The sequence below is a fragment of the Eschrichtius robustus genome, chromosome 8 (assembly GCF_028021215.1).
Source record: "Eschrichtius robustus isolate mEscRob2 chromosome 8, mEscRob2.pri, whole genome shotgun sequence".
In the NCBI taxonomy this organism is placed as follows: Eukaryota; Metazoa; Chordata; class Mammalia; order Artiodactyla; family Eschrichtiidae; genus Eschrichtius; species Eschrichtius robustus.
Genome location: NC_090831.1, coordinates 123,201,321 through 123,261,658, shown reverse-complemented (window position 1 = coordinate 123,261,658; position 60,338 = coordinate 123,201,321). Strand labels below are relative to the sequence as shown.

Below are 60,338 nucleotides of genomic sequence, written 5' to 3'. Positions count from 1 at the left end.
CATTTTAAATTTCATTTCAATGGAGTCAAACTACCAATTGTAGAAGTCTCTGTAAATGCAACTTTGTGTTTCTTTCTTAAAAACACATGAATGGGTTTAAAGATATCTCACAGGAAATGCTGAAGACAGTTCTATGCATACTTTATCACACAGTATTTTAACACATTTAAACGACTGTGTCCTACGGTAGGTACTTCCATGACTGTGTCTTATGCTATGTGCTCAAATGGCTTTTTATTTTTATTTTTGACTGCGTCAACGCGGCTTGTAGGATCTTAGTTCCCCACCCATGGATCGAACGTGGGCCCCTGGCAGTGAGAGCGCTGAGTCCTAACCACCGGACTGCCAGGGAATTCCCTCAGATGTCCTTTTAATTGAATCAAACTATTTGTTTCAGGTCAAGTTTCTCCAGTTAGAAATGAGTGTCTGTGGCAGTTCCAATGACTGACTTCTTTATGAGTTCCCCTCACCCCCGCTACTGTTCCTGTAAAACAAGGGCCTGTACATTCAGTATTCCACTTTTGTCAGGGTATAAATCTACTTTGTTGCCAGCAACTGTTGTTTTGGAAAGAGGACCAGCAAAACCATCACAAGCTCTTCTTGGAATTATATCATCCAAACCTTGCCCATTTTACACATTGAAAAGTCTGGCTTTTCAAGATCCATGTCGTAACTTCTCGCCTGATACGAACAAAGGTAGAAGGCTTATTTTAAACATTACTGATGAGAAGTGTGAAGCCATCCTGAGACAGAAGGAAATGCGTTTGGGGGTCCAGATGGACGTGCCCTTTGATGACGTGGTCATCTGTTTCTGAGCCCAGGAGTAGGAGAATCCGGGTAAGCATCAGAACGAATGCTCGTGGTGCACGTGCTTTACATGCCTGTGATGAGGGGTATGGATGAGACTGCTCTCTCTAGGCATGAGATGTTTCTGTTGAAAATTTGAGAGGAATTCATGAAATCAAAGGCTAAGCAAGTCTCAGCAGGTCACCCATACTTTGCTACATGGTCAGCCTTTAACGAGACAGCAAACTTGACGTACCCATACAGTGTCTTTTAAAGTCACAGATACTTATATTTAAGTCACTTTTGCAGTTGAAGATTCAGCAGTGATTCAGTGAGTCGTCCACATAGTGGTGAAAGTGTAACTGGATAGAAAATCATGCCCTTGGAGTTTTCATGCTGACGGTGCTGATGTTGAAAAGTAGTAGAAAATGCCACCTATGAGAGAAGAAAACTACCTGTACTTTTGCCATGTGAAAATTATGTCGTAACTTCCTTATTCTATGAGAATGACTTACACAGGGGAAAAAAACACCCTCCTTCCTGATGGATATGAATGAGGAAGGATGCAGCCCTAAGAAATGCTAAACCAACACATGGAAGCGAAACCTTGTCCTGGTAACATTGTTTGAACCCCGCATTAAGCGGTCCCTGAACTTATCCTACCCGACTCTTCACGTATGTGAACCAGTAACGTTTTCTTACTGTTTAAAATGTTTTGGAATTGCGTTTCCTCTTACAAAACAGAGAGTCCTAAAAGACATAGAAATTGTTAACAGAATGAGGGTTTGTGAGTAACAGATCCTAAGGCATGAAATTGGCTGCACAGAAAAAGTAGAATGGGAGGAGTAATGACTGTCCTGGTCTGAGAAGGTGACAGTCTTTGTTAGGTAGTAACTGTCACCTCTTGTATCTTGGGACTCAGACTGTGTACATACTAATATGAAGCATTAGGGACTTGGTAGGGAGAAAAGAATTCAGATGTTGCAGCTTGCTTGTTTTCAGCCCTCAATAAGTTTCTAAAAAACAGAGACAGTCTTAGGCTGTCAAGACCTTGATACTTTTCAAGGTTACAGGGCAGTTATTTTGTAGAATGTCCCTCAATCTGGCTGTACCTGATGTGTCTTCATGAGTAGGCTCAGTTTATTTGCCTTCAGAGGGTTAGCCAAGATGTGATGCTGTGTTTATCTCATTGCATCTCATCGGGTGGTGCATGATTTCAATTCGCTCCATTACTGAGGATGTTCATGGTGATCACTTCAGGTAGTGTCTACCAGACTTCATGATGAAGTTGCTTTCCCCCTCTTTGTAATTAACAAGCATTTCATGATTTTGTGGGAAGGTACTTTGAAGTCATGTGAATATCCCATCCCTCATCAAATTTTCCGTTCCTTTAGCCACATATTTTGTATATGTATGGACTCATAATAGTTTCCTATTTTTATTCCTATTTTGTCCAGTGGGTTATAATTCTATCAGTATTTATTTTTTTATTTTTATTTATTTTTATTTTTTTTAATTTTAATTAATTTATTTATTTATATTTATTTTTGGCTGTGTTGGGTCTTCGTTTCTATGCGAGGGCTTTCTCCAGTTGCAGCAAGCGGGGGCCACTATTCATTGCAGTGCGCGGGCCTCTCACTATCGCGGCCTCTCTTGTTGCGGAGCACAGGCTCCAGACGCGCAGGCTCAGTAGTTGTGGCTCACAGGCCTAGTTGCTCCGCAGCATGTGGGATCTTCCCAGACCAGGGCTCGAACCCGTGTCCCCTGCATTGGCAGGCAGATTCTCAACCACTGCGCCACCAGGGAAGCCCTCAGTATTTATTTTGACGCTCTCATTGTCCTAAATTTGGCCAGTGGGAGCCCCCTTACACAGGCTTCTGTGTCCTTTTGACTTGTTCTCATCATTCTTGAGCAACTTCCTTGCTATCTCTATCACAAGTTGTTCCAGGTGTGTCTTCTATTTACCCTGTTCCAGTGCTGCAGTTGGTCATTTCTCCCAGGACCCCTGGTTCCTTGTAATGGAGAGTGGGGTTAGAAGCCAAGATCTGGCACTAGTTGTGCCCATTGCTATTTGAGGATTGCTACTCCCAGACCCTCTCAGTGGACAGAGCTAGGACATACATACGTATAACACATACACGTTTACATTTACACTTATTTCCATATCTATTTTTATGAATGATTCCACACCAATACCACTACCATACCAGCGTCCGTTCTAGTTTTGTCCCTTCCCATATCAGTAATTCTCATCTCCAGCAGTGAGCTTTGCTCCCATTATCTGTAATATATTTATTTATCTGATCAGTCCTCCTGTAAGCCACCTCATGGGGCCACTGCCACCCCTTCCCCCGAGCAGAGCCCCAGTGGGGCTCTGACATCCTGCCCTGGGCCACCCCACCCCCTCCCATCCCCACCTGGTGTAGATGCTTACCTTACTCAGCTCTACTTAATGATTTTGGAACTGAATTGTTCAGGAAAGGAAGGGAGGAGAAAGAGGAAGGAAAAGAAAGAGGAGAAGGGAAGGAGAAGATGGTGACACTATTAATGGAAATGGTTTAGTTGACAAAATGAAATCAGTGTAGAAGTGAAAAAGATCAACAGAGGTGATAAATTTAATATGTGAGTGGATATATGACTGAAATTAACCCCCAAACTGAATCTAGTACAGATTTGAAAGTCATTTAAATAAAAGTGATTCTAATGCTATAAAATTAGGAGTAATTTACTAAGATCATAAACATCAACAGCCAATTGCAGATGGCCATGGGCTGAGGTTTGGAAAGCACACCCAATCCAAGGGCAGCACCAGGAGGAAGAGCAGTCCCAGTCATTCAGCAAACGTCGATGTGGCCGGGTATTGTCCCTGCCCTCGAGAAGCTCACAGTCAAATGGAGAGAAAGACGAATAATGGGCAGATATAGGAAAGTGGAATAAGCGCCAGGCGAGAGGGAAAGCAGACGCGTGAGGATAGCTCACAGGAAGGGCCTTAACCCACATTCAAGAGGTCAGGGAAGTTGTCCCAGAGAAACGACACCTCAACTCTGTCTTGACCAATGAGAAGCAGGTTGCACCTGCCCAAGAGGTAAACTTGAAGTTGATTAAAATGCAGGTTAGATAGTCTAACGAGAACAAAGGAGGAACGAAATGCATGTTTTCGATGAAAGGGCTTCATGTGTGGTCTATGATAGAAGGCAGATTCCAGTCATTGGAAGGAGGCAATTAAGACTAACACATGTTGAGAACATCCAGCCCTTGGATGATAGGAGACGTTGCCCACAGTCCTACAGAGGGAAGCCAGGAGGGGAACAAGAGGAGAAGCAGGTTCAGGGATGTGGCAGTGAGCCAGGGCTTGACAGAGCGGGATGCCACCAGCTGGTCCAAGGGGAAGCTCTGTGAGCTCCTGGTGGGCATCGCTGTGGAGAATGAGGCTGGCGGTTGCGAGATCAGTGAGCTGAGGCAGGTGGAAGGTGAGGCTTCCTGCAGCCGCCGCAAAGGAAAGCTGATTTTCTTCTATGAGTGGAACATCAAATTGGGCTGGAAAGGTATAATTAAAGAATCTGGTGCGAAGCACAAGGGGTTGATTGAAATACCCAACCTGTCTTAAGAAAATGAAGTAGATGACACTGAAGTGAACATGAGTAAAAAGAAAGGAGATGGGGATATACTTGAAAGATCTTAGGAAAACTGCAGACACCACCAAGGTCAGGGAAGCCCTTGGAGATTACCTGAAGGCACTTAAGACGGAATTTACAATGGGAATGATTTTACCAACCAAAGCCATGGCAACCCAGGAACTGACTGTTAAAAGGAAACTGAGTGAGAATACCTTGCAGATTCAGGCCTCTTCTCCAGTGGCACTGGGTATAAGGATTCCCACTGCGGCACTGCACATTATGGAACTGTTTGACACAGCTATCGAGCAGCTGTACAGAATCTTCACTGTGAAAGATTTGGTGCAAAAATTTTCTAAATCTCCTGCTGTATTAGAAGCTGAAAAGGGAGGGAAACTCCAAATGTTTGATGGGAACATCACCGGGAAATATATAGAATTGTTAACACATAAAAAGATCATCATGAAATGGAGATGCAGGAACTGGCCAGAAGAACACTATGCAATAGTTGCACTGAATTTTGTGCCTACTCTAGGGCAGACGGAATTACAATTGGAACTGTGAAGGAGCTCCTGTCTGTGAAGAAGAGAAATTGAAATTCTGTTGGCAGAAGAAGCATTTTGAAGAAATAAAAGGTTTACTGCAGCTGAGAAGATTTTATAAGGGCATTACTTTTTGTAAGCAGAAAAAGTGTAACATTTACCTCTTCCCTCTATCATTCCTTTAAAAAAAGAAAACAAATACTCTTAATTTATACTGGATTAAATCCATGAATTTATAACAGAATAGAGAAAAAACACTACCATGTGGGACAGCTATACCCCTCCAACCGCCCCGCTCCCGACCACATGCCAGGTTCCCCGCTGTCTTCTGGCATCTGCTTCCTAAACTACAACCAGCCACCTGCTCTGCTTTTTTCTTGGACCATGTTGTCCAGGCCCTTAGAGAACAGTTGGAACAGCCCTTTGGTTCTGAGCAGCCCAGCCCTATTATCTGGGTTAGATGCTGATGAGAACTCTTACCTGCAATATTCCTGACATCGTTTCTCCTGGAGCACTGTTTCTACTACTATCAGAAAATAGATACCTCACTGGGCTTTTTAGTCATGTGAGAAGTGTGGTAAGATGGGTACCCCAGTTCCAAATAAAGCTCACAGTGCTGGAGTGTGGATGGTTTTATTTCCCCTTCCTGGCATTGAAGGGTCCTCAGGTTTTTTGGGGTTTGTTTTGATTTTCTCTCTCCCAGTATCTTGTGCCTTTAGTAAAATATGGGAATTTTGGCACCCCTGGACGTGCTTTCAGACATAAAGCTCAAGGAAACGAATCCACCTCATTGTGACCTTTCTAGGTGAGAAAACGACACTATTCCCAAACCAGGCTCAATATCCCAGATTGAAATGGGACAAGAGCTGCTCACTCTTCCAGGACAGAGGGGAAAGGGAGAAGACAGAAAGGGCAGTTACCCCCGTGCTGGGAGGCTTGGATTTGAAGAGCATCAAAGTGTGGCTGTTTTAGGGTAAGAAAGAGTTGGAGCACCGACATTTGAGTCTGCGCGTTGAGATTACATGAATTCCTTTCCTTAAGTTTTGTCACAGTGGCAGCATGTAGAATTCTGTAATTCCAGCCTGTAAGACGAGGTCCTTCTTTCATAAAAATTCAGCGAGTTCCAGAAGAGCCACGATAATAGCACAGATCACTTGCTACTTCAACATCTAACTCAGTTTCATCTCTCTTTTTTTTAATGTTGTTTTCATCTCTTGACATCTGTTAGTCTGAGAATGCCCCTGGCTGTATCCAGATATCACGTGCCTTAGCCAATACTGGCTTGCTTAGGAAATGGAGCAGTTTTTTCAGTGAACTCCCTTCACTCAAGCAGCTCCTTTACCCTTTTCCTAGACTTCTCCCCCTCAGTTCTGTCCTCTCTTAAGAAAGCTTTCTTGTGTTCGGCTATGAAATGTAGAATGAACCTGATCCCACAGTCTCCCTTTGACACCTTTAAAAAGAAGATTTTTTTTCCTATTTTTCTCTAAAATGGGTTTCCTTTCCAAAAAAAGAAAATCATATCTTGTCTCTATTTTTGTATTTTATCCAGTTATTTTAAAGTACCTACAAAAGTGGGAAAATGCTTCAAATATGTTAATGGAAAAAGAAAAACAAACAGCACCCAAGACTGGGTACATAGTATCTCAGTTTGTAAAAGAAAATGTGGGTGTATGTACTGCATATGCACACTGATAGAAAAAAGATTGGAAGGCGATGAACTACAACATTCACAGCAGTAATCTTTGGGATTTTTTTCCTTCTTATATTTCTTTAGACCTTTCTGTACTTTCCAAATATTCCACAAATAACATTAAACTCTTTTTAACAATAAAAAAAAACTATTTTTAAGTACCTCATGGAAAGTGCATATTATTCTCTGTTGATAAATCTAATATACGTTGTTGTTGTTCCTTGTCTTCTTGTTCTCTCTTCCATGAAATTTTTCTCATTTGCAGCAAAGTGATCACTCTTACCTCTCCTCTGACAATCCCTAAAATGTTGCTTTCCAAACTTTCATCCTCTACTTTCTTCTCACTCAACACCCTCTCCATGGGTGATTTCATCCACTCACAGCTCACTTACCCATCACATACTGGCATTTCTCCTAAGCTCAAAACCCACGTTTACACCTGCCTACTGTAGCTCTCTTCTTGGATGCTTCACAGGCATCATAAACTCAACACACCCCAAACTGAAATCATTCCCGGCTTCACTCCTCCTCTCGTCCCTGCCTGACAGTAACATGTTCCTCCTTGTCTGTTCCCCATCTCATTGAAAGGCACTACTAGCTGCCCTACTGACCCTTCATTCCTCTTCCCCATATGTCTTGGTCAATCACCAATTTTTACACTGATTCCAGTTCCTTATTATCACTTTAATATTCCTGCGTTGCTTCATCCCCACTATCACCACCACCTCTCACCTGGATTAGCACGAGACCATCTCCTCATGGGTAGACCATCTCCTCATGGATAGACCATCTCCTCATGGATAGACCATCTCCTCTCCAGTGTTCCTGACTCCAGTCAACTTCCACTGCCACATGCCCACCAGAGTGATCTTTATAAAATGCAAATAATTCCATGCCACTCCCCCACTTAAAATTTTTCACTGCCTTCTTATTGCCCTCAGGCTAAAGGCCTTTATTTTCTGGGCCCCTGTCTCCAGCTTCATCCCTTGTTGCACCTCCTCCCACTATATCTCAGGTTTACTAAATAACCTGCCTTTCTCCAAATTCTCCATGTTTCGGTTATTTGCATGGGCCTCCCTTACACAGAATACCTCTCACTATAGATTCAAGCTATATTATGTTTTCCATCCTTCATGTTCCAGTTCTTTGCATGGACTCCCCTATATCCACCATCTCCACCTGTCTAATTCAAGGTATAAAGCCACAGTTAGGGGGAAGTTTATGCCTACATTAGAAGATAAGAAAGGTCACCAATCAATTACCTCAGCTTCCATTTTAAGAAACTAGGGGAAAAAAGAGTAAGTGAAACCTAAAGTAATCAGAAGGGACATCCGTGGTGGCACAGTGGTTAGGAATCCGCCTGCCAATGCAGGGGACACGGGTTCAAGCCCTGGTCCGGGAGGATCCCACATGCCGCGGAGCAACTGAGCCCATGCACCACAACGACTGAGCCTGTGCTCTAGAGCCCGCAAGCCACAACTACTGAGCCTGCGTGCTGCAACTACTGAAGCCTGCGTGCCTAGAGCCTGTGCTCCGCAGCAGGAGAAGCCACTGCAATGAGAAGCCCGCGCACAGCAACAAATAGTAGACCCCGCTTGACACAACCAGAGAAAACCTGCGTGCAGCAACAAACACCCAACACAGCCAAAAATAAATAATTAATAAATAAATTTATTTTTTTAAAAAAGTAATCAGAAGAAAGGAAATAAAGATTAGAGTTGAAATCAATGAAATAGAAAACAGAAAAACAATAAGGAAAATCAATGAAACCAAAAGCTGGTTCTTTGACCAGTTAAAAAAAAATGATAAACCTCTAGCCAGACTAATCATAAAAAAGAAAAGACAAAAATCGTCAATATTGTGCTTCTCTGGTGGTGCAGTGGTTAAGAATCCACTTGCCAATGCAGGGGACACAGGTTTGAGCCCTGATCCGGGAAGCCCACGTGCCACAGAGCAACTAAGCCCGTGCGCCACAACTACTGAGCCTGTGCTCTAGAGCCTGTGAGCCACATCTACTGAGCCTGTGTGCCATAACTACTGAAGCCCATGCACCTAGAGCCTGTGCTGTGCAACAGGAGAAGCCACCACAATGAGAAGCCCGCGCACCGCAAGGAAGAATAGCCCCCGCTCGCAGCAACTAGAGAAAGCCTGCGTGCAGCAATGAAGACCCAACGCAGCCTAAATAAATAAATAAATAAATAAATAAAATTTATTTTTAAAAAGATTATCAATACCAGCAGTAAGAGAAGTGACCTCACTACAAATTCTACAATTATTTAAAACATAAAAAAGAATATTATTAACAACTTTATGACAATAAATTTGACAACTTATGTGAAATGGACAAATTCCCACTAATTACCAAAGCTCCCTTGAGAAGAAGTAGATAAACTGAATAGCCTTAATATTTATTAAAGAAATTGAATTTATAGTTAAGATCTTTCCCACAAAGAAAATTTCACTAGAGAATTTTGCCAATTCTCTAGTGAATTGGTAAACTATTCCAGAAAACTGAGAAAGAGAGAATACTTCCCAACTCATTCTGTGAGGCCAGCATTACTGATTTATCAAAGCCAGATAAAAATATAACAAGAGAAGAAAATTAAAGACCAATATTTTTATACATAGATATATAAACTCTTAACAAAATTTTGGTAAATCAAATCCAACAATATATAAAAATGATAATACGTCATGACCAAGTGTAGTTTGTCTCAGGAATGCAAGGTTGGTTTAACTTTTGAAAACCAACCAATATATTAATCTATATGAACAAACTAAAAAAGAAAAACAATATGATGTATTCATGATTTAAAAAAAAAAATCTCTCAGAAAACTATGAATTAGAAGGGAACCTCCTCAACCTCAAAAGTGCATCTGCTAAAAACCTATAGCTAACATCAAATAATGGGAAAGACTGAATTCTTCCCCTGATATCTAGAACAAAGCAAGGATATCTTCTCTCATGACTTCTCTTCAGCATTGTACTGGAGATTCTGGCCAGTGAAATAAGGAAAGTAAAAGAAGTGAAGGGCATCCGTAACAAAAAGGAAGTAAACGGTCTTTATTTTCAGATGACATGATTTATGTAGAAGATCCAATGGAATCTAAACAAAGCTACGAAAACTGCTGTGAGTTTAGTAAGGTTGCAGGAGACAAGGTCAATATACAAAAATCAATTGTATTCTACATACTTTCAATGAACAATAGGAATTTGAAATTTCTAATTTCAAGTGAAATTTAAAGAGTCACTTAAAATAGCATAAAATAGGGACTTCCCTGGTGGTCCAGTAGTAAAGAATCCGCCTTACAATGCAGGGGACACAGGCTTGACCCCTGGTTGGGGGAACTAAGATCCCACATGCCACGGGGCAACTAAGCCCTCACAAGCCAAAACTACTGAGCTTGTGCGCCTCAACTAGAGAAGAGAAAACCCGTACACCCCAACTGGAGAGAAGCCCGCCCACTACAATGAAAAGCCCACGCGCCACAATGAAAAATCCCGTGTGCCCCAATGAAGATCCCGTGTGCCTCAACGAAGATCCTGTGTGCCACAACTAAGACCCAACGCAGCCAAAAATAAATTAAATAAATAAATTAAAAATAAATCTTTTAAAAAATAGCAAAAATACGTCAAAATATATGCAAGATTGCACACTGAAAATCACTAGTCACATAGTAGGTACTCAATAAATACTGAATGAGTAAAAAGTTGGTAGGGTCTAAACTCAAGGCTGTGAAGTCTCACTCCAGAGCCTCTCCTCTTAACCTTTCACAGCAAACACAGTAAATATTTTTTGTTTGTCATATAAAAGTATTCTGTCTTTAAGTTTTACTATTTAATTTCCACAAGGGCATTGGTCTCTTTCGTAACAGCTACCAAATGTCTGGAACCTAGCATTTGGTGACAATACTACTAAAATAACCTCAGTTTGAGTCTTAAAACATCTTCTTAAGAATTCTTTCACCGTAGAACAATGAGAAATGGTGGCCAAGACCACTGGCTTAACAAACAAACAAAATGGCTGTGCAAGTTACCTAATTTGCAAACTTGGAAAGAATGTCTTATCACAGACAATCTCCTGCAAAAATGCTGGCTTAGTCTTACTCTCAATGTTTGGCCACACCTGTAGTGTGAACATTTTGCTGTTTTGAATCACATCAAAGGCAGTAAATACTCCAAGCTATTGGAAGATTCCATAAAAATTGCAGTAGCTGAATATCATTACATCCTAAAAGGTAAGGATAGAGTCTGAGTACCATGTCTCAGCTATGAACAGGATGGAGTTAACGAACATGGTAGGCATTCTCAGGCAGCTGCCTGAGCAGCTAAAGGAGGTCTGGGTGTGTGCATGGGACCTCATTTCAGTCTCTCATCTTCATGAGTCAAGGTGGACCCTTCAAGGGAGAGCTCAATTCCTTCAGAAGACAATGTAAGAGCGTGAGAAAATGAGTATGATGTGATTTTAAGTTAAAAATGTAAGCTAGAAAAGTACATGCAGATTGTATCTCTGGCTACAATAATGTTTGCCTGAAGAGGCAGAGATTTTTTTTTTTTTTTTTTTTTTTTTTGGCTGCGTTGGCTCTTCGTTGCTGTGCGCGGGCTTTCTCTAGTTTGGGTGAGCGGGGGCTACTCTTTGTTGCGGTGTGCGGGCTTCTCATTGTGGTGGCTTCTCTTTGTTGCTGAGCACGAGGTCTAGGTGTGTGGGCTTCAGTAGTTGTGGTTCATGGGCTCTAGAGCGCAGGCTCAGTAGTTGTGGCACACGGTCTTAGTTGCTCCGTGGCATGTGGGATCTTCCTCGACCAGGGCTCAAACCCGTGTCCCTTGCACTGGCAGGCGGATTCTTAAACCACTGCACCACCAGGGAAGCCCCGAGGCAGAGATTTCTGGAAACGAATCCCTTTATTTCCGAAAACTTCAGCTTTTCCTTCCCCTTTCTACTGAAGGGGACTATATCAGAACCATGGGAAAGACAGTCAGGACCATTCCTGAGTTCTCCAGCACATAGAAGAAATGGTTTCATCCCACAGGGTTTAATTCCCCAAAAAGATTGATCATAAGCCTCAGGCATTCAGGGCATGCAGATGTGCAGCTGCCCGGTTTCAGTTTACAGTTTTCTGACCATATATTGTTGGCTTGTGAAAACTGACATAAGTGCCAAGATAGGTAATGATATTGTCACAGATCCACCTGGAGACTATCTAAATGGGGAAGATTATTTCCCCGTAGGCCGCTTCTCTAGAGAGTGCTGTTTGGGAGAAGAGGGAAGCACATGTTCAAATTGATCTATAAACATAACCTAACAGTGTTAAATGGCAGCCCTGAGGACAAGCCAGGGGCCAGTTCTATGTCTTAAAGGCAGCCTCCTATGTTCACAACTAGTTATGAAGATCTTGGAGATAATCACAAACATATCTCTCTCCATTCTGACCCTGAACACAGTGGTCTCCAGTCTACTTGTACCCATATAACCAAATCTGGTGATATTTGGGGATAAAGAAAAAATGAGGAGCTTTTCAACTTGATAAACTAATGTTTTGCTGTTGAATGAACTGTTCATTCATTGTTCATTGCTCTAAATGTTTTTTAAAAAGAAAATATTACTTTAATTTCACAATATGATACTGATTTCATATATATGTGTGTGTATACATACATATATACTGCATTTTGAGAGGTTTCCTCTCATACCTTGGATCAACAAAGGGTCTTAGTGAAATTGGTTGTATTTGTCCCACATCTGGGCAAATGGTATTCTCAATCCTCAGTTTAATAAGGATTCAGAGGAAACTACCAAGAAAGATAAAAATTTTGGCTGGGCACACTATGTTTTTGAAGAGTTTCTTAAAATGATATTCAACTGTTTGATAGTCTACATTCAGAGCATTCTGATAAATCACTTAGTGCATACTCACCCTGTCGTTACAGTTAATTGAATAATGTCTTCCTGCCCTACAGAACTGAGGGGAGTACCATCAGATTCAGTAGTTCAATAGAAATTTATTAAATTTAATAAATCAAATAAAAAACTTTCTAATTACTAAAGCCTGTGAGTAGTTAGCTTTCTTTCTTCCTGACAATCTGTATACACAGAAAAATACCTCTGGACCCTCGAGTTTTGTTAATTTGACCTATATGTCTTCCGTAGCTCTTTAGGCATACGAATCCCCAGGTGTTAAAGAAATCTCAAACCCTAAGACACATCACGGCTTGACGTACAAAAATCATTATCTATCTTAACCTAGTTTTTTCCCTCCTAAATTGTCAAGAGGGAAAACCTCAAGCCTATATTTAGACTTGTGTAAACCTTTAGATTGCCTGATATTTCACTTTTGCAGAAAATCAGGAGAAATTGATAACATGAAGCAAAGTTTAGACACGCACCTGATGGCCTGCTCACAGATGAAACCCTAGAGAGAAGCTTCCCCAAATCCTAGTTCTAGATTCACTTTTACTGCATGAGACCCCCGTCCCCAAGGCCAATTTGTGTTTTAATCCAGGAAAGAAACGCCAACTTTCATTCGGGCAGGCAGAAACCAAAAAGACCACGAACATGAAGCCGAGTCGGGAGTCCCGTTCTCTCTCTTTCCCACCAACAGACTAGTTCGGGCCCCTCCGCCGCTTCGCTCTTGAGCACCCCCCAGCGTCCCCCAGGGTTGCGAACACGTACCCTCTCACCAACGTTCTGCTAAGGACACGTGTTCTTCCTGCCCAGATCAGCAGCCTGGAGCCCCTCCCGCCTCGCATTTCCAAGGCCCCGCCCACCGCTCCACCGGCCAATCGCTCCCGAGGCATAGCCCGACCCCGCCCCTCCGGCCCCTGCCCGCCGCCTTTGTTCTCCCCCGCTCCCTCTCTCAGCCTGTGCGCTCCAGGCAAACCGAGTGGCAGCCGCTGATTGGAGGCCGCGGCGCAGCCAATCAGAAGGGGGCACCTCACGTTAGCGCTCTGATCTTTAAACGCCGGAGCCGCGGGGCCTGCGGAGGAGGCCGGGAAGGAGGGTCCGCGCTGCGGTGCTCGGAGGGTCCGCGCTGCGGTGCTCGGTGCTGCGGAGCTCGTACGCGCACTTCGGCGCACGCGGCCCGCGCCCCCGGTCGGGCTGGGATTGGCCGGTCCGCGGCTTCCCCCGCCCCCAGTCAATTGCCGGCTAGGTCTTCCGGGAGGGGCGGTTTCTTTCCTTACCTCTCGTTTCCCTTCGCGAGACCGGAGCCTGAGGTTCGGGATCGCCCAGCGACCGCCGGCGCGAGGAGACCAAGCTCCGCACAGTCGCGATGAGGCCCCGGAAAGCCTGGCTGCTCGTTCTGCTCTTAGCCCTGGCGCAGCTGCTGGCAGCGGCGAGCGCCGAGGGCCCGGATGAAGGTGAGCGGCGGCGGGCCGGGCCTGTGGGCCGGGGGCGCCGCGCGGACCGCCGGCGTGCTGCAGTTTGAGGGCGGTAGCGGGGGACAGGATCGCTTGGGAGATCCGGGAGAGGAGGGCGGCGAAGTGGCCCGGGGCTGCCACCGAGGCTTGAACGCGGAGAGGATGTAAAGTGCCTTCTTTGCATGCTGGCCCCTTCGCCCTGATTCTGCTCAGATTTTCCTCGAGTCCAGGCTGACTGCCCGCTCCTGGGAAGGGGAGCTTGGGAACTGGTTCAGCATTTGAGGCTAACACGCCCAGGGAGTGTGAAGGGAGAGGGGCCTCTGGTTTCAAAACAGATTTTAGAGAAGGGGCGAGGGCATGAAGCCCCAAGTAAGAGCTCTCGGGACAACCGCGGGCAGCAAGCATTTTACGTCTCAAAACTGTAGTTTGGATATAAGTAACTCAAGGGTTCTGGTTTGAGGGAGAAAGGGATGGCTTGGTTTGCATCTTTTGGAAACCGGAGATAGCATTCCTTGTGCGAGCATTTATTCAGCACCTACTGTGTGTGTCAGCCACTGCGCTGGGTTGTGGGCGTTCAGGATGAGTGTGGCCCCTGCCCATAAAGCGCCCGCTCTGGGAGGAAGGTTCGCAGCTACTAGTCATCACTCCTGCATTCTTCTTTGAAATCGGCTAGGTAAAAACAAATGGTGTAAGAGAACTTGGAAAATTAGAAAGTTTTAGTCAAGAAAAGAATGCTAATTTCTAGAGAACAAGGCATCGCATTACTGGTCTTAAACTTCTTTCTCTCTGGCCTTTCTCTAGGTGACTAGAGTTTTTTCCTGTTGAGTTTGTTCCAATATAAATAAAGCCCTTTTTCTAATGTTAGTGTGTAAAGGAACTGTGAACTTTATACTCTTTTAAACAGCTTGAGTAACTTTGATGCAAGTCAATGATTCAAGAGTCTTTACCCACATAGAAAGGGAAGTTAAAAAGCAGCGATTGGTGAGAAGAACACCTACCTGCCAACAGGAACTAGAGAGTAGTGTCACCTACAAGTGTCTTAGGACCTTTATCCAAATCACCTGGTGCTTATTTAAATACAGAGTCCCAAAATACACCCAAGCGGACTGCAGCGGTGGGCCCTCGAATCTGCATGTTAAACATTTCATTGATTCGTGGGCAAAGTAAACTTTGGGAGGCACATTAAAGTTTGAGGACCAGTGGAGATGGAGGATAGTTTTTGGAACGTAGCCAAAGAGCAAACTAGCTTTGTCTTGGTTCCGATCCAGTGATTCTGTTTTGCGGGGATTCTTAAGAGGCCTGGAAGGGTGGCAAACATGGGTGGACACCAAGGGCTATTAGGAAGAGTGAGTCTGTCATTTGGGTCCCAGGTCACTAATGCACTGGAGACCCTGGGAAGCAGTCGCCTCTGGGGTGAGCCCGGGAATCTCTGCGGTTGGGTAGGGTGGGGCTTCTAGTAGTTACCTTGACTCTTTCCCATCCCTGGCTCTTCACGTTCAGCTTCTATCACAGATAACCCATCCCGTCGATTTATTTTAGGGCCACACTTCCCTCTACCCCAGATGGTCCCAGTCCTTAGGGGGTTTTCCCCCTTTTTTGCCTCTCGTGCTTTTTACCTTTTTTTTTTTTTTTTTTTTGCCGCACTGCGGGGCATGCGGGATCTTAGTTATTTTATTATTTATTTATTTGTTTGTTTGGCTGCACCGGGTCTTAGTTGCAGCATGCGGGATCTTCATTGCGGCCTGTGAGCTCTTGTAGTTGCGGCATGTGGACTCTTAGTTGCAGCATGCGGGATGGAGCCCGGGGCCCCCTGCATTGGGAGTGCAGAGTCTTAACCGCTGGACCACCAGGGAAGTCCCTTGCTTGCTTTTATTTGGGATTGGTTTAGATTTTAAAGTAAGTGGAAATTCACTTGGGTACAGTGCTGAGGAACTGTCCAGTTGCCCCTCTCTTTTCGTTTCTGGGAAGTAATTATCAAACGAGTCCATGTAAAACTTGGGGCATCCTGGGAAGAAAATCCTATGTGTCAACATGGCATAGCAGCTGAGCGGTCAGGACCCTCCACTCAGTAGCCTTGTGCCTTTGGGCAGGTGACTAAAGCTCTCTGTTTCTTCCTCTGTAAAGTGCATGTAATATGTTTCCCTCGGGGGTTGAGATAGTGTGCTTACGTGCTCAGCACGGTGCGTGGAACATAAACAATATCAGTTAAATGATGTTATATCTGATAACAAATTTCTCTTTTTCTATTCAGTATTGACCTAATGGTAAGATTTACCCAACTTTTGGGCTTCCCTGGTGGCGCAGTGGTTGGGAGTCTGCCTGCCAATGCAGGGGACACGGGTTCGAGCCCTGGTCTGGGAGGATCCCACATGCCGCAGAGCAGCTAGGTCCGTGAGCCACAGTTACTGAGCCTGCGCGTCTGGAGCCTGTGCTCTGCAACAAGAGAGGCCGCGATAGTGAGAGGCCCGCGCACCGCGATGAAGAGTGGCCCCCGCTTGCCACAACTAGAGAAAGCCCTCGCACAGAAACGAAGACCCAACACAGCCATAAATAAATAAATACTTAAAAAAAAAAAAAAGATTTACCCCACTTTTATGGGCACCTCCCTGGTGGGGACTGGAAGACCGGCCAGCTGAGGAGGCAGATGAGGACGTGCTGTAGGAGCCGCTGGTGTCCAGCCTGGGCAGCATCCCGTGTTGTCAGATGTCCTGCTGGGAGTGGGCAGGGGTTGCAGTGACCTGGTTAGAGGAGGGGCCTACATTTCAGGACTGGCCTTACTGGGTGGGCTAAGTAGTGTGTGGAGATGATGCAAGAGGCTTCACTGACTACACGCTGAGGAGGATGGCACCCTTCCAGAAGGGGCTGGAGCGCTTTGGATATATTTCTATCCTAGAATGTCCAACTTTAAAAGTGAAGCCCAGTGAAGAGTGGTCTCACCATTAAACTGAGATATTTTCCTTGTCCGATGTGTGGGGTTTTAGTCCGTGGGAATGTAGAGCCAACACCTTCTCCAACTGCAGAGGAGTCAGCCCTGGGGATTGTCTGCAACTTGGGGAGGAATGGAAAGGGGGGGGCCATGCCTTAATGCTGTTGAGGATCCTTAATTATGTAGGGAATGTTCTGCCATTTTGTTGATCTTTAAAAATATAAACTCAAAGTCAGTTTTTTAAAAAGTATCAAGAAATGAGTTCCCTGTTAGGAGCTCTGTCCCAGGATAACTCACGGACCCCCATTTAATCGTGAGAGCCCATCACGAGTAGTGCTCACAGACCACTTCGGGCTGCGTGTAGGTAGGAAAGCATCTCTGCGTTTCCGTTTTGTAAAATTCACCTTATCCCTGTGCATTGAGCAGACAGCCGAGTCCCACTTCCTCCCCGAGCTGTGTTTCCTAGCCTGAAGAGAGCATGAAGCTCTCCCGAGCCTTCTTCCCAACCTTCCTCCAGTCTTTCCGTCCGCCCGCAAGTGAACTTGATTCCTGGAGTGAGCCGAGCAGGCAGGCGGTGAGAGTGGAGATGCCCTGCCTGGGGCCTACCCACCTGCCCACAGCAGGCCTTCGGGGCCGTGGGAGCAGCCAGACCTGGGGCAAGGCGTGTGGCGCTTCCTAGGCCCCCGACAGGAGCAGAGAACCTGCACGACATCCCCACATTAAGCCCCCGGGTTTGCAGCCCCGATGTGGCTCATTTTGGGTGGGACTTTCAAGTGAGGGGCGGTCAGACTAGCCTTTTGAAAGCCACTGTGACCAGGGTTCTGCAGGCCGGCATGGGTCAGCTAGTACTTGTCCTGCACGTTTGTTGTAGGCAGTGTTCCTAGAAGTACCGGCAGCCCCTAGCCAGCCGGTGTAAACCCGGAGGTTCTCAAGCATTAGGTCCTAGGCTTCCCGAGGACCTGGGTGTACAGTGTTGGCTGCCAGCCACCAGTGGAAGGGGTTTCAGTGTGACGTGAGTGTAAAGAAACGAGCTGAGGCCACAGCCCTGAGAGGCGGCATTGGGGTTGAGCCCAGGTTGTCTTCCTCTGGGTCCTGCCCCCTCCACGTCCAGGGAGCCTGGTTCTCACCGCTCTCCCCAAGCCTCCTGCTGACTGTGCTGGGGGCCTGGGGCTTCTGCAGGCCCTCCCACCCTGCAGGGTCCCTGATGTGGAGCAGGGAGGTGGCGAGGTGGCTGGGGAGCTCAGGGAGGGTGGGAGGATAACCGCGGGCAGGGCCGGTAACCTGCCCCAAGAAACATGGGAGCCTGCTGGGTATGTACTCCTCAAATTGCTGGGTGTTCTTTTTGGATTTTAGAGCCGTTTCTCCTGCCCGCACAATGGAGGGACTTCTGCCTTAAGTTGGAGAGGAGGATGTGAAAGGAAAAAGCAGTGGGTGTTTGAAGGGACATGTGTGGAGGAAAGTGGGGCTCAGCGGGGTGGGGTGGGTTTTTGGTTTGCTTTTGACAATTAGTGTGCAGATTGGTAGATTTTCATGATAACGAGCAAAGCTGCCACCCTGCCCAGACCAGCTCCTGGCTTTTCTGAGCGGCTGCAGAGCCAGCACTGGATCAGTTCAGGGGCGGCGAAGATTGGGCAAGTCCCGGGGGTTTCTGGGTCCCGAGGGCAGGTTTTCAAGCCCTGACCTCAGTCCCTCTGTCATTGTTGGTTTCTCTCCTGGGAAGCATCTCCAGAAATAAATAATTGGCCCTGAAACATTCTGCCTTTGGAGTTGATGAAATCGTGCTGGCTGCACTTCTGTTTGCTGACTTGGTAGCAGCTGGGGAACCTGGGTAACGAGAACTGCCGTTCAGGATTTCTGGTACCTGTAGTTCAGCAACAAATTCAGTTGAACCTCGATAACAAGATGTGCTCATATTCTTGCGTTCTGGAAAGAGTACTTTGCTTCCAGGCAGGGCGTCCTACAAAGGTACGAACAGGAAACAAGTACTGGTTCTCAACTTTTCATTCTGGAGGATGGAATCCTAATCCATTTCTGAAAGGGGTGGCATTTTTACCTCATACACATAAAAAATAGCCCCACAGGTGTTATAATCCTTCAGCAAAAAGTTGAAATGTGAAGGGAAGAGTGTGGGGAATCATATTTTACTTACAAAGTCAGCCCAAGTAACCTCCAGGGTGGAAAAGTTGAGAACCAGTACTTGTTTCCTGTTTGTACTGATCTGGGGACCAGGCAGTCAGTCATTCATTCGGGGGGGGCGGGTTGGGATTAGATGCAGTCCTTCCTGCCTGTGGAAGCAGAGAGGGTGAGGAAGAGGAACACGTCTGTGATAGTAGCCTGGCCCTTGAGCACAGACATGGGGGACCCACGAAGTGAGGAGCCTGAAACGCACAGCGTGGATGTGGGTGAGGAGCCTTGCCGCGGGGCGGCCCCGAGGGGTGGGTCAGATCTGTGCGTGGGGAGCAGGAGGGAGGGTTCTCTGTGCCTGGGCTGGAGGCATGCAGAGCAAGGCTGGGGAGGGAGTGCTTCATCTGGAGAGGGGGCTGGTCCTGCCCTCTGAGTCCTGCCCTCCGAGTCCTGCTGCAGTTTTTAGACTTTAAATTCTAGGCCTGTAGTTAGTTTTCAACCATCTTTTAGGCATGACCTCCCTTTAAGTGAAATCTTAAGTGGCCACCCAATATGTAAATTCCTGGGGTCGGGGAGGCCCGAGGTCGCATGGTGGTGGCCCCCAGGGACCACGCAGGACTCATGACCATTTTGAGGGTTTTCGGTTCTAGGGAGTTTTTGTTTTTGTTTTTTTAATGAAGTTATTTATTTATTTGTTTATGGCTGCGTTGGGTCTTTGTTGCTGCGCGTGGGCTTTCTCTAGTTGCGGTGAGCGGGGGCTACTCTTCATAGCTGTGCGCGGGCTTCTCATTGCAGTGGCTTCACTTGTTGTGGAGCACGGGCTCTAGGTGCGCGGACTCTAGAGCACAGGCTCAGTAGTTGTGGCGCATGGGCTTAGTTGCTCCGCGGCCTATGGGATCTTCCCGGAACAGGGCTCGAACCCGTGTCCCCTGCATTGGCAGGCGGATTCTTAACCACTGTGCCACCAGGGAAGTCCCTCTAGGAAGATTTTTAAGGAGGCGGGTCACCAGTTTCCTAACCAGTCTGGGTATTTTCTGCACAGATTCTTCTAATAAAGAGGATGCCATTGAGGAGGAAGACGAGGAGGAGGAAGATGAGGAGGAGGAGGAGGACGACGGCGACGACTTGGAAGTTAAGGAAGAAAACGGTGTCTTGGTCCTAAATGACGCGAACTTTGATAACTTTGTGGCTGACAAAGACACGGTGCTGCTGGAGTTCTACGCTCCGTGGTGAGGACCCACGCTCCGCCCCCCTCAGCCAGGTGGACCAGGGGTTCCTCTGTGTCCCAGGCTTGACCCCTCAGAGTCATCCAGACCCCGCAGGGTGGGAGTGTCCGGGTGCAGGAACCCAGACTCCTGGTTCGGGAGCGCCAGGAGCTCAGCATTCTGCCAGTTTGCATCGAGCGTCCAACGAGCCAGCCCTCGCGGACCGCGGGCCCCGCTCGTTTCAGATCCAGTGCTTAAAAATGTGAACACGTCCTGTGCTAGTTACAGCTGGGGGCGGCTAACGAGCTGTGATGACACAGAGACCTGCGTGGGTGACAGACGCATCCCTCGTTACAGATTCAGCCCTCCACCCCCTCCTCCTGCCGGAGTCTGGCAGCTGCCCAGTGCAGCCCCTGGGGCCTCCCATAGGAAAGGTGCATGGGCCCTGGGGGAGCAACCCCTCTTTTCCCATCTTTCACCCTCACGGTGCAGCCAGTCATGACTCTTGGGCTCCTTCCCCCCACTTCTCTTCTGCTGTTTTTTCCATCTCATAATCCCATCTTCTTTTTCCCCTTTCTCCTGCCCTCCTTGGTTCACTTCGGAGACAAAATAGTCAAGATATTCTTATGTTGTTTGTCTAGTATAGTGTGAGATGCTTCGTAGAAGTATCTAAACAGTCCTTAGGACAGGCTTATGAGGTTACATCATTCCTGGTTTATAGATCAGCCGTTCTCAAACATTTTGTTCTCAGGACCCCTTAACACTTAAAAAATGAGGACCTCAAATAGCTTGTTATGTGGGTCATGTTTATCAGTAGTTACCATATCGGAAATTAAAACTGAGAAATAGACAAAGTCATCTTTAAATAACAATAGCCCTCTTACATGTTAACATCAGAATGCTGACATCATTGTCGGTCACGTAGCCTCTGGAAAACCCCGCCATATGCTTCTGAGAGGAGTGGAAAAGACAGCATCTTTCAGGAAGAGTTTTCTCCTCACACTGGGGTGTAGAGATGTTGAAAGCATGTTCCCTCAGCAGAGCTGGGTTTCGAACCTGGATCTGTTTGACTTTCAGCCGCCTTGGCCTCCCCTGTTGTGTGTTTCTCGTTAACTGCAAACATTTCTGGTCCCAGTGCCCCCGTTTGTGTGCGCGTTGCTGGATTTAAGTCTCCATGGGCACAGTTAACCTGCTGCTTCTTCCCAAAATCTAATTCTCAGGTGCGGGCATTGCAAGCAGTTTGCTCCAGAATATGAAAAAATCGCCACTACCTTGAAGGAGAATGACCCTCCCATTGCTGTCGCCAAGATCGACGCGACCTCGGAATCGGCGCTGGCCAGCAGGTTTGACGTGAGTGGCTATCCCACCATCAAGATCCTTAAGAAGGGGCAGGCTGTCGACTACGAGGGCTCCAGGACCCAGGAAGGTGAGTGGCTCCTGAGCTGCTGGTGGAAGTCGGGGCCAGGGTTCCCTCCCCATGGAAGGGAAAGTGGAGGGGGTGATGGGAGGGGAATCTGGATATTAGAAAGGAAGCCAAGCTGAGTGGATGGGGAGTGATCCCTGATGGAATGTTCGCGGAAACTTGGATCAACATAAACTTGTCCTTGCACGGGAGGGGGTATCTTCTTCCATTGACGACCATGAAACTCAAGGTCTGGAGCCGGTGTGTTGCAGGTCATGGGTCTTGGTAGTGTGCTGGAGCAGTGCTTCTGAATGTCTAGCTTGCATCCGACTCACGGGGGGTGGGATGGGGTGGGGTGGGGTTGAGGGGGCTCGTTAAGACAGACTGTCGAGCCCCAGCCCAGAGCTTCTGATTCACTAAGTTTCAGGTCTGGCCCAATAACCTGCGTTTCTTGTGAGCGCCAAGGGCTTGCCGAACCTGCGGGTCCAGAGCCCCACATTGGAACCACTGGTGTGCGGAGCCAGCCAGTGTTTCTAAAACCAGGCCCGATGGATCCCTGCCTGGCTCACATCAGACACTAAATAAGTTTCATTAATTGAATGAGAAAATAACATTGTGGTAGCCTTTAGCATATCTCTTAATCACTTAAGGAAAAAAGATTGCTTTGTGCTGCATTTTCCATTCCCAGTATAGCATAGTAGAAATAGCACTGAATAGGTTTGGGGTCTTTATTGCCATCACGTAGCCCTGTGTCCCCCCACAAGGGCCTCCCTTGCTGGGCCTTGGGCTCCTCATCACAGAGTGTGAGGTCATGTGGACTTGATCTCAAGGTTCCCTTTGAATTGGTGCGAGAGTCTGTCCCGTGACAGACTTGTATATTTGGAGGTCTGCGCTTGACACCTGACAGCTAGGGATGTGGCCCAGTTTGGAATCTTGAGAGCAGAGTTTGCCTAAGTGGCCTCCCCAGGCACCAGCCCTCCCAGTGCGTCTTAATAATGGGGCTCGCCCGTGCTGATGGCCCCAGGGCCTTGGCTCTGCCTGCACCGGCAGGTGCTGCTGTGCGCGCTCCAGTCTGAAAGCTCGTGCTTTGCGGCCGTGGGTCTCAGACCTGGTTCCTTGGTAGAGTCTATGGCAAAAAAGGAGAGAAAAAGTTTGCAGCCGCTGCTCCTAAGAACCACTTGGAAAGTGCTTTGCGAGAATATATTCAGTGTCCCAGGCCTGGCGTTGAATCCATCTCCGGGGAAGCAGGCCACAGATGGGCCTTTTGCGGTCTGTGCAGCCTGAGCGGCGTGGGAGCCGCTGTTCCTCTTTTCATTTTTCTCCAGTTTGGTTACATTTTATGATGCGTGTAACGTGCCAGTGCTAGATGTTCATGTCTAAATACATATGTATTTGTACGAGTTAAGAGGATGCCCCCAAAACCATTAATAGGCACGTGTGGTCAAACACTAGGAGATGACCTCTTGGGGTTCGAGTGCAGTTAGAACCCCGGCGTGGTAGGAGCGGAAGTCTCGTTCGTTGGGTTGGGCTTGGCCTGTCTCGAGCAGTCTGCAGGGGGTGCGTGTGCCAGTGGACATGTGACGGATGGCTGTTGGAGACAGTGGGCCTCTGGCTCTTAATTGTGCAGAGTGGTGCTGGCTGTAGACGTGATTGGATTTCAGGAAATCAGATGGGTCCTGTTCTGTGGCCCCGCTCTCTCTCTTCGCCCCTCACCACCTGCCACCCCTGGAGCGGGGGCCTGCATGTGCTCAGTCTTGTGTTGTTTCTTCCAGAAATTGTGGCCAAGGTCAAAGAGATCTCCCAGCCCACCTGGACACCTCCACCGGAAGTCACGCTCGTGCTGACCAAAGATAACTTCGATGAGGTGGTGAATGAGTCGGACATCATTCTGGTGGAGTTTTATGCCCCGTGGTAAGATGGTGTCTCTCTCCTGTTATCGGGTACTGGTCAGGCCCGTCCTGTATTCGGTACAGGCACGGGCCGGGGGTGGCAGGGACAGACCCCTGCACGTGAAGCAGGGCTAGCCGAAGAGCAGGCGGGTGCAAAGTCCCCGCTGTGCACAAGTGGGCAGAGTGGCGCGCTGCGTGTTCCGAGAGAGGTGGTTTCACAGAGTCTTCCCTGGGGGGTAGGATGAGGCTAAAATGTAGGCCTGAAGCGTGGAGCCTGCAGGGGAGAGTAAGCCACGTGGGCCACATAGGGGGGCCACCCAACGATCTGGGGCCCCTGGGAGCTGGAGGACACGGCCGTGCGCCGGGCAGTGCCCGCTGTCCCCCGAGCCTCGCTGCCTCCCTCCTGAGGTGTTTGAACCTTGGTTTTCTCTGTCTTCGTCTCTGCCCTCGACTGTTCTGGAGTGAATCTTGGAAGTTGACCCTGACCCTTGCTTTACACTCAAGACGTGTTCCCTTCTTGTGCCGGAGCCCCAGGGTCCTTACAGTTTCCTGCCTTTTGTCCCCTCCCCTCACCCCCCCTTCACAGGCTTGCATCCACTTCCTGCCCATCCCTCGTGTCCCAGCTCACCCTCACGTCCTGTGCGAAGTCACCACTGACTGGTATCCTTACCTGCCCCAGCTCTCCAACCAAGAAAATTGTCTTGCCTTTCCCACGACTTACCCCATGTCACGGTTACGCCCCTGTCCGCCCATGTCTCGTGTGTGTGTGGGTGTGTGTGTGTTGTGTGCGTCCCCCCACCCCCATGAAGGAGGAGGCCACATCCTGCTGGCCCCTGGGGAAGGCCTGGGCCCCGCCCTCACCCGGGGGCATCCCGAGGTTGGCTAGATCTCTCCAGTCGCCCGGGAGCGCAGGCTGGGTTTCTGCGCTTCACTTACCTGGCAGGTGGCATCCACACCAGAACAGGCTCCTGACAGAACTGCTTCCTCTCGCAGGTGTGGACACTGCAAGAAACTGGCCCCCGAGTACGAGAAGGCCGCCAAGGAGCTGAGCAAGCGCTCTCCCCCGATCCCTCTGGCGAAGGTCGACGCCACTGCGGAGACAGACCTGGCCAAGAGGTTCGACGTCTCCGGCTATCCCACCCTGAAAATCTTCCGCAAGGGAAAGCCCTTTGATTACAACGGCCCACGGGAAAAATACGGTACTGCCGCGTCCTCTGGCCTCAGTGGGGAGGGAAGCTCCTGGCGTGTGGGCGCCGGCAGAGCTGTGGGGACAGCGCCCTGCAGCCCCAAGCGGCCCCTCAGGCGTGTGCTCTGCTCCCAGGGATCGTCGACTACATGATCGAGCAGTCCGGGCCGCCCTCCAAGCAGATCCTGGCCCTGAAGCAGGTCCAGGAGTTCCTGAAGGATGGAGACGACGTCATCATCGTTGGGGTCTTTAAGGCGGAGAGCGACCCAACCTACCAGAAGTACCAGGACGCTGGTAAGGAGTGGCCCTCTGGGCGGGGCAGAGTGCCCGTGCCTGGGCCGTCTGAGGTTGCTGGGGAGTCTGCTGCTTTTGTATAAAACTCCTGGGCATTGATTTAGGGGGTGGCTTGATGGGAGAATTGAGTGCATATGTGGGAACAGGCTTTCCTTTCTGGGCTTGGGGGTTGGTTCCCTGTTGCTTTAATTGCACGTGGGTGATATGTTCTCTTACTAAATAGATGAGAGGGCTGCGCAGTCCCCTCCTGGCCTCTGAGAGGAGGGGAGGGGCACAGTCAAGTTCATCCAAGGTCATTGTCTACCTCCCGCCCCTTCCAGGGGCCCCTTCCCAGAGCCAGTCCCTCTGCCAGGGGTAGGGTCTTGACCGCTTGACCGGAAAGCGAGGGTTTCTGCATCAGACCTGGGTTCGAGTCCTGGCTCTGCCAGTGGTTAGAACACCATGACCACGGTCAGTGACTTGATCAGCTCGGAGATCTCCCATCCAGCACGGTGACCTGTCCTACGTGGAAGGTTGTTACGTTAGTTGAGATAAAGTGGAAGAAGTGCTTAGCAAAGTGCCTGGGGATGCTGATCGCACAGTGAATGCTGGTCTTGCTGGTCTGGGAGGCAAAGTTTATCACCAGCAACTGTCAGTGGTGTCCGTTGGGGGCCGGCGTCCTCGCTCCCCGGATGGTCCCTAGGTCATGAACAAAAGATGGTTCTTCAGGGACGGTCAGGATCCTCTCGGTCCGCATCAGCTCCTCCTGAGTGCCCTCCACCCCTCACCCCACGTCGCACACGCCAAAACAGTTTGGTCTTCTGCTTTGAAGGAGTAATCATGATCTGCTTGCCACTTAGTGCTAATCTCTGTGCTGCGCAGTCACGGTTGTGCATTTGTCAAATGCAGATTAACGTTGTAAAACTTACAGTAGAGCTAAACTCTGTGCTTCCTCAGTCTTCACTGATTCTGTCAGTAACCTTGTCACCCAGTTGTGCTAGAAACTTGCAGAGGGGTCCCCTAGCCCACCCAGGGCCACAGGCAGCCATGGAGTCCCCAAACCTACACATGTGTGTGCATGCAGATCCCCGGGGATCTTGTCAGAATGTGGGTTCTGGTGCTGTACATCTGGGTGGGCCCGGGTGCTGCCTGTCCAGCTGCCTCACTTCCAGTCCAACGTAGGTGTGACTCCACGTGGCCGGTCGGGTTAGGCCCAGGCAGGGGTGACGGGCACTGGGCCTGGGGTGTAGACTGCGGGGAAGGAGCCAGAGACAGTCCTGGGGATGCAGCGCGGACGACGGGGAAGCTGATGGGGCAGGAGCAGGCGGGAGGCTGGCGGGAGGAAGGGGTCTGTGAGCGTGGAGGGCGGGCAGGAAGTTCTTGAGTCGATTCTGTCTCTCCACCCAGGGCCACCTGATAACAAACACCCGGGGCGCCTGGCGGCTTAGCACGGGTGTGCCTTCTGGGTGGGCCACCTTGTTTCATTCTTACAGTGGTCTGAGAGGTGCCCTGTCCTGTTTCTACAGAGGAGGGACTGGGGCTCGGGGAGGTGAGTAAGTGGCAGGCCTGAAGTCACGCAGTTGGCAGGTCGAAAATTACAATTTCAGTCTAAGTCTGTCTTAGATTCCAAAAGCTGTGAGCTTGTCCAGGTTGCCCCCTGCCTCCTGCAAGACACGCGCTGTGCCCTCAGCCGCCTGTTCCTATAACCAGTCGGAGGCTGCCCTCAGGGGTGGGGCGACACCTCACCCAGTGCTGGGACCACACGCTCCGCTCAGGGTGGGTCTGGATGGCTCAGCGAGGACAGAGCAGAGGGACTGAGGTGGTCCCCCTGTGGGGTCCAGGGCAGGGGTTGACAAGCTGGCCCACGGGCCAGATCCGGTCCTCACCTGGTTTTGTAAGTTCCGTTAGAGCACAGCACACTGGATGGTTTGCACGCTGATCAGCACAGAGCTGGGTCGTCGTGACCATGGGTTCCACAAAGCCAAGATAGTTCCTGTCTGGTCCTTTCCATGAAAGATTGCCAGCCCCTGTTCTAGAGTATCCTCAGACAGTGGGGTTGCATTTGGGAGTTTCCCAAGATTTAAAGTATGTATAGCAAAAGAACCGCAGCCCACAAACAGGCCACCCAGCAACTCGAGGAGGAGCAGTCAAACCCCTGTGAAGGGTGCTGGGTGTGAAAACTCCCTGTGGGGATGGAGGGTTCTTGTGACGGACACAGGAGGATTTGGGCTGTCTGTCTAGGGTTAAGTGCTTCTCAGCATCAGAGGCCACAGTCGACCGTAGCGCCTGACAAATTAGCTCTAAGTTTTTCTGTGAAGATTGTTTATTTTTAAAATAAATTCCAAGATATATAGATTTTAAGGTATTACATCTATACCAAGTTTTAAAATCCAGACTCCTTTCAAGTGTTTAAGCTCTGGATATTGTCCACACAGCGTTCGTGGTTAATAACACTATTTTCTGGGCGTTTGCTTTGACTGATGTGGGTAGTGAGTTGAATCTAGATCATGTAAGCAATTTAGTAAATTGTGTATTTGTTGTTGTGTTAATTTTTCAGCTAACAACCTGAGAGAGGATTACAAGTTCCACCACACTTTCAGCACTGAAATAGCAAAGTTCTTGAAAGTCTCCCCGGGGAAGTTGGTCATCATGCAACCTGAGAAATTCCAGTCCAAATATGAGCCCAAGAGCCACGTGATGGACATCCAGGTGGGTGAGGGATGCCAGCCCCGGGGCATCCGATCGGCATGAAGGTCTCTTGGTCAGGGTTCGCGGGATGGATGGTGGTCGGGGGATGGGGTCTCACATACCTGGTGGGTTGTGGGGCCTTGGCCCCTGGCAAAGCTCCACCTGCTTTTGCCAGAAGGGTTCCCCCGGTCTTTATAGCTCCTGGCAGACCAGCACCGGCCTGCGTGGCTGGTGTGGCTCCTGGCGGGGACGTGCTGGCTGCTGGGTCTGAGCCGAGCCTCACTTGCCGCCAGGTGGCTTGGGCGCTGAGGCCTACGAAGTGATGACGGGCCTCTCTGTTCACTGGGTGAAGCTGTGGGACATGGCATGTGGACTTGGCCTTTCTTTCCTCTGTGTCCCCCCCCACTCTCGGTCTTCCTCAGGGGGTGACACACTCACCTCTAGAGGGGCGGAGGGAGTTCCCAGCCCAGGGTGAGCCTGGGTCCAGCTCGGTGTTCCAGGTGCTTCACAGGGGCCCCACACTCCACTGAACAGATCTTCAGGTTTGGGAAAAACCTTACATCTTGAATCCAAATATTTTATTTGATAGAAAGATGCAGAGAAGTGAGCTAACAGACTGGAGGTCCCACAACCAGTTAGGAGCAGACTAAAGGGAAAATGCAGGTGTGCTCCGTCCCCAGCCAGGACACATGGGGGTGGTCTCATCTCTCCCCCTGCCCTCCAGCTTCTCTTTTTAGCATCCGGAGATACTGACTCTGGGTCCACAGAGGGGCCCTGATGGCACAGTTCTGTGTGGTGTGCGTGCTCCTGGGAAAGGGTGCTGTCTGCAGCTTTCAGTAGATTCTTGAAGGGGTCCTTGACCTGAAAAGGTTGAGATCCACAGTCTGTTGTACACATCACTGCTACTTTGCTCTTTTGGTATTATTTATATACCGTCTTTGTTGCAGAAATTATTTCAGGCTGCTTTGTAAAAAACTGACACAACAGATAAAATGCAATTTTTAAAAAATGGATTTAAAAATTAGGACAAAGGGAAGACAAGGGCAGGACAGGTAAGATGAAGCCAGGTGTAAAATCAGCACAAGCAGCACTGTGCTGAGGGGATAGCCTGCTTGCTGCAGACGTAAGCGAGGAGGGCTCTGGCCTTGAGTTCAGATTCGGGCCCGCAGGTGCCAGGTGCTCAGCTCGGGAGCACATTCGTCCTGGGTCCCTCGGCTTTGAGCTCACCTCCTGAGTGACGGTTGGTCCAGGGGCCGTCCAGATGAAAGACACGCCACAGCCCGGCTGCCCTCTGCCTTCTCCCTGCTGCCTCCTCCCACCTGGCCCGGCCTGCCATTTTTCAGCGCCACCTGGGGCACCTCCCTGACCATCCCTGCAGATGGGACATGGGCCCTAGGGGGAGAGAGCAGTGGTTATCCATCACTTCCTGCTGGGCAGGCAGCCTCACCTCGTTGGACCTCGGTTTCCTCACCTGTAGAGTGGGTGGCCGTGCCGCCCTCACGTGCAGCTGTGCGGCCCCATGGTCTTCCTGAGAGACACTGCCCGCACCCCTGCCCCCGGCTTCGGTGTAGCGGCTAGTCAGGGGCAGGCTTTCTCCAGGCGGAGCTCAGAGCCCAGGCGGCGCTTCACATCACGGCACCGTGTTTCTCGTCCGTGCAGTGTCCCTGACAGGCTGCTGTGAGGATCAGACCAGGGGAAGGTGGGACCCTGCGCCCAGTTTAGCCCACGTTAGCGCCGCTGTCGTCTGGGAGCCGGGCCTTCCCCCAGCAGAACCTGATTGACCTGGACCGCAAGCCCCCACCCAGAGGGAAGGGGACGTGGCCTCTGCGGTTGCCCGAGAGGCTCACTTCGGGTTCCCTGAGGAGGGGCCCCAGCATCACTGGGTGGACTGGAGTGGGGCCCCTGTGCCCGTCTCTTGGAGCAGATGTCTTTTCCCGTCGACAGCAACGGACAGCTGCACCTCACCTGCCCCCTTTTGCAGGACTCCACGGAGAGCTCGGCCATCAAGGAGCACGTGTTGAGGCACACGCTGCCCCTTGTCGGCCACCGCAAGTCTTCCAACGAGGCCAAGCGCTACTCACGGCGCCCCCTGGTGGTCGTGTACTACGGCGTGGACTTCAGCTTCGACTACCGCGTCGGTGAGGCCCGGGTTGGCGGCTGGGGTGTGTGGTTACTTATGGCTTCAGGGGCTTTTTCCTCCCGGGCTGTGTCGCTACCCCCTTCCCTCTCTGCTTGAGCAGGAGGGGAGCTTCGAGTCGAGTTGGGCCCTCTTAGATTAGAGACGCGGGGGCGATCGGGCGAGACCAGCCCCCAACCCCGACCCGCCTGCGGGCAGGGGGCCCTGGGCTGCGGCCCGAGGCTGGTCCGAGATCTGCGCCCGGCATCTGGAGCCTCAGCCGCTGCGGCCCGGCTCACGGCCCTCGGTGCCCTTTCAGCCACTCAGTTCTGGCGGAACAAGGTCCTGGAGGTGGCCAAGGACTTCCCCGAGTACACCTTTGCCGTGGCCGACGAGGACGACTTCGCCACAGAGGTGAAGGACCTGGGGCTGAGTGAGAGTGGGGAGGAGGTGAACGCGGCCATCCTGGACGAGGGCGGCCGCAGGTTCGCCATGGAGCCCGACGACTTCGACGCCGACGCCCTCCGTGCCTTCGTCAGCGCCTTCAAGAAAGGTGGGCCCTCCCGTCTCTTCCCCCCCCATCCTCCACCTCCGCGGCCCTGCCGGCTTGTTGTCGGGGGCCTGGCCCAGGCTTTCTCCTGGACCCGAGGGATGGGAAGATGGGGATGGAGAATCCCCGTTCTTTTGCTTTCTCTCTCTCTCTTTTTTTTTTTTCGTAATAGAAAAAAAGGCAGGTGTCTTGGAAATCTCAAGAAGCCTTATTTTTAAAATATGTAAAGTACAACAGGCTTTTGGACTTAGACGTAAGTTTCCCGTACGAGGGAAACTTGCTTTGGCATCAAGCCGAGTGTCTTTCGGATCTGGCTGAGCACGTGGCCGCAGGTCCCCAGCGCTGGCGGCTGGCGGGCAGACCTCCTTGTCCGTCCCTGCTCAGTCTGCTCCCCGCCGTGGCTTCCAGCCCGCGGCGCCCACCCTCCTAGTAACCCCTCTGCATCGGCAGCATCTCTTGTGATGGCCTCACTGAACAGGACCCAGTGTCTGCTAGGCCTTGTGGGGCACCACCTGCACCCTCTCTGGCCTTTGCAGGGACTGGGAAAGTAGAGGATGTCAGAGAACTGGGGGTGGGCTTCTGGAGACAAGGCCCTGCCTGGCCCTGGCAGTGTCTGACTTGCCGTGTCCTGCACGTCAGGCCAGCCTCGCTGCCTGGTCCAGTCAGAGCCTCCAGGGTCCGGGCCTTTCAGCTCTCACACTCCTCTTCTGCTTGCTTTCCTCGGCAGGAAAACTGAAGCCAGTTGTCAAATCCCAGCCGGTGCCCAAGAACAACAAGGGGCCGGTCAAGGTCGTGGTGGGGAAGACCTTCGACTCCATCGTGATGGACCCTAAGAAGGACGTTCTCATCGAGTTCTACGCGCCCTGGTGCGGACATTGCAAGCAGCTGGAGCCCGTGTACACAGCCCTGGGCAAGAAGTACAAGGGACACAAGAATCTGGTCATCGCCAAGATGGACGCCACGGCCAACGATGTCACCAACGACCGCTACAAAGTCGAGGGCTTCCCCACCATCTACTTCTCCCCCAGTGGGGACAAAAAGAACCCAATTAAATTTGAGGACGGAAACAGAGATCTGGAGCATTTGAGCAAGTTTATAGAAGAACATGCCACAAAACTGAGCAGGGCCAGGGAAGAACTTTGAGGGCCTTGAGGGTCTGCTCAGGGCAAGTGCGGCAGGGACCAGACAGCGAAGCTTCCAGCACTCGGCAGTGGAGCCTGAGCCAGCTGCGAGCCCGGTGGGCTTGCTCAAAGGCAGTCTCTCAAGGTGTTTTTGGTTTGTCTTGTGTTTTAATTTTTTATACATTGGTATTTCACCTCATGCTCTGAATACTGAATTAGATATGAATGACTCAGTAGATTAGTCCAGAATTTTACAGAGGATACGTCTATTTTTATCATTATTTGGGGTTTGATTTTTTTTTTTTAACCTTTCACCTTCTTTAATATATTTCTTCAAAGCAGACAAGTTGAATCTCTTCTGTGTGAATTTTTTTTCTTTTTTTAATTTAAAATTTAAGAAGCCTTTGCCAAATCACGTCGGCTTTTCCTTTTTATTTTATTGTCATCTGAGGAATGGTTAGCTGAAGACGGGACTGTTGGTGTTTGGTTTTTATTCTTCCTGTTGTGGCACGAAGTGAGAACTGTCGCCAAGCACCCTGCTGAGGACGTCACTTCAGCCCGACTCTGATCCGCCACCCGGTCCAGGGAGAAGCGGCATCTCTGCAGGCCTGGGCGTCACCGTGCCTTCTCCTCCCAAAGCGAGGACCGCAGGCGGGAGCGTTTCCCAGGTGCTCCCAGACCCTTGGAGCCAGGTTCCGAGGCTCAGCCTCCGGGAGGCCGCCCGCCTCTTCAGAACCGCCATGGCCGAGGAGAGATGAGCTAGGGCACAAGTGGAGACTTTAGGGTGATAGGGGGATAGGGTAGGCTGTTGTGATGGAATAAAGAAAGGATTGAAAATGAACCTCCATCACCGTCCTAGAGCACATGGTCCCGCCCTGGAGCCTCAGCGTGCTGGAGATGGAGAGGCCGGGCCTGGAGGGGAGGCTCCCTGCCCGGCCTGCAGAGTGCAGGTGGCCTCACTCCACCCCGAACATCCAGGGGTGGGGTGGCATCCCGACCCGGGTAGGGGCATCGATGGGCTCTGCTCTTGGTTGTTTGTGGGTGGGCAGTGGTGCATTCTGTCGGGAGGGGGCAGGGATGGAGGGCAAGGCCCTGAGCACTTTTGGGGGCTGGGAGGAGGGGACAGGACGGGAAGCTGGACCGGCCCTCAGGGTTCTGGGCAATTTGTGTGATGTGAGCTTCATTCCGGGAGTTCATTCACCAAGATGTGCCGTCCCCGCTCAACTGTTCCTAGTTTTGCTGAAACAGAAATCGTGAGCTGGGGGCATCTCTTCGAGCAGTGGCTGGTGGGTTTGCTGCAGGGGTTGCGGGGGGCAAGAAGCAGCCCTACGGGAAGGGGCAGCCGGGGTGGGCCTTTCTAGATGATCTGCTTTCAAGTTGAGTCTGGCCAAGGTGGGCGGAGGTGTCTGGTAAGTCCTCAGAATCCCCAGTGTGGCAGGAAGTCCTCTGCATCCTCCTGGATGCCCGCTTCCCTCCAGAGGACAAGCAGGCCCCCCTCAGAGACTTTGTGTTAGAAGCTCACAGGAGTAAATGTGGGTGTGGGGCTTGGAGGCTTTTTTTTCAACCCAGAGGCACACCCCTCCAGCACCGCCTGGGGCTCCCGTGCTGGTCTGGGAGACCTCATGCAGCACACGTGAGGCCTGGGCTCTAGGAGGGGATCAGTGTGGTCTCATTGGAAGTGAGGTGTCGGGAAAGCCCTTTTTGAAGTGATGTTTGAGCTGAGACCCAAGGATGAGTTGGCTGGAGCCCGGCTGAGGTTGGGTGTGAGTCATTTCTCAGTGTGTCCCGGGACCTGCGGCGTTGACACTACTTGGATGTTTGTCAGAAATGCACGATCTCGGGCTGGGCCCCAGACCTGCTGAGTCAGAATGCATTTTAAGAAGATCCCAGGAGACTCATGCCTAGTGAATGCAAAGGCCCTGAAGCAGAAGCCAAAATGTATCCTCTTACGAAATACAGTCTGGAAACCAAGTTGCCCAATGGAGTGTCAGGTAAACTCACCCTATATTGACTGTAGAGAGTAGGCCCCTGGGAGAGGATCTACCCCAGGCTGGTTAGGGAGCTGATAGGCTGCTAAAGGAGACAGGTGAGTCAGCCGATGGCAGTCCAGTGCGATCAGTGCCAGGGTGAAGATGTGCAGGCCATGGGAGCCCAGAGAGCAGGCACTGGCCCAGCCTGGGAGCCTGGGCAGCCCTTCAGAGAGGCTGACCCGGGAGCCACAAGGAGGAGGTGAACTTTCCAGGTTGAGGCATAGCAGGTGCAAAGGGACAGAGGCGAGGGAGGGAAGCAGTGATGCGAAAGGAGGTGGAGCAGGGGCTGGAAGAGGTGGGTGCCCTGAGTCAGGAGTTTGACCTTGTTCTAGGACTTTGCAGGGAACCACTGACGGTTTTAAGCAGGGAAGTGCTGTGATCAGATTGAAAGATTAATAATGGGAGTAACAGGTAACATTTATTGGGCATTTAGCAAAAGCCAGACCCTGTGTCCAGCAGTTTGCCCGATTATCCCAGTGTAAGTGATCTGCAAGGTAGGTGCTCTTGTGCTCACTTTACAGCTGAAGAAAGGAAGGGGGCACGTGTCTGCAAATGTGAAGCTGGGGTGTGCTTCCCCCCCACCCCAGTTGTGCCATTGCATCTCCCTTGTAGACAACCCAGTCTAGTAGCAGGGGAGCCAGGGCCGGCTGCAAGGAGGGTGGGCTGCATTTTGAGTACTGAGTGGGCTTTAGCAGTTAAGGGGTCTGCAGGAGCCGGTGCTGATGGGAGGTTGAGGGTGGGTGAGTGGATGCAAGAAGACTGGTATCATCACATCCAGTGTCTGAATCAACATTTTGTTATTTAATTACGAAACATCTCAAGCATCCACAAAAATGGAGAGAATTGGCTACTTGATGCCCTTTACTCATCATTCACAGAAAAGAATTACCAAAATTTTGCTACATTTTCGTATCCCCCCCCTTTTTTGGCCACGCCCACTGCATGTGGGGTCTTAGTTCCCCAACCAGGGATCGAACCTGTGTCCCCTGCATTGGAAGCACAGAGTCTTAAACACTGGACCACTGGGGAAGTCCCTCATGTCCCCTCCCCGCCAATGACAGCCAAGACGTTGTTTCACCCCTGCCTGGAGAACGCATTGTCCTACAGGGCCTCAGTGCCTTTTCACAGCCACCAAAATAAGCCGTAATTCATCTAGTACCCAGTCCAGATCCCCCAACTTTCTCAAACATCATTTTGCAGTTGGTCCGTTTGAATCATCAGCACTGCCTGCCTTTTAGGTTTGTCTCTTAAATCTCAGCTAGAGCAGTTCTGTCACCTCTTTTTTCCCCACAACTGTCCCAGTTTCAGAAAAAAAAAACACGAGAGATCTCTTGGGTCACTTGTGTTTTGCACGAGTTTGAGGAATGTTCGATGGTCGCTGTCTTGGTGGTGTGTGTAGTAGCTGTGGAAACTGGCGAGGTCCGGACAGAGGAAACAGTAGCAAGTCTTATAAGACTGATGATCGGTGCCTTCGCCGTGTGCCTGCTAGGTGCCCGGGACCCAGCATCCATTCTGAGTCATCAAAGCTGCAACCCAGGCTGACTTCACTCTCAGGCTGTGTGGCTTTGCATAAGTTACTTAACTCCTCTCAGAGTTTGTTTTCCTGTCTGTAAGGTAGAGACGCAGCCTCCTTCGCAGGGTATTCATAAGGACCCGATGCTGTAATGTGTGCACGGGTTTCCGCACAGAATATCAGCCACCCTGAAATGCTGAATCTGAGGCCTCTCCCCTTTTTGTTGGGACTGCTTATCTCTTTGTCTCTCCCGCCTATTCTGATGGGCCAGGATGGAGCCATAGATCAGACACAGGTAGACCCCAAATGGAAGGTGTGGGTCTGTGTGTGTATAAAACAGATTCCTGAACCCTAATTCTGGCCTAGGGAATCAGATCGGCAGGGTTGCTGCGTACTTTCTGATTTCAAAAACTTCCAAATATGATCACATTTCACCTGAAATATAGGCAGGTCAAGTATTACGACCTCCATCACATAATAAAGGAAGTGGAGATCAGAGAGATAATAATTTGCCCAAAGTCACACAGTAAATTGAGAAGCCAGAACAAGAACTCAGAACCAGTGTTGTTTCTACAGCACCAGCATCCCTCAAGATGTGTTGGCAGAACACTCATAAAGGAGACTAATACATGCTTCATTAACATTGGATTCTGTTGGTAATTTGGCTTGGGAAATACTGGAACTAAAAGATGCTTCAATGGGGTTCTTGTTGAAGAAGCTTGGAGCCTGTAAGGCACCAGCGTGCTGGAGACTCCAGGAGCAGATGGGACTTGCCCTGGCTTCTCTCCTGCGCGGATCCTCAGGGCTCCACCATGACGCGCTCTCTTGGTGCCGAGCCTCATTAGTGCATTTTGCGAGAACACATGAGCCCTTGGCTCCTTCCCCAGGCCCCGAGGAAGTACTGGTGCCTTCCTTCTCTTCTGTATCCATCCCCCTCAATGTGGACCCGCCCTAGGGTGGGGGATGTGGGCCAGGAAGTGCTCCAGGAGCCCAAGGACAAGCCTGATCCTTGAGCCCATCTCGGTGCACTTCAGTAGCAACGTTACAGGTGTAATTCCCCCGTCTTCAGAGCAGCCTTCAGCTGGAGCAAAGGAATTAAACCCTGAGGGGCACGTTACTGTGACTCCTTGATTCCTATTATGATGAATCAGAGGTATTGAAAATGCATTCTCTGGCACCTGTACTAAGGTAAAACATCGCTCCTACTGTAAGTCTGTCCTGTTACCCACATGGCACTTGGCCAGCTGTGCTAAGTGCCGGACTTGGGAAAGCTGAAGTGAGATTTGGGAGCCCCCAGGGCCGAGCACAGAATGAAACACCATTTGAATGAACCGGTGGAGAACCTCAGATCCTTGGGTCCACAGACTTGAGGGCCGGGCAGGGAAGGGCTCCGCTGCCCTTACCTCCCCCTTCGGAGTCCCCTTCAGCTGCCACCACTCACTGCACTCTTCACGTGGCTCAGCCCCAGACAGAATGAGCACGGTTCTCACATTCGTCGTGTTCCCACCTAAGATTACGGAGATACTGGGGCAGAGAGAGGAGGACAAAGGACCACTTGTTGGCAAAGACTGAGAGAGGGCCTTTTAGAAAGCAGTGGCTGTGGCTTGGAGAAGAAATGTGGAAAACGAGCTTCTGTCTATTCCTTCTGGCTTTTCTCAAAAAAAGATGTGTGAGCTCAGCTCAGGTTGGATTGAAAACTGATGCCTCTAGAGACTTAAAAGGCCTTCAAGCTCAGAGGTTGAAAAGTCCAGTGTTCAAGGGCCCTGGGTGGTAAGTTACGTGCATGAAGCGGCTGGATGCGGGCGATAGGGAGTGGTGGTGATCAGGGCACACCTGAGAGTCTGTGTCTCACCTGAAGGGGGCACTTGCTGCCTGTAGGACTCGGCCTGGTGTTGCTATTCTGATTTTTCAAGAAAAGCCAGACATTTTAAACGTGAAATCCCCTAATTTTTAAGTGTCGAATCTAATTCAGATTATTGTATCAATACTGTGTGGGCCAAAGAAAAGGCATCTGAGGGCTGGGCTTGGTTAGAAACTGCAGATCTAAATAAATCCTACCCCCACCCCCACACTTTTTTTTCCTGATTGTTTTATAATCACAAGAAGTCACTAGCACGGAGGATGCCCTGAGTGTAACAAAGGCTTAAAAATTGAGTTCTTTTAGAAAAGCTGAAGAGTTGAGTCTGGTGTTGGAATTTGGGCTGAGTTCTTAGGGTTTGGGTGGATTGCCAGGCGCACAACATGGTCTGTGCTTCAACGGCATTTGAACATGAGAATGGCCACCTGGCCGGGCAGAAGTGCTCCCTTTCATGGATTACCTCAGCACGTGCCCAGTGCAGCTATACTTGTCAAAGTCCTTCCTATTATTTCTCTGACCCGCCCTGGGAGCACACCCAACTGCCTTTTGGTCACCCCAAGGCTGATTTAGGTCAGGGAAGGTCCCTGGGGGCGGGGTTAGCTGGAGGCAAGCCCACCCACAACTGCTGTTCCTACCAGAGCCTTGGCACTTCTAACTCCTGCCTTTTTAGGAAACTGAGGCCCAGAGAAGAGGCGGGCCTGGCCTAGGGCACTTCCAATCATTCAAAACTGCGAAGGGTCCGGAGCTACCGTCAGGGATCCTGTTTCAGCGCCTTGCGATGTCATCGCTGAATTAGCACAGTCTCAGGCTCCGGATGCTCTGACCTCGTGGCTGCCAGGCTCCGCCCCCTCATGGGGCCCTGCAGACTGAAGGATCTGATCAGACTGGGGTCTCCGCCTCCCCCTCAGCCCCTCCTTCCTGGCTCCCCTCTTCTGGGTTTGAAAACCAAAGGTGTGAAGAAGGAGCCTGTTGCTTTCAGAAAGGGGCTTTTACAATCACACTTGCCACATAGGAGGTCAGAGAAAGGTGGGCCTGGCTCTTCGGAAAGGCTTTGAGAAAACTTCCCCAATGGAGGCAAGATGGTACGGGCAGGGCCAGGCTGGAGGGAGGGCAGTGACCTCCCATGAACCTCTCAAGGGGGCCCCCGTTCATCCAGGCTGGCACCTGTGGCCCTTCCCTCCGGCTTATGAGGCTCTGCTTTTAAGGAAGACATATGTGGGGACAAAGGAGAGGGCCTTCCTATGAAAAGGATGAAACGTGTGAGGGAGAGAAAACTCAGAAGCCGGGGTTGTGAAAAGGAAGTGTTTAAGGCCAGCCAGAGTCCATTCAAATTCCAGAGAAGTCTAAGGAGGGCTATTTTTATGGGTTTTTAATTCTCCTGTGTGAGTTAGGAAGGGCTGCCTGAGATGGAGGTCGGGTACAGCGTCCTAGGGAGCACCAGGGAGTCACCGAAGTCGCTGAAAATTCCTATCCCCGTGCCCACCAGTGTCACCAGGTTGTCAGGTGGCAGCACCTTGAGTAGGACTGGGGGGAAAGCAGGCCCTTAATGTTTTGAGGGATTAAGAGGAAAGCTGCCAACCCATGGACACAGATTCTCGGAGAGGAAGGGCCCCCTGGTCGGGACTCAGTGCTCCAGCTCTAGCCTGGGAGTGTCAGTTATGTGCCCTGAGGGGCTGAGGGCTGCAATCTCAGGGGCCTGAGCAGGGAGCACCCGGATGGGCCCATCCCCACTCCTGGGACCACGCCAGCCTTTACAGCTATCTGGACAGAAAAAGCAAATCCAAGTGGATACCAGTGTTACGGATTGAATGTTTCCCACCGACATCTATATGTTGAAACCCTACCTCCCAATGGGATGGCATTTGGGAGTGGGGCCTTTGGGAGGTAATTAGGTTTAGATGTGGTCCTGAGGGTGTGGCCTCCATGGTGGGATTAGTGTCCTCATAAGAAGAGAAAGAGAGGCCAGAGCCTCCTCTCCATGTGCACTCACCAAGGAAGGGCCACGTAAGGACATAGCAAGAAGGTGGCCGTCTACAAGCCAGGAAGGGAGTCCTCACCAAGAACTGAATTGGTTAGCACTTTGATCTTGGACCTCCAGCCTCCAGACTGTGAGTCATACCTGTCTGTTGTTTAAGCACCCAGTCTGTGGTGTTTTCTTATAGCTCCTGAGCCAACTAAGACAACCAGTATTATTGGTCTGACTGTGCACAATCCTCGTGCAGTGGGCCACTCAGACCCCAGGAGCTCATCAGATGGGTGCAAAGTCAGACGGACCCCCCCATGGGACTGTAGAAACCCTGCCTGGGGTGTCTTCTATTTCATTTTAAAAAAATTGTTATTTAGTTTTATTTTCACAATTCAAAGGCAGGAGGGGCTAAAGAAGGGAGACGTTTGATTTTCAGCTAACTCCCCAGGTGAATATCGGTGAGTCAGGAGACACATGATTTCTCTCTACTCAAGTTTCTGGTATTCATACAATTTTGTGTCATTTCCACAGGTTTGTTTGTTTGTTTGTTCTGGTTCCCTGTCTATTTCCCTATGATCCAGGGCTGTAACATGTGAGCAGGGTGAGAGCAGCTCAGACACGAGGGTCGATGCTGTGCCCTCCCTGAACTCTGAGGCCCGGTGAGGGAGGTCTCCTGACCTCCGTGCCCCAGGTTTGGGGCTTTGAAAAACCAGGAACCTGGGAAGGTGTGTGGTGGTGACCACAGACTCCCGACTACTTGCCTGTTGGGACAAATAATCTTTCTGGATGTTGGGCCCCATCTTGGGAAATGAGGGGGGAGGGAAAGAGATGTGGCAAAGATGGGACCCACCACAGATAGATTCTGAGTGAAGGGAGGGAAGAAAAGTTTGAGAGAATTCACCTGGCCTGGGAGGGCACACAGATGGGGAAAAAAAGAAAAGAAAGAAAGACAGGAAAAAGGGAATATCCTGCTTTCATAAAGCACTTTAGGACTGTTTGGAGAGGCATCTCTGATAAAATCAGGGCAAACTCTCTTCTCTTTGCCATAACTTAATTGATTAGATCTTCAAGACAGACACAGTCAAAAAGGTTTTCAACACAGTACCTCCATTGTCTACTTTAACATTAAGAAGCAACCCTGCATCACCCTCGCGGATGCGCCCCTGCAGGTGGGCCCTCCCTGGTCCAGCCCGTGGACACGGCCTCCCGGGAAGGAAGGGCCTGCAGGCTGCATTGTGTGCACCTCATGTGGTTGACCAGGCCCACAAGTCCAAGGGTTAAGGGGGCACGAACCTTGGCAGACAGCCCCCAAGCCACCTCCGCCTTCTGCAGGGCTGTCCGCCAGGGCCACGGGAGCCCCAGGGGAGGGTTCTGAGCCAGCTGGGCCAGGGGAGCCAGGGTCCCCTCGACACTGGGGTGACAGGAAGCAGGGAGTACGATGGACATTGGGGGTCAAGCTGGCCCTGGAATCGGAGACTCCCCCCCTCCAGACTTGTGTGGGACCACTGAGCTTACTAACAGGGCAAACTCCCTATCCACTTCCAGCCCCATTTTTCTCAGCTATAAAACTAGAAAAAATATTGTCAGTCCTACTCCCTTCACAGGATTGTCACGAAGACCAAAGCTAATGGGATACTGTTAGTTGAAAGCATTTTTGCAAAGTCAAGAAAGTGTGAGGAAATGTATGTCACCACCTCAGTCACTTTCCCCTGGGTACACTCTAGTTTGCCAATGTCTTTTTAAAAACAGAGCCCTGGGATTAAGAGGTACAAATTATTAGGTATAAAATAAGCTACAAGGTTATACTGTACAACAGGGGGAATATAGCCAATATTTTATAATAAATATCAATGGAGTATAACCTTTAAAAATTGTGAATCACCATACTGTACACCTGTAACATATAATATTGTACATCAAATATACTTCAATTTAAAAAATAAAAATTAAATTAAAAAAAAATGAGCCCTGGGCTCTGGGTACCACCTGACCAGAGCATACCTCAGGGGGACACTCGGATTTGCATTTTTACCATGTGAGATTCTCTTATCTGGTACCTGCTCAGATTTTCTTTTCGTTTTTAACTGAAAAGGGAAACTTCATCTGTTAATTTGTATCTGTTGTCTTGGTAGTTTGTATCTATTAGTTTCTCATTAGATTCTATCTGTTCAGCCTGGGAAAATGTTTCTGAACACTGAGAGCTAACCTTCTTACAGGACTTTTTAATGTGCCAGAGTGAACTCTCTCCACGGCTTCTCACTTAATCCTCCCAACCTCCTACAAGATAGATACTCTGATTATGCCCATTTTAAAGGTGGAGAAACTGACGCTCAAGCAAGGTAAGCAACTTGCCCAAAGACACATGGCTAGTAGGTGGTGAAAACTAGGACTCAAGCCCAGATAATGTGATATGAGCCCACGCTGTCAATCTCTGGTGCCTTCCTGATTCTCACAGCATATCACCTAATGTGTCCTCAGTAAAGTTGAATAGCTGCCTTTGGTGTTTCATTCATGCGAATGATGAAAACAGGTTAGACAGGGTCTGGCCAAGAAACAGCCCCATGGGACAGCGCCAGAGACCCCCCTCTCCCAGGATGGCCTCAGTCCCCAGCAGCAGCCTCTGAGCCTGTTGTTGAGTGGACTTCCAGCCCACGACGTAAAGGCAGAAGAAGAGATGGGAACAATTTAGTCAAGTCAAGCCCTGCAATTAGAAACAAAAAGAAATTAAGTTATTTTGATGTGTGACTTTTTCTTGTTAATTTCAAATTGGCTCCCAATATACATCCACCTCCTAAATAATCCATTCTAGAATTTTACTGGAGAGCAACACCTATTTAGAGATTGTAATTTATGAACATTTTACTCTCATTTTTCCCCTCTTGAAAATTAGGACATTTGCTTGTGTCTGGTTTTCTGGGATTGTTCATTTTCCTTCATCTCTTTCACTCACTCACTCACTCATTCACTCAACACATTTATTGAGCACCTGCCATGTGCCAGGCACTGGGCTAGGCACGAGGGGGAGTCAGACAGGCAGCCAGCAATTCTGCTTTCACATCACGGGTAACAGGTGTGTTTGGTCTGGGCCTGGAGATGTGAACTCCCAAAGGGGCAGCTGCCTGCCCTCCTGCTGTGGCCTTCCTGCTGAGAACTCTGCTGCCCCTCTGCCCCGGAATATTCCTGACCTGGCTGCCCCAGACACAGCCCTGCAGTCCTTTTGCTATTCTTTGCACTGGGGGTGAACCTCAGGTCTCTCTGAGCTTTGTCTCTCTGATGCTTTTACAGAAATCTGTTCCTCTTGCCTTCACTTAAAGTCACCTTCCTTTCTGACTTTCGGCTTCTGTCTTTTGTCTCTTTAAATTTTGAAATTCTCAGAAGCATCCAAGATGTTTGAGTGTTGCAGATGACTCATCTTCCCGTTCCTGTGGTGGGTTCTGTTTTTTATCAGTTGGGATTTAAGGAGGAGGAGAAGATCTTGAGCAATGAGGAGGCACCTCTGCCCTTCTGAAGGGAGCAGACTCCAAGATGTGAGAGCGCTGCTTCCAGGGTGTGTGGGGCTCTGCCGGGGTTTACAAATGTGGAGAAGCACAAGACTTTATCTGCTCTAGCTCACAGAGTTTTCTCCAGACCTCACTGAGCTGTCTCGAGGGTCACATGTGGTAAATAGACAAAGGAGGTCAGCGCTGAATGGACAGCTCTCCCGGATCCTGCCCCTGCGGAGCCTCTCCAGACAAACCGGACTGAGGAGAGACGCCCTAGTGACGAGATGCTAATTTTGCATGTCTCTTTCCCAGGATGCTCAGCAGTGCTTCTGATTCTTGTTAAATACATTTATGCTATTTATTGATAAATAGATGCTTGCGGGGGAATCGTTAGAGGATGCATGTCATACATACTGTAAATGTTGTCATTCATAAACGCCAAGTGGAATGTCACTGTAAGGTAAAAATGAACAAATACTTGAGCTATAAATACTGTACGCAGCTGCCTTTAGTCTTGGCTGGTCCGAAGGTAGTGAGTTATCTCAATTGATTGTTCACAGTCAGTTACAGATCGAACTCCTCGTTCTACTCTTTCCCCCCTTCTCACTACTGCACTTGACTAGTCTTTTGTAGAGCTGCCCCCCTTATAGGTATTAAATACGTTGCTCTTGTTTTTATCTTAATGTGAAAATTTGAAAGTTAACACTATCTTATCACTGAGATAAGAGCTGGAAATACAAAAAAAGAATTTTAGAATAGCCCTTTCTCTCCAGAAGCTAACAATAAATTTGGGGAAACCCATCACAGAATCCTCCTCTGCCCCAACACACACACATATATAGATATGGTAAAGATAGTGTATATTCTAAGAGGTCAAGGAAAGGAAATGGGGTAATGGGGTGGGGAGTGAATAAGGATTTTATTTTTCCCACTTTTTAGTGGAGTGGGGTTTTATTTAATTTTTACATTCTTTAAATCATTTGCAAAAAAAAAAAAAAGGAAATCATCTTTAAAGATATGTAAGGATTTTTAAATGTTTTGAATGTCAACAGGATGAGAGATTAATATTTGATAATACAACACTTAATAGACAAAATTAGGAGACATTTCAAAGTCAACAATACTGTTAAGTTCTGAAGATAGAGATATGAACATTCTCAAAACATGTTGGAGGAGGAAAAACCAAGTCCAAGAGTCTGGAAATAGAGAAGAAAATGGGAGAAGGGCAGAGTATATTGTGGGACTCCTGGGTGGGGCCTTGGAGCCACTTTCTCTTCTGGGTTCTGCCTTTACTCTCTCGTGTAACCTTGAGAAAGCCACTCAGCCAGCTTCTTCCATCTGAAACTGGGGGTCATAACAGTGATCTTCCTAGCCCTTTGCTAGATGGAAATGAAAATTCCTAACAGCATCGGAATCAAGGCGTAGTACTGTGTAACTGTCACAGATGTGTGTATAATAAACGAGACTATTTGGTTTGTCCTTATAGGTGCAGGCGACCCAAGGTGCGTTGAGAACACCTTGGATTTCCCTGGCGCTTCCACTAAAACCATCTTGTTTAGTTGACCTCACAGAGAGGTAAGGCGGTGTTAGGAGTACCACGGTCAGGAAGCCAGGGTTCCCTGTGTGGGTTCTCAGTCTGGATCCTGTGCCCTTTCTTGTGCACCCAACTGCTTCCTCGGTAATGGGCATACCCTTAGAAGGCGAACCACCTTCATCACAGTGGACTGTTCAAGCCAATTGATGATGCTATGATCATACACCAGAAGTTGACACATGACTGTTGTATCTGAGGAATAATGATAATAAGCAATCCTGTAAGAGAATAACAGCCGATGGCCACAGTCAATGTTCTGTATGTGCCAAAGAAAACCCTTACGTTTGTTTTGTATTTTATAAGGTGCAAGGTATTTTCAAATATTATTTGTTTTATTTAATATTCTTTGCAACCCAGTCAGGAGAGTATGGCAGACATTATCATTTTACAAATGAGGAAACTGAATTTCTGAGCGGTCACACGGGCAGCTCAAGGTCAGCCAGAGTTCATAGTTCATGATTTGCAAGACCAGAAAATCCTATCTTTCTTCTTCAAGAGTTCTCCGCGCTACGGCATGATGAAAAACAGACAACAAAACAATGGCAATAAATCCATGAAACCAATTGCTGTGGTGTCCTGGTCAACAGAAGCACTGCAAAAAAATGAAAAATTTAAAAAAAGATAGGTAGATAGATGGACAGATGATAAATGAGACAGACGGACGAGGAGAGAGGGAGAGAGATAAGTACTTGATGGAATAGTGTGACATGGATATTATGAAACTAAGAAACTTAAGAGCAGAGTCAGTTCCTCCGACCTTAGGAAGCGCTCATTCCACAGGTGAGCGGCCTCCACAATCCCATCAGTCTTGATGACATACGTATCCTGTCTCCAGGAGATTCCTAACCAGGTGATAATAACTGCAAAGCAATAATGAATGGCCAACGAAACCATGAGGCCAGCCTAGATTCATACAATAACTCGAGAAAGGAAAGAGTTTGGGGTTAGTTCTTTCGTAAGACTTGTGTGACTAAGATAGGGTTGCCAGATAAAATACAAGATGCCTAGTCAAATTTGAATTTCAGATAACAAGTCTTAGTATATAAGTATACCCCCAGTATTGCAAGGTATATCCTGCTATCATTGCAGACACCACAGTTTGAAGCCAAAATATCCTTGATTTGCAAAAGCCCACATTTCCCCCCCCCAGTACCCAAATCTTTACGTTTTATTAGAAAAGCAAAGCTTAATGGACCCAGGGCTTAAGCCAGTACAATGAACCTCTTGCTCTCTCTCCTTCACACCTAGGGCACCCAAACCTCTGGCTCTCCTTTTTCTCAAGGAACAATCCGGAGACAAGGGGACCTCCTTTCCGGCGTCCTCCGTGCAGACTCACGAACGGGGCATCTGCTGCGGTCCATTAGTCATCCTTGCCGGCAGGCGGGCGTGCACAGTGCATTTTCTGGTGTGTTTAAGAAACGGACTTAGTACTTAGCTGTCCTGTAGGATAAAAAAAACAAAGAGAAAAAGAAAATCTTTTAAGACGAATTCTCCATTTCCCCCAGGCGGTAAAAGGCTAGTCAAGTGAAGCAGTGGGAGTGGAGAAGGAACAAAGAAATCTGTAACTGGCTGTGATCAATTAATTGTAAACACCACTGCACGCGGACCAGCCGAAGGAAAACTGTACACCGCTGCTTATATAAAGCTCTAGAATTCCATCTCTTCTACGCTTATGGTGATTACCTATAGGCGGGGGTTTCTTTTTAAACACACAAACATACACCTCATATATCAACCGTATATTTAAAACATAAAACCATTAAGCATATGAACTTTGTCAAGAAAGGAGGCTTTTCCTCTTTAGTGGAATGCAAACAGCTCCACGCGGCCCTGCTAGAGCATTGTGGGTGATTTGCATGCAAAACGAGCCGCGGCCAAGGCGCCGAACCGCGAAGGTGGGTCCTGGCGGGTCTGTGAAGCGTGGGGAGCCCCCCCCCCCGGTTTGTCTTAAGTCTCAAAGGGCCGGGGCGTTTGCGTGGGGCGGCCTCGAGCGGGGTTCCCGGACCCCACGCCGCGGACCCGGTCCTCTTCCCGGACCCCACGCCCCGCGTCTCGGGCTGGGATACAGGGAAATCGCCCGGGACGCGCTGCGGGGCTTCACCCTCCCGAGCCGGGGTCTTCGGCCAGGAAGCCGAGCCGTCCCGGGCTCCCGACCTCCTGCCCGGGCGGCGGGGAGCTCCCGGCGCGCTGCGCCCCTTAGTCTCCGTGGTCATTGCCTCCTGTTCTCCGCAAGCGCTTTTGTTTTTAGAACTGGGGACTGTCTGCTCTCCTGGAGGGAGATGAGGGTCCTCCCTGTCCTCACAGAAAGGGAAACAGTGAATTTCGTCCCCGGCGGCTAAAACAAAAAATGTGTTTAATTAGCAGTGAGTTTTAAAAAATGATGCCTGGGAGAAATACGGCGCGTGGTAACTGCGGGCAGAAGACCGGGGCTGGGAACTTGCCTGGCTTTTCTCCCGCAGAGCGGGCGCAGGGTCCTGGACCTCCAGCCCCGCACCACTGGCTGCACGGTCTTTTCAAAGTTGAAGTCCTTTTCCCTGTAGCTTTGAGGAGGGCGGGAGGGCGTCTTGTCGTACAGAAGCGAGCAGTGAGAGCTGGGCGCGTAAGGCAGCTTTGGGACAAGTCACTGTCAGGTTCAGTATCAGGGACCAACTACTGGACCCCCGGAGCGGGTCATTTTGAACACTTCTCTCTGTGCGTCAAAATTATTTTCAGTGATACTCATGTAATAATCAGTATTAATCACTGTTTCCTCTATTCGTCCTTTAGTTGTAAAACAAGCAATTAACAATTTGAAAAAAGGAAGAAATGTCCATTTTAAAGATTTTGCCAAACTCAGTAAGATAAGTTCATGTATGAATTAAGATTTGCACTTACCAAATACAAATATTATACGGTGCAGTTCCCGCTGTGTCCCTGTTTTAAATAGTGTGTTTAAAATTTTATATTAAACAAATTCAAATTTAAAACCAATTTAAATCAATTTATTTGAAATTAAACTTTAAAATTTATTTAAATTAATTTAATTTTCAATTAAACTTTAAATAAATGAAAATTCCAAGTGGTGATATACAATGAAGTAACTCAAGTAATGTATTTTTTTCTGAAGAATCACTGTTCTCTGGTGTTTTGGGGTTTTTTCCCCCTTTTTAAAATAGACTTTATTTTTAGGGCAGTTTTAAGTTCACAGCAACATTGAGCAGTATATACAGAGATTTCTCATGGACTGGCTGCGACCACATAGGTACAGCCTCCCAGCACTATCAACATCCTGCACCAGAGTGGTACATTTGTTACAACCCACAAATTTACACATCATTATCGCCCATGGTCCATAGTTTGCATTAGGGTTCACTCTTGGTGTTGTATGTTCTATGGGTTGGGATAAATGTTTAATGACATGCATCAATCATTATAATATACAGAGTCGTTTCACTGCCCTAAAAATCCTCTGTGCTCCAGTATTCATCCCTCCCTCCCGCCTAACTCCTGGCAACCAGTGATCCTTTTACTGTCTCCATAGTCTTGCCTTTCCAGAATGACGTATAGTTGGAATTATACAGCATATAGACTTTCACATTGGCTTCTCTCACTTAGTAATATGCCTTTAAGTTTCTTCCATGGCTTTTCATGGCTTGATAGCTTATTTCTTTTTAGTGCTGACTAATATTTCATTGTTTGAATATGCCACAGTTTATCCATTTACCTACAGAAGGACATTTTCCAAGTTTTGGCAATTATGAATAAAGCTGCTATAAACATCTGTGTGCATGTTTTTGTGTGGACATAAGTTTTCAGCTCCTTTGGGTAAATACCAAGGAACATGATGTTGGGTCACATAATTAGAGTATGTTTATTTTTGTAAGAAATTGCCAAACTCTTCCAAAGTTGATGTACCATTTTGCATTCCCACCAGCAGTGAATGAGAGTTCCCGTTGCTTCACATCCTTACCAGCATTTGGTGTTGTCAGTGTTTTGGATTTGGACCATTCTAACAGGTGTGTAGTAGTGTCTTGCTGTTTTAATTTGCAATTCTCTAATGACGTATGATGTTGAACATCTTTTCCTATATGCTTATTTGCCATGTGTATATCTTCTTTGGTGAGGTGTCTGGGTCTTTTGCCCATTTAAAAATTGAATTGTTTGCTTTCTTATTGTTGCACTTTAAGAGTTGGACTTTGGATAGCAGTCCTTTCTCAGATGAATGTCTTTTGCAAATATTTTCTCCTAGCCTATGGTTGGTCTCCTCATTCTCTTGATAGTGTCTTTCCCAGAGCAGAAGTTTTTAATTTTAATGAAGTCCACCTTATCAATGATTTGTTTCATGGATCATGCCTTTGATGTTGTGTCTAAAAAGTCATCACCATCCTTAAGGTCACCTAGATTATTTTCCTGTGTTATCTTCTAGGAGTTTTATAGTTTTGCATTTTACATTTAGCTCTATGATCCTTTCTTTAAAAAACTGAAGTGTAGTTGATTTACAATGTTGTGTTAGTTTCTGGTATGCAGCAAAGTGATTCATATATATATTAGATTCTTTTCCATTATTATATATTACAAGGTACTGAATATAGTTCCCTGTGCTATACAGTAGGACCTTGTTGTTTGTCTTTTTTATATATAGTAGTATGTATCTGCTAATCCCAAACTCCTGATTTATCCCTCACCCCTCTTTCCCCTTTGGTAGCCATAAGTTTGTTTTTTATGTCTGTGAGTCTGTTTCTGTTTTGTAAATAGTTCATTTGTATCAGTTTTTTTAGGCTTCACATATAAGTGATATCATATGATATTTGTCTTTCTCTGTCTTACTTCACTTAGTATGATCATCTCTAGGTCCATCTAGGATCCATTTTGAGCTAATTTTTGGGAAGGGCATAAACTGTGTCTAGATTTATTTTTTCGCATATGGATGGATGTCCAGTTGTCCTGGTACCGTTTGTTAAAAAGGCTGTTTTTCTCTATTGTATTGCCTTTGCTCCTTATTCAAAAATCTGTTGACTATATTTATGTGGGTCTATTTCTGGGCTCTCTATTCTGTTCCATTGGTCTATTTGTTCATTCTTTTGCCACTATCACACTATCTTGATTACTACAGCTTTATAGTAAGTCTTGAAGTCAGGTAGTGTCAGTTCTGACTTTGTTCTCCTCCTTTAATATTATGTTGGCTATTCTGGGTCTTCTGCCTCTCTAAATAAACTTTAGAGTTAGTTTGTTTATATCCACAAAATAACTGGCTGCAATTTTCATGGGATTGTGTTAAATCTGTATATCAAGTTGTAAAGAACTGACATCTTGGCAATACTGGGTCTTCCTATCCATGAACATAAAATATCTTTCCATTTATTTAGTTCTTTGATTTCTTTCATCAGAGTTTTATAGTTTTCTTCATATAGATATTGTACATACTTTGTTATATTTATAACTAAGTATTTCATTTTGGGGGGTGCTAATGTAAATGGTATTATGTTTTTAATTTCAAATTCCACTTATTCATTGCTGATAAATAGGAAAGTGATTGACTTCTGTATATTAACTTGGTATCCTGCAACCTTTCTAAAATTGCTTATTTGTTCCAGGAGTTTTTTTGTTGATTCTTTCAGATTTTCTACATAGATGATCATATAATCTGTGAACAAAGGCAATTTTATTTCTTTTTTCCCAATCTGTATGTTTTATTTCTTTTCTTGTCTTATTGTATTAGGACTCCCACTATAATATTTAAAAGGACTAGTGAGGGCTTCCCTAGTGGTCCAGTGGTTAAGAATCCGCCTGCCAATGCAGGGGACACGGGTTCGAGCCCTGGTCCAGGAAAATCCCACGTGCCGCGGAGCAACTAAGGCCGTGTGCCACAACTACTGAGCCTGTGCTTTAGAGCCCCCGAGCCACAGTTACTGAGCCCGCGCGCCTTGAGCCCGTGCTCCGCAACAAGAGGAGGCACCACAGTGAGAAGCCCCCGCTGCCTACAACTAGAGAAAGCCCGGGCACAGCAGGCACAGCAACAAAGACCCAACACAACCAAAAATAATGAAAATAAATAAATTAAAAAAAAAAAAAAAAGGACTAGTGAGAGGAAACATCCTTGTTTTGTTCCTGATCTTAGCAGGAAAGCTTCAAGTTTCTCACCATTAAGTATGATGTTAACTGTACGTTTCTTGTAGCTGTTCTTCATCAAGTTGATGAAATCCCCCTCTATTTCTAGATTGCTGAAAGTTTTTATCATGAATCGATGATGGATTTTGTTAAATGCTTTTTCTGCATCTATTGATATAATCATGTGACTTTTCTTCTTTAGCCTAAGATTACGTTAACTGATTTTCAAATGTTGAACCAGCCTCTCATACGTAGAATAAATCCCACTTGGTCATGGTGTTTAATTATTTTTATACATTGTTGGATTCAATCTGCTAATATTTTATTGAAGTATTTTGTATCTGTGTTCATAAGAGATGTTGGTTTGTAGTTTTCTCTTCTTGTGATATCTTTGGTTTTGGTATTAGGGCAATGCTGGTCTCATAGAATGACTTACAAAGTATTCTCTCTACTTCTATCTTCTGGAAGAGATTATAGAGAATTGGTGTAATTTCTTCTTTAAATGTTTGGTAGAATTCACCAGTGAACCCATTTGGGCCTGGTGCTTTCTGTTTCAAAAGGTTACTAATTATTGATTCAATTTCTTTAAAAGATACAGGCCTATTCAGATTGTCTGTTTCTTGTATGAGTTTTGGCAGATTGTGTCTTTGAAGGAATTGGTCCATTTCATCTAGGTTATCAAACTGTGGACATAGAGTTGTTTACAATACTCCTTTTAATGTCCGTAGGCTCTGTAATGATGTCCCCTGTTTCATTTTTGATACAAGTAATTTACATCTCCTCTCTTTTTTTCTCAGTTAGCCTTGCTAAAGGCTTATTGATTTTATTGATCTTTTCAAAGAATCAGCTTTTGGTTTTGCTGATATTCTCCATTGATTTCCTATTTTCAATTTCAGTGATTTCTGCTTTAATATTTATTATTTCTTTTCTTTTGCTTACTTTGGATTTAATTTACTCTTCTTTTTTTAGTTTCCTAAGGTGGAAGCTTAGTTGATTGATTTTAGATCTTTCTTCTTTTCTAATATATACATTTAATGCTATAAATTTCCCTCTAAACACTGCTTTCCCTCCATCTCACCTAAGCTCCCACCTGGCCTGTGAGGTGGCCAAAATAAATAAATAAAAGCTTAAAAAAAACCACTTAAAACAAGGGCCATGGCAGCCATCAGTGGACTAGAAGGATGGATGGAATGACCTCTTGACCTCTAATGTCATCTGTTGGAAATAGAGTCAAAAGCTTTGGCTCTCACATGGGAAGTCTACAGCAGCGGTCCCCAACCTTTTTGGCACCAGGGACCGGTTTCATGGAAGACAGTTTTTCCATGGATGGGGGAGGGGGTGGTTCAGGCAGTAATGCAAGTGATGGGGAGCAATGGGGAGCGGCGGAGCTCGCTCTCCCGCTACTCACCTCCTGCTGTATGGTCCGGTTCCTAACAGGCCTTGAACCAGGTGGACCGGGGATTGGGGACCCCTGGTCTACAGGAGCTGATTCAGCCAAAACAAGCTGTGGGCTGGCCTTGGTTGTGCCAACACCTGCCTCTCTCAGAGACTCTGAGAAAGTCATAGGAGACAGTCCCTGGAAGCTTCAGATGGAGAATTGACGAAAGCCCCGTGTGCACAATGCCCACAAACATAGTGCCAGCGTAAGGTTGGGGGAGGTGGACAGAGGCAGGGAAATGTTCATCTGGGGCATTTCCAAAGAAGTTGGGGTGTGAGATATTTATTAGGAATCAATACTTGTGAAAGGAAAGGGAGAGAACAGGATTGGGTAGAGGGAGAACCTGAACTACAATACAGACCCAACAGCCAGCAAGCAAGTACTGAGCTCTGGAGCAAATCGTGCCCATCAGAGTCAAACTAATATTAAATGTTTAAAAGTAGAGGAATACTCGAATAGATATTTGTACACCCTGTTCATAGCTGCATTATTCACAATAGCCAGAGGGTGGAAACCCCTCAAGTATCCTTTGATGGATGAATGGATAAACAAAATGTGGTATATATGTACAGTGGAATAATGATCAGCCATAGAAAGGAAGGAAATTCTGACACATTACAATATGCATGAACCTTGAGGACAATCTGCTGAGTGAAATAAGCCAGTCACAAAAGGATGATACTGTATGATTCCACTTATACGAGGTCCCTAGAGTCGTCAAAATCATAGAGACAGAAAGTAGAATGGTGGTTGCCAGGGGCTTGGGGGAGAGGGGAATGAGAGGTTGTTGTTTAACGGGTATGGAGTTTTAGTTTTGCACGATTGGTTGCACAACAATGTGAATATAGGTAACACTACTCAACTGTACACTTAAAAATAGTTAACCTATGTATATCTTACCACAATTTAAAAAAAAACAAAAAACAAAGAAGTAAAGAAATGCGTGTGACAGGATGTCTAGAGACTATAATAGGTTCCAGGTATGGTCTGGGCAGGGCCCTTGCTCAGTTTCTCTGGAATTTTCTTAGTTCTGCTTCATGTGTCGGCCTTGTCCTCAGGCAGGCTTCCCTCTTTGGCTACTGGGACAACAGGCTTAATTGTTCCCATCCGGCAGGAGGGAGGTGCCTCCCCTGGCCATGGGGCAGAAATCTTTCTTGTCAATAGGATGGGATCATGGGCCCAGCTCACAATCAAGACCAGACCCAGGTCAAGGCCACGCACTGATGGTCTGAGACCCTGAACCAGTTCCTGGTAAGGGAGTTGGAATTACCATATTGGAGTGGTCTAAATAAAATCAACCCTAAAGCTGGGAGGGGGCTGTTTTCCCCAGGTGAGTGGGCTCCAGTGAGGGAGACATGGAGAGCTGAGTGAGGTCTCTGTTAGGGACAAGGGCAGGGGTGGGGGAGGTGTAACTGATAACCTGGGGCATCCACAAAACCACCTCACAATCCTAATAGGAACATCTTCTCTTCCCTACACCCCACCCTATGCCAGCCTTTCGTTTATTCAGATATTTTGAAATCAGTGTAAACAATGAATTTCCCCGCCTGGCCCGCAGCAGGTGTCCAGTATAGACTCCTTGATTATTGGACTCAAATATTAGGCCCTTAATAGATACATGTATACATATAACTGAATCACTTTGCTGTACACCTGAAACTATCACAACATTGTTAATCAACTATACTCCAATATGAAATAAAAAGTTAAAAAAAACAAAGCCAAAAACAAATGTTATGCCCTTGTGGAGATAAGGTCCTCAGGTCCTCAGGGAGCCTTGTAATCTTATCTAACCTGTAGCAAGTTTTCCTCAATGAAGTGGTGGTTTGCTCTTGCCTTCCTCTCTTAAGATTCTAGATGAAAGGAATTTTAGAACTGGGGAGGCCTTGGAGAAGATTGCTCCAAGGTTAACAAAATCAGTGCCATTTTAGCTGGAAGAGAGTTCTCTCCATAAATCCCAATTTCCAGGGTTAATTGCCTCAGTGATTCCCCTGGCATTCCAGCTCAGCTTCCGATGCTCCCAGCAGGAACAGTAGAGAAATCGCCAAAGGTGCAGGTCACGGCCCCAGGGTCTGCGGAGGAGGATTGGTCCAGGTGACCTTGGGCCAGACCTCCCGTGTCATGGGGGGAGGGGTGGGCCACTGCAGGGGTTTCGAAGCTGTTGCTCCTTCAACAGAAGGGGGAGGAGGTTTTGAAAGGCAGGAGACCCTTTTCTTTATCTCCATCTTTGGTGGTCTTTTTTTTTTTTTTTTTTTAATGAATTTATTTATTTTTGGCTGCGTTGGTTGCTGCGCGCGGGCTTTCTCTAGTTGCAGCGAGCAGGGGCTGCTCTTCCTTGCGGTGGCTTCTCTTGTTTGCGGAGCACGGGCTTTGGAGCACAGGCGTCAGTAGTTGTGGCTCGCGGACTCTAGAGCACAGGCTCCGTAGTTGTGACTCATGGGCTTAGTTGCTCCCGCATGTGGGATCTTCCCAGACCAGGACTCGAACCCATGTTCCCTGTACTGGCAGGCGATTCTTAACCACTGTGCCTGGTGGTCTTTCTTGTCTCATTTCCCTTCTTCGGTCTCTCCTTTTTCTGTAACTTTGTCTTTACTGGCCTAGAAATGGGATTAAAGTATCCTTTAACATGTTTATGGTATTGATTAATTTAATACAGTTCTGTGTTTCTGACGGTTTATTCTTTTTAAAGTGCATGAGCTGAAGGTCTTACATTTATCTCTAACCATTGAGCCGGTGTAGTTACTGGAGGGAATATCGGAAGGGAGCCAGCTAATGGGTTTTACATTCTAACAACTTAATATCCTAACTTCCTGGGAGATGGGGGTATGTAACTGCGATAAATATGGCAGAACTTCGAGAGTATATTAAAACTGCACTTTAAATTGTGAGATGTAGTTTGCTGTGAGGACCATCTCCTGGATACACCGGTAGCCACTTATATGTAATTGGGACCCTCACAAAAACACCTTCTCCATAACAATTTAATCACAAGGCAGCAATCAACATATTGTGACTGTTGGCAATCAATCAACTGCTTTAGAACCTTATTTTCCTCTAAATGTAAAAGGAGGAATTGGTCTAGAGCCCTCTAAAATGCATCTCTAAAGTTATGTGATTCCGATATGATTTAAAAGTCTTCATTATGGCTTTACTGACATATTCGCACACCATAAAATTCATTCTTTTAACGTGTACATTCAGGCCATTGTAGTGTATTCATGGAGTTACGCAACATCGCCACTATCTAATTTTAGAACACATCATTATTCACCCTCCCCCCAAAACCCCCATATTTACTAGTGGTCACTCCTCATCCCCTTCCCCCTACTCCCTGGCAACCATGAATCTACTGTCTCTATAGATTTGCCTATTCTGAACATTCATATAAATGTAATCATACAATATATAGGCTTTTGTGTCTGGCTTCTTTCACTGTTTTCAGGGTTCTGCCATGCTGTATCAGGCATCGGCAATCCATTCCTTTCTATGGCAGAATGATATTCCACTGTGTGGACATATCGCATTTTGTTTCTGTATTCAGCAGTTGATGGACATTTGGGTTTTACTGTTATACTAATACTGCTGTGAACACCTACGTAGAAGTTTCCAGTGTGAATTTAATTGGTTCTTTATTTTGGCAGACCTTGATATGCTTTGTGGGTCAGTAGATTGCAGGAGATAAAAGATTCTCCACGTCTGCTCTTCAAAATAAGAGAAGGATAGCCCACGGGGAGGCATAGACTGAAATACTGATACCTATTTGTTGACTGATTGAAAACAAAGATGTAGTGCAAAAGAATCAAATGATGGTAAATGGTCAGACTGCCCTCCTCAGGTGTGGATGATCCAAATAGATTCCATACCAGATGGGTAAATCATTAAAATTTAATAACCCATGAGTACCATGAATCGAAAAAAGGAAGAGAGAATGAGGAAAGTGTTCAGAAAAACTCCCTGTTTCATGCACAATTTATGGGAGATCCAGAGCCTCATAGTATAACTCCTGGAGCATCTCAGTATAGTCTATACTATAGTCTCTGTATGAATGGCACCCCCTGGAGTTGTGCAGTGCACAGCCTGCCCAGCCATACACTGTGGCCATGGGGAAGGTCATCCTGGAAAGGCTCGCATTCTCAACGGGCTCTCCCTGTTTGCCACGCCTGCACAGCAATAACCTAAAAAGCATAGGGCCAATACCAAGGATTACATTTTGTATTTTAATTAAAATATGACTTCCCTGTAGTCTGATTTCTTTCATATCCTATGTACCTGTGCTACTTTGCATAGTGTAATCTAACCTTGCTCTGAAATGACATCTTGCCATTCCTCACTTTCAGATTTTCAACCAAGGCGATATTGTATATATGTATATGCATGTATATATATTTTCCACTAAGAATGTATAATATAATATAGAATATAGAATGTTATAATAGATTATATAGAATATAAGATATAATATGAAACATAACAAAATACATTCTATATAATATACTTACCTATAAATGTATAAATATTTAAATATATTTATGAATATATTATTATATATTAGATATTATATGTATTATACTACATAATAATTAGAATCTAATATATTCTAGTAAGAAGCAAGATGTAATTACTTTAATTAATCATACTCATAAGCCCACCTTAGTGCTACAAGGAAAGAATGATCATTTACTTCAAGGGTACATTGAACATATTCCTGTCCAATAGGAGGAAATCACTAAGTACAGCATGAAACTAATCTTTCTACAAGTTCATTTAAAAAATTCAAATATTGTAATTAGAACATTGCCCAGGGATCCAATTTAAACTTAATGATACTTGCTAGCAGGCTCTGATGTTTTAACTGAGGTGATAATTACGCTGCAGACGATTGATGTGCTAATTAGCTGCTACATGTGTCACAGCTGATAGCACTAAACAAACCAAACAAACCTTCCTCAGCAACTCACAACCTCATGACCCCAGGTCGCGGAAACTTGCCATGACCTTGCGTCATGAGGATATTCATTGAAAGTGCAATACAGACTTACTGGCAAGACGCAAGAGCAAGCTGTGCACAGGAAAGGAGAAAGAGCATGGAAGAGGTGTCTGCGGCATCAAACAGAGAGGGTGTGGGTGGGAGGTGCTGTGTGTGTGCAGACGTGGGTTGTTATCACCAAGGGAAGTCAGGCCGCCAGAGCGATGCAAGGATTAAAATATAAACAGCATTCAGAAATGTGCCCACTCGATTTTCCACCGGAGAGGACAGTATGGAAAGGGAGAGGAAGAAAGAGTAACTTTCCCATGGAGACACCTGACAAACGTGACCTCCATCAAGTGATCAAGGTTAAATCAACAGTGATAAGTCATAGTGATAGTATGTGACGGTGATACAATGTAATGATGGCACATCACTTCTGAGGTCTTTCTCCAAAAACTCGTAACCCTGATCTAATTATGAGAAAAACATCAGACAAATCCCAATGAAGGGACATTCTACAAAACACCTGCTCAGCAATCCTCAAATCTGTTGAGGTCATCAAAAACAGGGACACTGAGAAACTGTTACAGCCAAGGGGAGCCCAAGGAGACATGACGACTACATGTAATGGGGTGTCCTGGATGGAACCCCGGACCAGAAGAAGGGTGTTAGGGGAAAACTGAGTAATGTAGGAGCTTTAGTCGGTAAGAATGTATCAATATTGGTTCACTAATTGTGACACCTGTACCCTACCAATGTAAGATGTTAATAATAGGGGACCCTGGGTGCGAGGTATCTGGAAACTCTCTGTACTATCTTCACAATAGGTCTGTAAATCTCAAACTGTTCTAAAAAGTTCATCTCTTTATTTAAAACAAAGAAACAAACAAAAAAACAGGCCCACTCAACGTTGACCACTTTCGGTATAAAATGACTTGTGAGTGCGTATCGCACAAGTCATCCTCTTGCAGTTAAGAAACCAAGGCATTTTGAATAAGGGATTTGCTCAGAGTTTCAACCAGAGCAAAGATGATAAAGCTCGCTGTCCGTGGGGTCGTGGCTGCAAAGCTGGCTTCCTTGAAAAAGCCAGCCGTTCGCCATACATGTGACATTGACACTGATCTTCCATCTGTCAACTGTATTCTAGAGTTATGGATGTCAGTGGTACCTAGGGGTAACAGTGAGGTGTCTTCTAAACTCTTGGAAGGAGGGAAATCAGAGAAAATCACCCAATTAGAAATTAACCCATCAATTAGCGTAAACTAAGGAACTATCTTATAGTATGATGGAAAAATTCGAGTGTCCACTTAGGGCAGCAGAACCAGGCTGTGGTTATAATGAGCTGAGTGGAATCTTGTGCCTCTGTCCTCTTCCTTGTTTGGGGAAAGACTGTGATTGGATCGGAGCCTAACAGAGGAGCCCAGAGTGGGCAGTGAATCTCCAAGAGCTGACCAGCAGAGGACGCCTGGCCACCAGATCTCTGTATTTGTCATTCAGCAACTTTACTTGCTTGGGGCTTCTGGCTCCCCGTTATGGGTTGAAATGTGTCCCCCCCCACAAATAATATGTTGAAGTCCTAACCCCAGTACCTGTGAATGTGACCTTATTTGCAAACAGGGTCATTGAAGATGTAATTAGTCAAGATGAGGTCGAACTGGAGTTGGGTTGGCCCTTAATCCAATATGACTGGTGTCCTGATAAAAAGTGGGGACAACACCATATGAAGACCAGACACACACGGGGTGGCCACCATGCAATGACAGGCAGAGATGGAGAGGGGCAGCTGCAGGCAGGGAAGGCCAAGGTCAGCTGACCAACCAGCACCAGAAGCCAGGAAGAGGCGAGGAAGGACCCTCCTCTATGGGACTTATCGGGAGCCCAGCCCTGCTCACATCTTCTGGACTTCCAGTCTCCAGAACTTTGAGACAGTAAATTTCTGTTGTTTTAGTGCACCCCGTGTGTGGCACTTTGATGGCAGCCCTAGGAGACTAGTGCACTCACCACGAGTGTATCATTTTGGTGTTGCTGTGATAGTTAATGGCGTTCTGGTCTGAGTGACCTCAGACCATGGTTGATGGAATTCTTGGCATTCTGGCTCACATGCCCGTCTCAGGGAGCACCGTTATTGCTTTCCTCTCCGGGGACTGACAAAAATGTTCCTGAACCTATGAGGATGAAAAAGAGCCCTGGGCTGTGGTGAAGTCAAGAGGAAAACCTGAGCTTTTCTGCCAACACAGTAGCCTCACCAGTGCTTTCACTCAGCCCCAACCAGGAGTAACGTGCCAAGAAAAGAAACCAGGATGAAAGATGCCAAAGACTTTGAGCTTGATTGTGCATGATTTTTTTGTTTGTTTTTACTTAAAACAAACACCTTTCCAGTTTTTTTTTTTCTATAATGTATGTGTATTGTTTTTGTAATCAGAAAACTCCCACAAATCTCTTGTTTCTTGGTGGGAGGTATGTTTCAAGTGTATTTCCCTTGCATTTGTAGCGAGGTGGTCCCTCACTCCACGGGTCCCCCCACTTACCCCCCACCTGTGTGCGTCCTCAACCTCCCCCCACCCCTGCCACCGGCAGACACGCATGGTCTTCCCCACCTTGTAAAATGACGATTGCCTTGGGTCCTCCCAACTCCACAGGCTGATTCCTAAATCCCTCCACTCACCGCCTTACCTCTGACACTTGGAGACAGGCCACACTAGGAATTTCAAGCAGAAGGACTTTAGCTGAGGGAGCTGGGAAGGTCTGGACAGCACAGGAAGGGAGTGGGACCACTGCTGCCTTCAGGTTCACGGCCATAGTCGTGATCCAGAAAGCCAGGAATGCCAAGCTACCTAGAGGTCAGGGCGTGGCTGCTCAAAGCACAGCCGTCCAACTTGGCGTTTCCCCCATTGCAGGAGGCAAAGAGCTTCTACCTCCTGTATGATTTCCAGATCCCATTCCAGTCCATCTCAGGCAGAAACCAAACTATACCTGGACCACTGCTGGCATAGGAGGCTGTGAAGTGCGCTTTCCAGGTGTCCAGCCTTGGTGGTACTGGAGTGAGATAGAAGAGGGATGGAAATGTGCACTGACTGCCCGTCACTAGATAAAATCCAGGACAGATTCCCTCCTTAACTTTCTCCAAACCCCCCTCCTCTCTCCGGGGTCTCCAGTTCCTTGTCTTGACAAATCCAATGGCTGTCTCAATTCTTACTCTCCGTAACCCATCCCAATTGTGTGGCACCTTTAGCCGGGACTCCCTCCTCATCCTCCCTGGCTCTGGGCTGCCTGCCTTAACTCCCCCTCCATCCTCTCCTATTCCCTCCTCCAGCCCTTTGAGTATCTGTCTCTCCCCTGACAAATCTCTTCACATCCTTCTCTTCATACTCCCGGCTTCAGCCATGCCCGCCTGCGATGCCTGGATATTCCCACACAGAGGTCTCACTCTAACCTCAAACAACCTTCCCGGCCCCCACCCCATCATCCTGATCTTCTCTCTTCAGAACTGTCTCCCTCATCCAGCTTCCCTGTTTTTAGCCAAGGAATGACCATTCTCTCTGCCCCTGGTTTGAATCCTGAGAGTTCATGTTTCTTTCCCACACCCTGTCAATCACTTGCAGTATCTGAATTGTTCTTCAAAATGTGTCCTTTGTTCCTCATTTCTAATCATGTTCAGCTGATTCTCTCTCATCAAATTGTAGCCACAGATCCTTTCTGATCTTTGTGACTCTTGTTTATTTATCCCCTGCCCTCACCCTGAGTCTGTCCTGACATCTGCTGCCTTCTCAATATCTTTTTTTTTAATTGAAGTATGGTTGACTTACCATGTTGTGTTACCTTCTGCTGTACAGCAAAGTGATTCAGTTATACATATATATATATATTCTTTTTCATACTCTTTTCCATTATGGTTTATCATAGGTATTGAATATAGTTCACTGTGCTGTACA

The 60,338-nt window shown here is 47.7% G+C and overlaps 1 protein-coding gene and 1 pseudogene across 1 annotated transcript; both read left to right on the top strand.

Moving 5' to 3' along the window:
• Positions 1–4,021: 4,021 nt before the first annotated feature.
• On the top strand, positions 4,022–13,781 carry LOC137768367 (activator of 90 kDa heat shock protein ATPase homolog 2 pseudogene; annotated as a pseudogene).
• On the top strand, positions 13,555–37,083 carry PDIA4 (protein disulfide isomerase family A member 4). Its single transcript, XM_068549623.1, has 10 exons — positions 13,555–13,989; positions 20,082–20,268; positions 21,465–21,670; positions 23,419–23,557; positions 24,529–24,734; positions 24,857–25,015; positions 27,552–27,703; positions 29,664–29,820; positions 30,118–30,351; positions 31,076–37,083. Exons 1-10 carry the CDS (start codon positions 13,902–13,904, stop codon positions 31,489–31,491), a joined length of 1,944 nt encoding a protein of 647 aa, XP_068405724.1. The 5' UTR covers positions 13,555–13,901; the 3' UTR covers positions 31,492–37,083.
• The last annotated feature ends 23,255 nt before the right edge of the window (positions 37,084–60,338 follow it).

Coding starts and splice junctions, on each gene's coding strand:
- PDIA4 (XM_068549623.1), top strand. CDS start 13,902: ATGAGGCCCCGGAAAGCCTGGCTGCTCGTTCTGCTCTTAGCCCTGGCG. Junction 21,671..23,418: donor GGGCTCCAGGACCCAGGAAG/GTGAGTGGCTCC, acceptor TGTTTCTTCCAG/AAATTGTGGCCAAGGTCAAA. Junction 30,352..31,075: donor CGTCAGCGCCTTCAAGAAAG/GTGGGCCCTCCC, acceptor TTTCCTCGGCAG/GAAAACTGAAGCCAGTTGTC.